Source organism: Chelonoidis abingdonii, chromosome 1 (genome assembly GCF_003597395.2).
Source record: "Chelonoidis abingdonii isolate Lonesome George chromosome 1, CheloAbing_2.0, whole genome shotgun sequence".
Lineage (NCBI taxonomy): Eukaryota > Metazoa > Chordata > Testudines > Testudinidae > Chelonoidis > Chelonoidis abingdonii.
The window spans coordinates 360,331,140-360,403,228 of NC_133769.1; the positions used below are offsets into that span (position 1 = coordinate 360,331,140).

The 72,089-nt window shown below is 44.7% G+C and overlaps 1 protein-coding gene across 1 annotated transcript; it reads left to right on the forward strand.

Annotated features, from left to right (window-relative positions):
• Positions 1 to 20,718: 20,718 nt before the first annotated feature.
• Positions 20,719 to 42,630, forward strand: LRRC32 (leucine rich repeat containing 32). Its single transcript, XM_032806372.2, has 3 exons — positions 20,719 to 20,830; positions 31,428 to 31,515; positions 36,698 to 42,630. The coding sequence occupies exons 2-3, from the start codon at positions 31,432 to 31,434 to the stop codon at positions 38,636 to 38,638; spliced, it is 2,025 nt and encodes a 674-aa protein (XP_032662263.1). The 5' UTR covers positions 20,719 to 20,830; positions 31,428 to 31,431; the 3' UTR covers positions 38,639 to 42,630.
• The last annotated feature ends 29,459 nt before the right edge of the window (positions 42,631 to 72,089 follow it).

Sequence of the window (72,089 nt, forward strand, 5' to 3'; positions counted from 1 at the left end):
AGAGAGCACTATTTCTTTATGACTGGGGCCCTTACATAGCCTATCATTTATGTTTCACAGACAGCACTGGCAAGACACAGTGACCAGAGAACTCAAATCTGCCTTGTGGGATGCAAGGAGAAACCTTGAAAAACGCAACCTTCAAAGAGAAAGCAGGGCAACAGGAAAAGGGAAGAAGTGCTACAGAAGATGAAATATAACTAGGATGCAGAAAAGAACCATCAAGTCAGGGGATCATAACATTACTCAGTAAAACACAACAGAGAATTTTCCTTTTGGCCATTTAATACATTTTCCTGCTTATTACACTGTGGCAGAGATAGTCAATTTCATTCCTCTGCATTAATTACCAGACTAAGTAACTTAATTCTGCTAGTCATTTACAGTTAAAAATCAGACACATATTCAATGCTATATTAATTATGGGTCCAATTGTGCTATTTGGTTTGTGACAGTCTGTACCCCCATATTCACCCCTTGCACACATTATCCTAATACTCTTACTACAAGTGTGCCTTGTGAGGGATCACTGGAAAGCTCATAACCTGCTGGTTAATATTGTCCTGATAAAATGTGTGTGGCAACATTGTCTGTAAAGTTGTAAGATTCCACTGTATGGTGTTACTAAGGCTTGGTCTACACTACAGAGTTAGGTCAATGTAAAGAAGCTTATATCGACCTATGTCAGTCAGCATCTACACTATAGCCTTGTTCTCGCCAAAGTAAATATCCTTCTACACTGACATAACTCCACCTCCATGAGAGATGTAGGGCTTATGTCGGTATAGTTAGGCTAACACAGTGTCTCTGTAGACACTGCGTTACTTATATCAGCTGTTGGCTAACATTCTTGTCAATTCACGCTCCCTGCTAGAAAGACTGGTAGGCTCTCTGCTCCCCTTTCTTTCCACTGCACCCCACTCACAGTTGGCTGTCCTTGGTCAGTGAAGACCCAGAGTTCAGAGGTGCGTTCCACCACTGGTATCCCTGCTGCTTGCCACTCACCACTATCTCTGCGATGCTACATTCTCAGTTTCCATCACTCAGCTCAGCTGTGAGTGCTCTCACTGGCTAATCAGGAACCTCACTGTTAATTGAGTCTCTACATTTTTTTTCCCATTACAACCCTGTCCTCATCCCAGGTCTAAGGCTTAGCTCCTAGACCTGCTCATCTGTGATTTCAGCTCTAGTAATCACTGAACACAAACAATCTCACTCGTTAGGCAGGTTTCAGAGTAGCAGCCGTGTTAGTCTGTATCCACAAAAAGAACAGGAGTACTTGTGGCACCTTAGAGACTAACAAATTTATTTGAGCATAAGCTTTCGTGGGCTACAGTCCACTTCATTGGATGCATAGAATGGAACATATAGTGAGGAGATATATATATACATATACAGAGAACATGCAAAGGGGGGAGTTGCACAGCCAACTCTAAGAGGCTAATTAATTAAGATGAACTGTTGTCAGCAGGAGAAAAAAAAACTTTTGTAGTGATAATCCAGATAGCCCATTTAAGACAGTTTGACAAGATTCTTAACGTGAGGGAAATTAATTAAATATGTGTAATGGCTCAGCCATTCCCAGTCTCTATTTAAGCCTAAATTGATGATATCTAGTTTGCACATCAGTTCAAGTTTAGCAGTTTCTCATTGGAGTCTGTGTTTGAAGCTTTTCTGTTGCAAAATTGCCACCTTACTGAATGGCCAGAGAGGTTGAAGTGTTCTCCTACTGGTTTTTGAATGTTATGATGCCTGATATCAGATTTGTGTCCATTTATTGTTTTGCATAGAGATTGTCTGGTTTGGCCTGTTTTTTTAAATGATGTTTCCCTATTATTTTGCTTTCTAAAAGGAAGTCCAGGTGATCTTGGGCTTAAGAAACTAGACCAGGACCTAGAAGATGTAGGTTCAGTTCCCAGATCTGCCACAGTCTTCCTGAATGATTCTGGGCAACTCACTCAGTTAGTTTCTTATACAGTGAGGCTAGAAAAGTTTATCGGTAAGTAACATGTTGAACTGCAGGATGGTGTAATGCAAATATTATAGTGCAACTTTTCAATACTAATTGGATGTACAATCAAATCAAGATCAGTAGAAAGTGTAATTATGCAAAAGGAACACATAATATTAACATAGTTTACATATCCTATAGGATCTGCAATAAAAATACACTTATAAACATTCTTGGCTAATTTTTACTTCCTGCCTGAGTTCTTGTTATTTAAACCTTTTGTGTATCTCCAGTGGTGGATTAGCCACTGGGCCAATGGGGCCGGTGCTCGAGGGCTGGCCAATTGGGGGTCCCTGGAAAAATGGGTGCCCCTGCACCTCAACCTGCTCTGCCCACACAGCGCTTCTACTGGGGAGCAGGTTCGTGGGAAGTCCCTGTGCCTTGACCCCACTTGCTGGCATGAGCATGGGTGGGATGAAAGTGGGGGGACTGCAGGCGGAAGAGGTAGAGGGAGTGTGACATTATGAATGTACTATAATATTTCATTGGAAGGTAACAGGGCCAGAAAGAGTTAATTAACTCACAGACTGACCTGACCCATGGGTGAACCTTAAGGACTGGTTAGGAAGATATGTAAATAACTAGAGCTTTGAAATGCAAGTCTGCATTGTTAGAGATCTCAAGGGTAGATGTTTGTTCAGGTCTTGTTGAGTAAGCAAACACGTCTTGTCTATTGCTATAATTTATTCCAAAGATCAAAAGAGGAATATAACATTTGTGATGATACTTGAGTGAAACATATTATTGTCTATATGTCTTCTTTTGAAGGTTGTGTTACCTGTATCTGAACTGTTTAAATGGATAATTCCTTGTAATTGCCAGGACGTTTGGCAGGAGAGTTAAGCCAATTGTTTTCTCAGGCCAAAAGGCTGCTGGAAATGTTTATAAAACTGGAATTACAATCCTACTCATCTTCAGATGTGCTTTTTGGGGCTTTCAAACGAGGAACCTTAAGCCATAAGGATTGGTCAACCAACTGGAGTCACCCTGAATATGGACATTGAACTATAACCGCTGGACTATTTTTAGAAGGACTTTGAACAACTACACGCTCACCCTACTATGCATGAAAACCTCAAAGAATTGAATTCAAATCTGTATGTATATTGAGCTTTAACCACTCTCTCTCTCTGTTTTTAATAAAGTTAGTTTAGTTAATAAGAATGACTTATAGTGTGTATTTGGTAAGATCTAAGTTAAATTAACTGGGTTGGGCTGATTCTTTGGCGATTGGAACCTTTCTTTTACGTGATGAGATAGTTCAATAGTGATCATATATTTCTGACAGTGGTCTGGTGGAGGCTGAGGCTGCACTTTAAGGGAACTGTGTTGTTTGGACGTCTGAGTAACCAGTGAGGTACTATAGAAGCTGTTTTGTGCTGGCTTGGTAAATCTATGTATTGGAATATCCACCAGCTTTTGGGGTTTGTCTGCCCCATTTGGTTTGCAGTTCACCCTAATTGAGTGACCTCAGCTGGCTCTCACGGGCAGCACTATCACAGAGGGATCCCCACTTACTCTGGCCCAGGGCCCCAGAAACCCCTAATCTGCCTCTGTTTATCTCAGTTTCTGATTCTGAAGAATGAGATTTCATGTGATGTGTGCTGAAAGAAACCACCAAAGAGAGAGTCTTAACTTCTGCATCAGTGAGAATATCCATATATTTCCTGGCAGAAATCACTTTGAATACATCAAGGTGATGTTTCTATCTCAAAATGCAGAGGGGGCAGAGTACCATTCAAATGGTGCCCTGTTTCATGGTACTTTGCAGCCCTAGCTTCTAAAAGGCATATTCAGGACCCTGCACAACTGACACAGCTTCATCCCTACAGAATTCATAGCCCCAAACAATGGGCTAAATCACTGTACGTCAGCACACACTCTGGAATTTTTAGTGCAGGAGAGCAGACCGTGTGGACAACTGTTAGGTGACAAGCTATCGTGCTGTAGATTTACACACCAGCGTATCAAACGCTTGGCCTCTGAGCAGACAAACCCTAAGGCACCTGGCCAATTATGGCTTTGGAAATGAAGGGAAGGAGATGAGCGTAAGCAGCATCATTCCCCAAGCCTGGTAATCCAGAGAATCTTCAGTGTGGGACTGGCTGCCACTGTGTGAATAAAGGGAATACAACTGGGTGTAGATCTCATTCTAGGGCTTTATCCCCCTCTGAGTTCATGAAAATTTATTAGGTACAATAATTCTTTTCCTGTCCCAACTTACACAGAGGCATTAGTGCACCCAAATTCCTCTGCTCCCTGACGCTCTAGCTCTTTAACTTGGCCACCAGTCATATGGCAGCGCATCCTTCAATGGCAAGGCCAGCAGATCATCTCCATCTCCACCTCTAGGATGGACTCTAGCCCCCCTTCCCAACCTCACATCAACACACAGATGGGGGCATTTGCTCAGCCACTCCCGATACTAGTGCCTGGGTCACAATTAAAAAGCACGTTCAGCAAACTGAGAACATATATTTTCTGCTTTTCTAAAATTAGCCTGTGTTCCTCTGCAGCACTTTTCACTAACAAGCCCACCCAAAACCATAGCTCCATGGGAAATGTTTTCCTATGTGCTCCTCCTTCATAGACACACACAGCAAGGGATCAGGTACCCAAGCACCTGTATAGTGCTTTGGGCAGCTGTTTCTGTGCTGCTCTATCCTCTTCTTAGCATTGCTCTGAGACATTAAGATAGGGCCAGCACAGACACAGTAGGGCCAGGGCTGAGGGCTGCTGTGTGCTGTAGAGTCAGCGTCCACATGAAAAGCATAGTATGAATACACAGAATCATAGTCTCTGAACAAGAGATGTTTATTAGAGCAGGTTGGGAAAATTTTAGTGAAACATGGTTGGGTTTTTTTGGTCAGATTTCATTGATTTGTCAAAAATCAAAACTTTTGCAGACCTGGTTCAATTTTGACAAAGAGCCCGGTCAAGATACGATTGAGTATACTGGCTCCTTGGCAGCCTGCCTGCTGAACGGGTGTCAGGGCACCTCCTCCTCCTCCTGGCTGCAATGCACAAGGCTCAGTCTGCAAACCTTCTCCCCCGCACTGCGTCCCATTCCTTGGCTCTAGTTGCTGAGGCTGTGTGTGTGTTGCGGTAGGAGGTAAGCAATGCATCCGGAACTGGTGCGCGTGCCTGTGGAGAGTTAGGAGAGTAAAGGATGGCGATTTCCTGGCCAAGGGGGGATGGATGGGATGGAAATTATGGTACATCCAAACCAGACCCACAATAAAAGGGGACACACCCTAGTTCCCTGGGAGGCCGAAGTTATCACCACTGCAGACCTCCCAATCAGCCCAAGGCAGCTCCAGCATGGTACGCGGACATTAGCACCAGCATTTTATCCTCTTCCACAAGGGCTGGGACCCCACAGCTGCAGGTTTGGCAGCGTTGTCTGAACCTGTCTGGTTAGAGGAACAGCGGGCGATGGAGGCAATAAGGAGCCTCCCCTGTGCACACGGAATCACAGCCCCATGTGCAGGAAAACACAGAGCTGCTACCAAGTTGCTGTCCCACCTTGTTCCCTTCCCCGGGAGACCATCTCAAAAAGGGGCTGGGGACTGTGTGCCAGGGCTCTGCTCCTCCCATCTTCTGGGTAGCGGCGCTTGCTGTCTGCACAGGCGGTGGCAGGGTGCAGCCCTTTAAGGAGCTGCAGCAAATTACTCCCGCTTTGAATGCAACTGGGGAACTCCAGGAGGCCCTCTGCTGATCAGAGGCAGAATGTGTCCCAGGGCTCCCCGTGATGTAAGGCAGCTCTGCAGGGACCCTGACAGGCACAGGACACCCCTGCATCATCTGCGAGAGCCCCAGAGAATCCAGAAACAATGACAAGTGAGTGCTGTGATGATTGCTGTTGGCCAGACTAGACATGGCTGTTTCCGTTTTCCCATGTCCTCTCCTCACCCCCTATTCACAATTCCTGTGAGCTCTTTGGGGCCAGCCAGGGGCAGCTTTCTCATTACGTGTGTGTGTAGTGCCTAGCACAGCGGGGACCTCAGTGGGGCCTCGAGGCAGATAGTCAATCATCTTCATCCACGGAAATGGCTCTTGGATCTAGGGTGACCAAATCGCAAGAGTAAAATATCAGGACACATGGGGGGGCGGGGAGGCAGCCACTGGTGCACAGCCCTGACCAGAGCCATGGGGAGGAGGGTGCACAGCCCTAGAAAACTGCATGGGGGGTGTATAGCCCCTGCTGCAGCCCCTACTACAAGTCACGGGGCCCCGGCCACGTTGCTGGCTCAGCCCAGCTGAAGTCATCTCATCTCTCAGCAGGACTGGTGAGTTCGGCCAGGGGAGGGGAGAGGTCTGTTGTGGGCTGCTGGGCTGTGAGGGGGTGCAGGGCACTGGGCAGTGGGGGGTCTGTTGTGGGCACTGGACAGTGGGAGAGATCTATGTGTGTCGGGATGCTGGGCAGTAGGGGTTCAGCTCCTAGGGTCAGGAGTGGCCAGGGGACTCTGCATGCTGCCTGCACTCGCAGGCCCTGCCCCACAGCTCCCATTGGCCATGATGGAGCCAGCGCTGGTGGTGGCTGCCCCAGTGCCTAGGGGCCACAGGATCCTGCCGACCGCTTCCCGGGAGCTGCGTGGAGGCAGGTAGGGAGCCTGCCACCTAGGGTGACCAATCCACTCCAGCCCCGCACCAAAATATGGGGACAAATGGCATCCCAGTGGTACTTTGGTCAGGATGTGGGGCAAACAACTAAATATCGGGACATTCCCGATTTTATTGGGACGACTGGTCACCCAACTTGGATCTCATTAACATAAGGATGAGTCAATGAGCAGGACTTTCTTCTGAGGCTGGGTCAGAGGAAAAGAACAATCATGATGGCCAAAGAAAAGCAATGTTTAACTTCCACATGCAAATACCAATATCAGTGGTATGTAGACCGCCCCATCGCTATGGTATCTGACTGTCACCCAAGCTGTAATGCACATGCCTGTGAGGTGGGGAAGTATCATCATTCTTCTGTTACAGATGGGAGCTAAGAGACTCACCCAAGGTCACAAAGGAAGTCTGTGGTATAACAGAGAATTACATTCAGGACTTCAGATTCCCAGGTGACTGTCCTAACCACGACACCATCATTCTTCCCCATGATTGTCATATAGAAGAGCTGCTGCCGAGGAAGTGTGTCTGTGGGAACAAACTGTTTGGACAACGTATCTGAGGAGACAAATAGCATTTCTGAACTTGGCACAAACCCATCTAGTGCTCTGAAGTGCGGGCAGGGGTGATGCCTCCCGTACATCCCTGCACCTGCAGGAACTGATGCCCTGACAATGTTGTGCTGTTATTTTGACAAGTAATTTAGCTTTTGAGTGTTCCTTCAGCCACAGGTCAACCTGAGTTGAGAAAGGAAATCTTTCTTTTCCGTTACAAGGGGTTTGGAAAATGGGGGACTGCAATGGGCTCCATTCAGAAGTGCAGGATGCTTATGTAACCCTTCTGCCCCTCTGAGCTGGCAGCAACAAGGGCCAGGTTCAGTATCCAGGGGTTCCGTTTCAATAACACAAGGCATAACCGGCTCGAGCCCCCACCCAGTGACCTGGGACACTTACATACCGCACCCCAGCTGCCTTCTAGGAGGCAAATACTTCCCTCTGCAAACACGGAGTCTGAGTGTAGCAAAATCTTTCTATAAAGGAGTGAACAATGCGATCACATTGGAGATACACCACACAACAGGATTATAACACAAACCTTAAGGCAAAAAACCCACCTCCAAATACCTTGGCAATGGCCTTCCTCCTTAGGGTCCTTAAGTCAATCACTTCCAAAGCCAACAACCCAAAAGTCTCTGTCAGTGCCACCCCAGAATTCAAGAGTCTATTGTGGAGGTCCCTCCCCCCAGCCCTGGCGTGAAAGGGGCACCTTACGTGGTCCAGGGCCAAAATGCCTCCCTCTCCGTGGCGTTGCTGCTTCCGCCTTCTCCACGAACTTGCTTCGCCTTAACCAGCCTCATTGTTGCTTCTCTTCGCGTCCTCACAAAGCTGCTCCACTCCACCCAGCTGCCTCGTGGAGCTGCGTCCAGTTGTCCGCAGCAAGCTGCTCGCTATCGCTCGCTCTGTGGGGCTGCTCCACACGGCCCCACAGCTACTCAGCCTGCCAGCCGCCTCACTCCACAGCTGTCGCTGTGGTCCGCTTCCAGCCCATTCCTCATGAACTGCTCCACTCCGCGAGCTGGCTCTGTTCCACAGTATGCTTTCAAGCTCCCCACTAGTTAGCACAGTATCAGTGCTCCCAGTCAGTTAATTCACTCATTTGTGATCAGCTCTTAAGTGATCTCAGCACATAGTAGGCGAGCCCCAGTGCTAGTGCACCATTAGCCCAAAGTGAGTTCAGCTCAGACAAACCTGTATCTAGAGTCTTAAGGGAATAAAAAAATCACTCTGACATTCCACAGTGGAGATGGAGGGGGTGCAACTGGTGCTTCTAGCTCCACAAAGAGCCTGCACCACCAGACACAAAACTGCCCCCAACCTCTCTCTATTCACAGGGTTTTGGAACCCATGTCCCTTGTTAGCCAAGTACCACCCAACTGAGGTTGAGTCATTTCTGTCACAAAGCAGTCCCACAGCTCGGCAGTCTGGGATGGGGTAGGCGTGCCTATGCAAATATTTGAGATTTCACATTCCAGACATTCTTTCCACACTTCCCATACTTCACCACCAGATGTCAGGGTACAGCTCATCCTGACTCTGCTTACACTTATTGGGAGGAAAGGCAAGATGAGTGGAGAGAGCCACACGATTATTTCCTGAGCTTGAAATAAACTTCACAGTTGGGCTGAAGGAACACGCCTTCAGAGCACATGTGTGCATTTTGCTTCTGGCCATGGGACAGATTTACCTCTGCGCTATACCTGTAACCCAGGCTACAGCAGTGCAGTGTGGCCCAGCACATGACTTTATCTTGTGAGGTGAACCAGGGCCCTAGGAAGAGCACCAGCCCATCCTGGACTAACGGTGAGAGTCTCACAAAAACAACAGAAGGCCTGTCCCCTCCCCACCGCAGCTGAGGGAGGAGTCAAAGAACACAGAAAGGAAGTGATCACTGGGGACAAAAAAGGAACAAACGACGGTGGTTCTGGGTATAGGGTCAAAACAAGGGAACCAGGAGGCATGGCACAGAGAACCCCAGACTGTGCCCATTGCTCTGAGGAATCAGTGGAACTCCACTCAGACAAGGGACTGGAACAAGGCCCCAGCGTTACAGAGAATGCTCCTGCCCAGCTTGACAGCCCTGGAGAACAGGGCCTCGGTCCACTGCATGCTGACCAGACCCAGCTGCACAGCAAACGTTCCTTGCCAACACACCACAAACCAACGAAAGCCAAAAGTGTTTTTGTTTCAAAACAAAGCAGAATTTGTCTCACTTTGAAAAGAAAATTAAAAATACAAAAATGTTCATAGAAGAACCCACTTTTCATCTAAAATAACTTTTCAAGACCAAAAATTTAGCCAGTCTAAGAATAATCATAGAATCATAGACTTTAAAGTCAGAAGGGACCATTATGATTATCTAGTCTGACCTCCTGCGCAATGCAGGCCACAGAATCTCACCTACCCACTCCTGTATCAAACCTGTGTCTGAGCCATCGAAGTCCTCAAATCATGGTTTAAAGACTTCAGTGTTTCTCTTCTCCCAGTGGTGCTGGAACAGTTTTTAGAATGGGGGTGCTGCTCCTCACTCTTCACCATCCCCTAGACATGGGGCTGGGAGCAGGGCTGTGGCTCTAGGAGGGGGAGACGTGGACAGCACCCCTTGCACTCCTAGTTCCAGCACCTATGTCTTCTCCTGCTCTTTGTCTTTCTTGTCTATGTAGATTGCAAATCTGTCGCTTAGTATGTGTTTGTACAGTGCCTAGCACAATGGGGCCCAGAGTTCAGTTTTGGCCTCTAGAAGCTACTGCAGTCCCAATAATAATACCCAGTCCATACAGGGAGTTTCTGCTGAGACTGACAAAAAAGTAATCTAGAGGCACAGGTGGGGGAGGTAATAGCTTTTAATGGACGAACTTCTGTTGGTGAGAGACACAAGCTTTACGCACCTTGTCTCTCTAATAGCCTGGGACCAACACAGCTACAACTACACTGCATAGAAAAAAGTAACCTGGCACCAACTTTAAAGGTTGCTTTGTGATTGAGACATGGAGCACAGACTAAAGAGACAGCGTGTGACTTTGGGTCATCGCTGAAGTGAGACCGGTTTGAAGCAGGAAACACAGCGCAATGCCGTCACTATTCCTGTAAGTTGGCCAACGTTCCACGTGTGGCAGGGTGGGGAAAGGCTGCTGTTGTGCAAGATGGGATTTTTTTTCTTCTAAATAGTTTTTCGAGATCCCCAGATAAAGGGTGCTGTAGAAGTTCAAAGCACTTTACACACTCTCACAGTGCCTCTAGGAAAATAAGTGACCCGCCCAAGGTTATTTAGGAAGCAGTTGCAGAACCAAGGAGCAAAAGTTGACTCCCGGACCTATTCTTTAACTGGAAGCCCATCCTTCCTCTCCTCAAAGCCCTGAGAATTTAGAGCGAAATTCACCCCAGTGCAGAGCCAGCAAGGCCCTAAGCCACTCACACAGGAGGTCTGTGGAGGGTTGGGGCTGGGGGCAGGAAGTTGCTGTAGGGCGACACCAGGAGCAAACATCGCTAGCTGACCATGCTGTCTCAGCAAGTCAGGCTGGTGCATTTGGAGGGGGCTGCCCATCTGCTCCTGAGGAAGTAAACGAGGGCATAGCCTATGCCTCGCCCTGCACCAGTGTATGCTCTAAGTCACTATCTAGCCCTCTGGGACTCATCTAAGGCAGTGTTTCCCAAATCTGGGATGCTGCTTGTTCAGGGAAAGCCCCTGGCGGGCCAGGCTGGTTTGTTTACCTACCACGTCCGCCGGTCTGGCCAGTCACGGCTCCCACTGGCTGTGGTTCACTGCTCCAGGACAATGTGGGCTGCAGGAAGCGGCGGCCAGTACGTCCCTTGGCCCTCGCTGCTTCCAGCAGCTCCCATTGGCCTGGAGCAGCGAACCACAGCCAGTGGGAGCCGCGATCAGCCAGACTGCGGACGCAGCAGGTAAACAAACCGGCCTGGCCCGCCTGGGGCTTTCCCGGAACAAACGGTGGCCCCAGTTTGAGAAACACTGATCTAAGGGAAGTGCTGGCTCCTATTGCTTATGTTCAGACCAGTAGCCACAGTCGCTCTCGGCCTCTGGGAAGTGTCTTAAAGGTGCTGAAATGAGATTTTAGGGAGACTGTCCAAAGGTGAAATTGTCACAGAGACTCTTGCATTGGCAAGGGTCCGAACACTGTCACAACACACTCCTCAGCAGCCGTGTGTGGGATCTCAGTTATAAGGGAGAGAGGGAAGATGGTTAAGTGGTTAGGGCTTTGTCTTGTGCTTGGGAGACAGGTTGAGTTCTTTGCAGTCCTCCTCCATGACTCTGGACCAGACACTTAGCTGCTCTGTACCTCAGTTCCACATCTGTACAATGGATATAACAGCACATCCCTACCTCAGAGGGATGCTGTGAGGCTATGTCAAAGAGTGTAAGGTGCTCAGATCCCATGGTAATGGGGCCCATATAAGAGCCATGAAGAGTGAGTGGGCACTATATTAATACACTCGCATATGAAAATTGCAAAACTGTATGTTGCATTCACGTTGCTATATTTTTACACTGTCACTTTGACTTTTCTTATGTTGCCATAGGATATGGGCTTAGAAAAAACTGATTGATCAATCAATTGATTTTGCGTAGCTTGTTGACAAAGTTGGTCTTACAAAGTTTTTACAGTATATTTATAGAGAAAAATGGACCTGACAGGTTTCAGCTTGCCCTAATTGTTCTTGGGATGTATTTAAAAATGTGCCGCTTTTATTTTAATAATTACATTTTAACTGAAATATTAATAGTAATAACAATGATAAGCATGTGAAACAGGCTTAGCATAAAAGATGATAAAATGTGATCAATAAAACAATCAACTGTTCATTATTCACATTTGGATTTAATTTACATTACTAGCTGCATCCATCCACCACTAGAGGGCAGGCAAGATGTATACAAACCAATCTGATTCTTTGCATTCACTGCAAAGAGAACTCAGTCACCTTCCCAAAAGATGTGAATCCTGCAGTTGCCAAAATACTACTGTTTATATTTCATTTGAGTATTTGCAATGACTTTCTCAGCCTGATTTCTGAGCCTTTTGCTAACCTCCTATGTTGCATAACACACTGGCCATTTTATTTTATTTACGAAATCTTCAAATTTTTTGTGGATGAAATAAACTCAGTTTTTAACTCTATACATCAGGCAGTGTCCAAAGACTCCATGCGAAGTGTGAAAGACTTTCCTACACAGCATGGATTCAGAACCCATTTTAGTGGTGGGCGATCAGTGCATAGGATTGAGAAGGTAAATCAGTGTGGCTCCCTTGAAGTCAATGAATCTGCACCAATTTACGCTAGCTAAAGAAGATCTAGCCCCATCTGGAATGTAACGGAAATTAACTCATCATACACTGAATGCTTTCTCAGTTACAAAACATGTCAGCCCTAGGCCCCCACTGAAAGCTAGTGATGTAAACTACAACATACAAGCCTGGTTTTGCAGCCCTGATGCATGGGAATAGCATCACTGCATTCAGCAGACCTTGTGTGAAAAAGGATTATTTCCCAAAGTATGCACTACATATCTATGTAGTAGGATTTCTAAGGTAGGCTCAGGGCTGGATCCAGAGTTTTTGCCACCCCAAGCGGCAAAACAAAACAAAAAGCCGCAATCGCAATCTGCACCTGCTCCACCACGCCACTTTCTTCTTCTGCGGCAATTTGGTGGCCAGTCCTTCCCTCTGAGAGGAACCGAGGGTCCCGCCACCAAATTTCCCTTGGCTGCCCCAAGCACCTGCTTGCTGAGCTGGTGCCTGGAGCCAGCCCTGAGTAGGCTGTAAATCATCTTGCACTGATGCCTTCTGGGCAAAGCACAGGCAAAACCCATACCACTGCTGAAGGAAACAACAGTATGGGACCATTCAAAATGCTGTTCATCTTTGATCTTTTGCATATCAATCTGTCTGTCTCTCAGCCTGACCTGTCATCTTTGACTCTTTCAGCCAGGCCCCCTTCTGCCTCAATACATCCCCTGAGCCAGTGGCTAGGGAAAATATTAAATAGGCTGTAAGTAGTCAGGTGTTCCTTAGCGTCAGAGCAACCATCAACACTGACTGGTTGGAATTCTAGATCAGAAAGCCATAATCACTACAGAAAAGCCAGCACTTGAATTTGCTGAGTATGCAGACTCTTTAATTCATAAACAAAGGCAACTGGATTCATTGTTTTCCCTAACCATGCATTTTCCCAAATGCCTTTGCACTAGAATACTGAAAAAAAAAAAAAAAGTCTCCATGAACCTCCATTAGAATTCCTAATGGCATCCCCATTGGCTGTGCTCATGCCTTCTTGTGCTTACCTTCTAAAAATATTCCAGCCAATGAGTTTACAGGCAGGAATGTTCATGGGAACAGAAAAAGGAAAAGGAATATTTGGGAATATTTTTAACTGGTAAACAAGATTATTCACTCCAGAAAATGGAGTCTAAGAGTTACACTCATCCAATATACCCAATCAAAACTGATCTGCAAGCTCTACAGGCATTGGTGATGAGCTCAATGACTCACCTACACTGGCTCCCCATCCAGGGGATTTGTAGGTGTGGCATGTTTGTAGGCCTGATCCCTAGAAGAGGGAGTGACTTTGATCTGCTAAGAAAGACCCCTGTGCTTAGGCAGAGCTCTGATGATCTGCAGAACATGCAGATGTGGGTTGGCTCTTCAAGACCGTCCTTTTAGTGTGTGGACATACATGGCCTAGCACAATGGGGTGCCAGTCCTTGATTGATGTCACAAGTAAAGCTGGTCAAGAACTTTTTGACTAAGTGTTTTTTTGTTGAAACCACAACTTTGAAATACAGAGCCAGACCCTGTCCCTCCCAGAATAGCCTGTTGTTGGAGCTCTTCCCAGGGATATGGGAGATCCAGAGCAGGGACTTGAACATCAGTCTCCCACATTCCAGGGGAGTTTCCTGATCGCTGGGCTATTGGCCAGGCTGGGGGCTGTCTTTCTGTCCTGTTTTTCATGAAAAAAATGTGTAAGGTTTGGGTTTTGTTCAGCATCAGAAGGGAAACAAATGCTGGAACCACACAATTTTTCACAAGACAGAGTTCTTGTTCTGTCACAATCTCAAGGGCAATAACTGTGTAACAGTGTTGCTGGGCTGGGCTGGCTGAGTCTGCATGTGTGGCACTTATCACTAGCCAAGGAGCTGTTTCCCTTCCTTTTAGATACAGAGTTAGCCACAGTGATCTGTCCCTTCATAATCTTTGGCTTGATGACTTCAAGGAACTAAATCTGGGCATGAAAATGAGGGATTTGAAGAAGCGCCATATGGTTCAATAAGTGGCAGCCCAAGTCCTAAATACTGGATGAAATTCAAAGTCCTGAGCTAGATCTTCAAAGCTTTCAGAGGACAGGTGTCACCGATCCTAGCAAGTGCCTGTTCATAGCCACCCCTGCTGTGAGGGGTATCCTGAGCAGAGTCCAGCCACTGTCCCTATCTCGGGGTCCTTTGGTACTCTCTCAGGACGCAGATGTATCTGGCACCCCCCTCCCAGCACTGTTCAGCCTCCTAGCCCCTCTGGGCGCACCACTGACCCTTCAGAGAGCCCAGTGCTAAACACACCCTCTCCCAGAACTCTACAGGTGCAGCCCTTCTGGTTTAGAGTTTGACTCCCTCAGAGGCTCACAGGAGTTGTGAAGCACTCCACACATGCATGGTTTGCACAGTCTAACCCACCTTTATGCTGTTGTATACTTAATCATGTGAAGCACAGGAGAGCTCAGATCATGCTAAACAATACGCATCTGAAAGCTCAATATCCCTCACTTTCTATCTCACCCTTCCCTTGTGAGACTCTGGAGAACCATCTAGGTCCAGGAAGACAGGAAGTCAAGGTGTCCCCTCCTCATGTAGGCTGTTCCAGGGTAGGTCCCTGCTGGAGCCTCTTCCCAGATTCTGTGTCTCTGACCTGGTCTCTCCTGCCCCACATTTCTTCTTCCCATCTGGCCCCAGTTCCTGTGTGTTCTTTATTTTAAGCCTCTCCTGGTGACCTACTCTCTTTTGTTTTCCTCCTGGTAACTTCCAGGGCTCCTGCCTTTCCCCCCATTTCAGAGGGCCAGCTAACTGGATTTCCAATAAATGCATGTCACCCATTATCACAGACGTTTGCACCTGAATGAGGTCATTGAAATTTAAGCACTTTTTATTGTATCTGTCTAATGCATATGTGCTACAGGGCTTGTCAGCAAACTTGGATTCCCTTACATATAAGCACTCATGACCCAGTGGATTTTCATAATGCAATTTCACAATAGCAATCAGAATTTGCAAATTGTACTGATGTAGTCCCACTTCATCACAGCAGGGCCCCAGAACAATAGCAGTTATTAGGAGCAACAAAACTAGGCTAACTCAAAAATGGTCCATAGTTTTTCAACCAAAAATTGGGTTTTCAATTAATTTTTTTTTTGCCAATAATGTCTGCTTTCTGTGGAAAATTGTGACTTTTTGCTGAATAACCTAATGCCCCCCAAAATGAGAAGTTTTTAATTTTTGTTCTAAAACCAAAAAGTTTCAGCCAGACTACATCTCCCATGATACACCAGGGTGTCTCCTCTTGCTGAGCCAGCACACTGCATCATGGGAATCTATGGCCAAGATACAGCATGTGAAACAGCCCAGCTAAGAAACCTGCCCCTAGAGGAGAATGGGGGCCTGACACACCTTAATTACAACTCCCAAATGGCACTGCTGTGGCATTTCGGAATCAAAAATTTTCAGGAAAAAAATCGATCCAACTATAAATGAAACTCAAATCAACGTGATGAGACCTGCAGGAATAAGAGCCAGAGCATTCTCAGCAGCTGGCCCACAACTATGAATCCTCTTTCCACAAGAGATTGGATTGACATTAATTATGCTGCCTTTAGGATGAAATAGACAGTGTTTTATAGTTGTGTTGGTCCCAGGATATTACAGAGGTAATATCTTTCATTGGACCAAACAGGAATGAAATGTAAGACTCATCCTGTCACCATAGTTGCCCCACAATAACATCCTCTGCTCACTACAGTAACTTAAATGAACTGATGATGGTAGGAGAACGGAGGGCGGATGGGGAAGGGGCAGCAAAACACCTAGCCAAGCAGAGGCAATGTCATTATCAAGGCTGTTTATGCTTTTTGATGACTTGATGCAATTTGTGTAAGGTGCATGGATATCATAGTGATGAGCACGGGGTAAATGCTGAGACAGATAAAGACCAACACCCCTCTCCAATGATATTTTGAATCCAGTGGCTGTTCTAAATGGAGAAATATGAACCTCACTCCTAGAAAGCAGACTCTGGAGCAAAGTGCTCTCCAACTTGTTTTCAAGCACCTGAGTCAGAATCATTTGTGATTTCAGTTGAAGGTAATGATGTGAGAAATATTTGCAACAAAAACCACATCAGTCTTGCCTGGTTTGGAGTTTTATGACAAATCTGAAAGTCAGAACAGATTTGTCAGAAGGATTCACTGTTTCATGAACCTTTCGAACGAGCTTGGGTTCCGTGTCAAGGAAACATCTAGCCTAATACATGTCCCTACTTCAAGACAGGATTGATTTAATTGTTCCTAAATTATCTCTGGGAAGATCAAATGCAGAGATGTCCAAAAAGAATAGGCAAAATTCTAGCCACAGGCTGCACATACAGATGCACCTAAGAATCATAGCAGAGAGGGGGAGTGTAGCATGGCAGGGCTGAGCCCTGATTCTGAAAATCCCAAAGGATACAGAAATGCTTCCCTGACTTCTTGTGATTTTAACTTGGCATCTTTTTGTCGTGATCCTTTGTCCCTTACACAGGGCAGTGGGAGTTTGAAGTGCACAAGGAATTCATGTTTTATACATTTTGGGCCAAATTCTACTGTCAAAACGTGGGTGCACCTTTCACTTGTCCCTATATACCATGGCAGTTGGTGCATTGGCTTCCCCTTCTCCACAGCATCAAAGTCCAACTTCTTGACATCCTTACCTTTAAGGCCCTCCCCAAATTTACCCTGATCTTGTCTTTCATTATGTTGCTCCATTTTCCTCTGCACCAATAATGTCACAAGCTCAGCTCCCTGTTTGTCTGCTTCTCCCACAATCCTCTTTGTTTTTCCTTCCATGCCACACCACTCCCAGAACTCTTCCTGCTCTGTTCTACAAAGGTCCCACCCTCCCCACATACAAATTCCTCACTAAGACCCACTTTTACAATGAGATCTGAACAATATTTGTTACATAAGATGGATGTAAAATGCTATCAGATCAGAATTATAGTGTTTCAGGTGCCAATGTACAATGTGATGGACACAGTTACAGAAAGATGAGGGTGAAATTTACACGCCTCTGCACTTTGCACTGGTGTAAGTGACTACACTAAGCTGAAGGCAAATCAGGACCCTAAGGCTCAATTCTGCTCTAAGTTTCAAAGCTGTAACCCCCCCATTGAATTTCAGCAGGAAGTGAACCTATGTGACTGAGGGCAGAATGGAGCCCTTCAGTGTTCCAGTTCTTAACAGCAAAAGGGACAAACTATAAAAAGAGCATAGGAAAGAAACCAAAACAGAAATCGGAGCTTTGTTTAGTCTGGGGAAATATCATTTATAATCACAGATGGGCATCCTGTTGACGTGACATAATCTATTTTAAAATCAATCTGATCACATGACTGGTTACTAATCTTTTACGTCTGCTTAAAAGCTGCCAGTTCATCTGTGTGTGGCTGGTTCCTTTTTTAACTGTAGCTTTAGAAAAAATGAACTTACTCCGTCCCTGAGATAACGATGTTAACGCTGATAATTCTGAGTGTCTTTAAGTGGTTGCTTGTTTTGGTCTTCACTTAAACGTTAGGCTGCCTTAGCTACGGAAGTCAGGGGTGTGAAAAATCCACACCCGTCTGACGAAGCTATGGTGACCTAACTCCCAGTGTACATGCAGCTGTGTTGACCGGTGAGTTCTTCTGTTGACATAGTTACTGTCATTCAGGAAGGTGGTGCAAAAGGCTGAAACTACAGCCAGGGTTATGGCAGCATAGCTACGGTGATGTAGCTGTCCTGGTATAGTCTGCATTGTGCGGACACACGCATAGCCCCACCATTATGGAAAAGCCTCCCTTCCACATGCTATCAGAGATAGTGTTTACCATTGGGAACAGTTCCATTATTAGTAAGTCTGTTCCTGCTCCTACTGAAGTCAATGGCAAATCTCCCATTTAATATCTGGTGTGGGATCAGGCCTTAAATTAGCATTTCAAATAAGTGATTCTTTATTACATAAGAACATAAAAACGACCATACTGGGTCAGACCAAAGGTCCATCTAGACCAGTATCCTGTCTTCCGACAGTGGCTAATACCAGGTGCCCCAGAGGAAATGAACAGAACAGGTAATATCAAGTGTTCCATCCCCTGTCACCCATTCCCAGCTTCTGGCAACCAGAGGTTGGGAGACCATCCTGGCTAATAGCCATTGATGAACCTATCCTCCATGAACTTTTCTAGTTCTTGACATATTAGTTAGCATCTACATCTTGTACTTCCACAGAGTCTTCCAGCCCAAGATCCCAAAACACGGTACAGATGTGACATAATTATGACTCTCAACAGCCGGCATGGTTGTTAAAGAGGACATAAGGGTCATAGAATCATAGACTTTTAAGGTCAGAAGGGACCATTATGATCATCTAGTCTGACCTGCACAACTCAGACCACAGAATCTCACCCGCTCATTCCTGTATCAAACCCCTAACCTATGTCTGAGCTACTGGAGTCCTCAAATCGTGGTTTAAAGACTTCAAGGTGCAGAGAATCCTCCAGCAAGTGACCCATGCCCCACCCTGCAGAAGAAGGCGAAAACCCCCCAGGCCCTCTGCCAATCTGCCCTGGAGGAAAATTCCTTCCCGACCCCAAATATGGTGATCAGCTAAACCCTGAGCATGTGAGGAAGACTCACCAGCCAGACACCCAGGAAAGAATTCTCTGTAGTTACTCAAATCCCACCCCATCTAACATCCCATCACAGGCCATTAGGCATATTTACCGCTAATGGTCAAAGATCACTTCACCCACCGCAGGAGCATTTAGAGAAGCAAAACGTAATGGAGTTTAGCTAGGGCACTGGGGTGAACACCCCTTTTCTTATTACAATGACAGTGGCGACGTTTATGATGGTCAGCTCTTCAGTTTACATCTCAGCTGAAGGACAGCCCCTCTGCAGCACGAAGCCACTTATCATCCTTGTTCATCTCTCACTCAAAGGGAAGAGCTCCTGCTACCGAATCAAAAACATCACCTCCATTCTATTCGGTTCTCTGTGGGTTCTAATACTGCTCCCCCACTGGAGTATCTGAGCACCGGAGTTTGTTAACCATTAAGCCATGTGTTTGTTCCCTCATTCTCACTCCATGGGGAGAAGTAAGTGCTGTGGACTTCTTGGTTTGGAATTTTATATATTTCTACACGCACACACATGTTGCTATCTGTTTATGATAGAGAAGGCAGGTCTATGTAGTGTGCCTTGCACTGGGAGACAAAGGTGATGAAGTTTGTGATGGGTCTCTGTTCCTGTGGGAATTCATTCCAGTCTAGGAACAGCCCCCAAGAAAACTGTCTCTTCTGCAGGTGATCTTTACCCTCACTGTTCTTTTCAGATTGCATATTCCTCTGTTTAACCATGTTTAGTTTCTGAGAGCTGATAAGACCACAGTACAGAGTGGTATGGCTGCAAAGCAATACATGGATTCAGAAACCAGCAACATGCAAATCAGAGCATATCTTTTGCATTAGACAGAAATCTGCTCTGTGTTTGAGCATATGGCCTGTATTCTGATATCATACCCATTCAAAACTAACTCCACTAAAGTAAATGGAGTTGCTCTGGATTTATAGCCATGAAAGTGAGATCAAAATCTGACCTAATATTCCTCTTAGAAACCATCTATATTCTTCCCCTCTTCAAACCTTAAAATACATTATCTTATATATCAATAGTTGGAGTCTTGGGGTCACAACTTCAAAGACGCAGTGATGATTTTTAACAGCTGAGGACCTAGACCAAAGGGCCAAATTTTGCTCTCACTTGTAAATTCACTGCAGGCAATTGAACTACTTCTGATTTACCCCAACTTTAACGGACAGTATGATCTAGGTCAAGGTACCTGAAAATGAATGTAACATGAACCAGACACACATCTGTGAGACAGATACTATGAATTTACCTTCGAAATCTGCAAAGGGGATTTCTGGTGGTATTCGCAGAATGTTTCAATGTGTCAATATGAGAGGGGCGTTATTATCAGCTAAGAACCTCCAGGAAATAAGCCAAGGTTAAGCAAGTGAAATGGAAAACAAAAAAAAAAGAGCAGAGGACTCACATTTAATAACTTACTGAGGTCTATATTCACATGCTTATGGGAGCTTGGGAATATGTTAGAGCTGATGACTGCTGAGCAATGAATTCAAGGGCCAGTCTATTGGGAGTATTTTTTTTTTCTCAGTGACTTAAACTTCTGTCTGAGTTCTCAGAGTTTTTAGTCAGCTGGCATGTAGCAGAGCTGCGACTTCCCCAAGGAAGCCCTTCCTCAACTTTCACTGGAGGGCTGTCGGGAGAGCCTGGGAGACGAACACTGCAAGCAGAAGGGAAGCCTCCTCCTTCATCCAAACAGCAGGTATGTACAGCAACGAGTTAAACTTTGATGCTGCTGGAAAGCTGAGCCAAACGTTTCTCCAACTGCAGGAGAAAGTGGGGATTCAGTAACGTGGCGCTGGAGCCTTTAAAAAAAATATACTACCGAGGATGAAGGTAAATGAACAGATTTGTGTTTATGAATGGGTTGAATAACCGATGGGCACGTCCCATACAGCTGTATGGCTAATTCATTGGTGAGCCTATTACAGTGGCTTGGATCATTTAAGTTAAGGAGGCACTGGTAAGTTTTACAACAAAACTATTGAGATGTTTCCTCCGTGTTTTCACTACTAATGAAAATAGTAGTGAGACTTACTAAAATCTTTGGGGCAAGAATAGCATGTTTGCATGGTGCTTTGTACAATTGCGGGGCTTCTGCAATATAGGTACATAAACTAATCCTGTAGAAAGTCTCCTGGCTCACAGGACTGATCTTGAGTGCAGGGAAACGAGGCAGGCATCATGAGTATCTCAGTTCTTGTGCTGACTCACTACCCAGCCTTGGGCAAATCATTTAACCCCTCTGTAAGATGGGGCTAGCAGTATTTCATTTACCTTTAATCACTGCTATTAAAAAGCAACTTTTAAAGTGGTAACCGTCTGCGTAGATGGAAACTGGTAGCTCAGAAGCCACTGTAGACAAACAAAAGGTTTATGCTGACAGTCTCTCCAGGAGGTTATGATTCTTGATTAACATTTGAACAATGCCTTTAAAATATGATTTCATCAGTGCCAAATATTCCTTTTTCAAAATCTTCCTTCCTCTTAATCCCATGCCAGGGTTCACGTGATGCTGCAGAGGCAATGAAAATGCCTATGTATAAAAACTTAAGAAAATACTCTTCGAAGTGTTGCTGTAGCCATGTCGGTCCAAGGATATGCGAGAAAGAAGGTGTGTGAGGTGAAGCTGGTCCAATAAAAAGAAATTACCTCACCCGTCTTCTCTCTCAAAGAAAATACCGTGAGAGCCAAACATTGCCGCCTCATTCATAAAAATACGTCTCCTAAACAAAGGTCCAGGTTAATCAAAACAGGAAAAGCTTTTTTTTTTTTAATTGAAAAAGGGGTTTCAGTTATCTTAATATTATGAAATCGCTCTGTTATTTACTTACCAGCTCGATTAGTTTTTTAAGCAAAGGGTTATGGCTTAGTGAGTAGATCGAATATTTTGGCTTTTTACCTGAAGAATGACACATTATTCACAAGTGGGTTACTGGACACTGTCCCAGTCAGAGGTAGCTGAAATTAATTTCCTGGTCTCATTTGATCTCCTCTAGGATTACAGAACACATACATCTGCCTGAATTTTTCTTTAAAGATTGAATTCACTTGGAATAATAAATAAATAATAATAATAATACCACCACCTTTGGGCAAAGGTCCACACTCTCTGTATCATTCATCTCTATTGATTATATTCATAGTTATATTTATTACAATAGAGCCACAGGGCCAGCCACTGCGCTAGGCACTGTACATACTCAGAGCAGTAGAAGGCCCTGCTCTGAAGACCTCACAATCTAAATAGATAAGACAGACATAGGGAAGGAGAAGGGGTGTAACAAGCTTTTTTTGGTGGTGGAGGAGGTTACTTAGGACAGAACAGCTGAAAGTGAAGAGGATTGCGGGGAGAGGGCAGGAGAGAAGAGGATAAACGGGTGTAGAGTTTCCCATGGGAGATTAGTCCGGTGCTGGAGCAGAGAACATGGCTAACAGGTCTGTGGTTCTCTCCCTACTTCGCCCCTTGATTCTCCCCTTGGAGAATCATTTCTTAGCAGACAGACAGACAGTTTTTTCATTTCTCTAAGGTAATGTTCCTGATACTTGAACTGGAAGTGACCCAAAGGAATAGAATCTTCAGGTCTATTTGTTGTTTATGAAAGAGAGGGTCTGATACCGCTCGGTCCAGCTCTGAGCAGAACCCAGCCATCTACAGACAGACTTTGCACAGACAGGACTGCCGAGGGTGCTGCATTAGAGAGCAATTAAACTAGTGATGGACAAACTCCAAAGGGCTGGAGGTTTGATTCACATAACCACCCAGATGTATTAATGTTTCTCCAAAACCCTTGGAGATGTGCAACAGATCACTGGAAGTCTCATGAGAACCAGCTTCTGGGATTTCTGCGACTTCCTTCTCCAAGCTGGGAGAAGACCATGAGAATGGCCTTTGAAAGAAAGGAGTATCTGAATACACAACTCTGAGCGATGAATTGCTGAGTTCTAACCCCAGCACTGACACCACATGCCTGATTCTGTTCCCGCTGACGTCACTGACAAAACCCAGTTGAGTTCACTGATAGCTGCAGTGATTTGTGGTGTGGCCTTGGGATAATCACATAGAACCCAATTTCACAAGGTCACAGGTGCTCCCAACTTCCATTGACTTCATTGGGATTTGAGGGCTCTCAGCCCCTTATGGGAGTGAGCACTTGATCTTGCTGCCTCAGTTTCCCAATCTGTAAAGTGAGGGTAATAGTTACCTTACATTACTGGGATCCTCAAGCTATAACTTACTAATGTCTCTACAGCACTTTAAAGATGTAAATTGCTAAGTGTCGTTGCAACCAAATTCCAGAAGAGCAAATATTCACCAAAAAAATGGCAGAGTGCAGTTACCCAAATGTTTCAGAAACTTTAAAACAGGTTGATTTGAGATCTGGTCTAGGAATAGGCAAATAGCTGAGCAGATTTTATAGTCTTTCCCACAGTGGTTGGCTCACCTCTGATTATGAATCCAAATGTCCTACAAGCGTGACAGTCGAACCCCGCTACATCCAGTGTACAGGCAATGTGAATTTTCACTTGCTCAGACATTGTCTTATCTTATGCGCCAATGGTGAAATTCACACACCAGACAGTTCACTGCAGTTAGGGTTGGGAAAGCTCCATTAGTCCACCTGCCAGGATCATTCCAAGAGCTGCTTAAAAACTTTGCTTTAAAACTTTTTTTTTTTTTGGAAGGATCAAAAATGCCTTTTTGACAAAAGAGAAGCTTTCATGAAAAAAATTCTGTTTCTGTAAAATAATTTCAGGTTTTTCTCAAACCCCTCCCCCCAGTTTTTTGTTTTTTTATTTGCAAAAAAACTAAATAAAATCTGTGTTTGGGATTTTTCAATAAATACCTGTACAATTTTAATTTGATGATGATGGGATAAATCATAAAGGAATCATTTTGATGGGGTTGGTCCTGCTTGATCTCTTGAGGTCCCTTCCAACCCTAATCTTCTCTGATTTTATGAAATTGAAAAATATTCATTTTTTGTAAACTTTTTCATAGGAAAAAAATATGTTCCCAAGTAGCCTTAATCATTCCCGATAGCCCGTTTTCTAGCCTCTTTTGCAGTCTAGTGCTAAAAGTCACACGGAGTGAGGCTCACATCGCTTCTCTGGGAAGTTGTTAGGGGAATACGTCTCACTGATAGGAAGTTACTAACCGTTTCCAGTTAGACGTGATTTTCTCTTTTTCTGTTCATTATTCCTAATCATACCCCTGCGTGCCACACTAAATAATCCCTCTCCTCTCTTGGGTGCTTATGCCTTTCCTTGTCAGGGCGCCTTACAAAACACAAATAAAACACCAAAAGCAGTGCTCCAAAGAGCTTATTTTCTACCACAAGGAAAATATAGAGCAACATTCAGACGTGAGGGTTTGGAGACACAACGGTGAAATCAGCATAGGAAGGAATTTGCAGAAGTGGGGTTTTGAGTAGGAAAAGGCACCTGGCAGACAAGTATTGGACCAACCATAGGGGGCAGCATGAAATAATCCATATATGTTAACTTGCGGTAAATCAGAAATCACTATCATATCTTAATGTTAGATGTAAAATCTTCTTTTGAAATGAAAATATTTACTTGAAGGTCAGGCAAGCAGAACAATAAGTGGCCACAGAAATCAAACCGCTTGTCTAGATGCAGCAGGGCCCACCCCAGCAATTTTTAGTCACCCTTACTCACACGAGTAGCCCCATTTAAATCTACACCGATACATCATCCAGGGTGTGTTCCAGCCAACAATGAACTCCCATTTACTTCAGAGTGATATCAGGGCCCTCTGGACAAATCAGTCAATAAGCCGATTCATGTGAGGAAGGATTACTCCAGTGAGTAAGGGTTCCAGGATCAACGGCTTCACTTGCAGCAATACTGTATCTTCTCATTTATAACCCTGACATCTCAATTTATTTTGTAAGTTAGTGATTCAGGGACTTTGAGGTGGCCTATCATATGCTCTGTGGCTCCTTTACAGCTCTTTAGGAATGTAACTCACTGACACAAAACCCTAAAGTAAACACACTGACTGATCCATACACAGGGTCAAGCAATGACATCTACAAAGAGAAGTCAAATATTGACCTGAGCAAACACGGGGCCCAAACCCAAGAGCCTTGCTCAGTCAAAACCCCTGTATTTCTCAATATGTGCTTTCCCCTAGAAGCATTCCAGGATGAGTCCCAGAGTAGCTAATTTACTTGTTAGCACAGTGGTTGCTAGGACCCAGCAAAGAACCAGGAGAGGAGTCAGAAGAGAGACAAGGGACATAATTTAAAGCAGACACTGTCCCAAATAAGGATATTTCCCTTAAAATGTCTCAGTTTCATCTCAGGCTGCAAAGTTACCAATGAAACCACTTCATGGTTTGAATGGGTGAGAGTGAAAACAAGAGTGATCTAATCTGTGCTATGGCTGACTAAACGCTGGAGAGATGGATAAGATTTCTTTTTTTACAGCAGAGAGTGGGAATGCAAATAACCGACACATGAAACAAGGTAACTGCAATATATTCACTCTGTTCTTAAAAACAGCAAATGCGATAATCCATGGGGGTACATGGCCTTCTGTGTAGTTAGGGTGCGTCTTACATATGTTAAAGGAACACACATGGCAGCTTTGCTTCTCTTTTCTTTAGTTTGGATGAGAAAAAATAGTAATAATAATAGTCTATATTACAGAAACCTAATTTTGGGGGAATTGGGAGTTTGTTGGTGTCATTGCTAAATGCAAATGACATTTAACTTGTATTAATGTTTACTGTTTAATGCCAAAAAAGAGGATCACTGAGCTTGTGATTAAGGTAACAGACTGGGACTCAGGAGAGCTGAGTTTAATTCCCAGTTCCTGTATGTCCTTGGGTGAACCATTGACACTATATGCCTCAGTTTTCCTATCTGTGAAATGGAGATAATGATACTTCTTTTCTCCTGCACTTTGTCTGTCTCATCTGAGTAGACATGCTGGCTCAGTTCCTGAGGTTTGGCATGGGGTGGGAGAGGATGAATCTCAATCTCCAAAATTCATTCATTGTCCAACTGTGGAGCGGGGAGCTGGGATGATACGAAGTCTAGGCAGAAAGTTGTAACATTAAAGATGCTTTGAGGCCCCACTCCGTTCCCTCTGAAAACGGTGGGGATTTCACTATAATGAGAGCACGCTGGGACCGTAAATGAAACTGCTTGCATTGCATTGTGGTAACAACAGCTCTCTTTATAGCAAGTTACTGTTTCAGCTGCTCCCAAGTTACTTTGTCAGAGCCACCAGCTCAGATGTAGGTGGTCAGGTTTTGTTGGTGGCTGCAGCACCACGTGAGTCTTCAGCCCACTCTATCAGACTCCCCACAGAACCTGTGTTGCCTATGCCTCCCATACTTATTTACCAGGCAGTGGAGTGAGAAAACAAAGTAACTGGACTGACGCAAAGCAGGAGAAAGCGCCTGGCACTTGAACTGAAAGTGACCCAAAGGAAAAGAATCTTCAGGTCAATTTGTTGCTCATGAAAGCGAGGATCTGATAGCACCCTGTCCACAATTAGCTACCCTAAAATTGATAGCATCTGTGTGGTCTAGCGGTAAGAGCAGGAGACTAGCAATGGATTCTACTGCAATGGATTCTACTGCACTTGGATACCAATGTGGTAGACACCTTAGAAATACATAGGATGGATAGTATCAGGGGGTAGCCATGTTAGTCTGTATCCACAAAAAACAATAAAGAGTCTGGTGGCACTTTAAAGACTAACAGATTTATTTGAGTATGAGCATTCATGGGTAAAAAACCCACCTCAGATGCATCTTTTTTTTTTTTGGCATCATTTTTTACCCACAAAAGCTTATGGCCAAATAATTCTGTTAGTCTTTAAGGTGCCACCGGACTCCTCATTGTTTTTGTAGGATGGATAGATTCCTTCCTCTGTCACTGATTTACCCAAGGTCCGTCAGCAAGTCACTTAGCCACTCTATTCCTCTTTTTCCCAGGGGAAGAAGAGCCCAGTCTCCCAGTTGGGTTCAGGGCAGTGATTCATTACAGTTTATGAAGCACTTTGAGATCTTGAATTTGCAAAGTCCTTTTTAAGTGTAAAATATTATTACTGAAAGCATCTGAGTAAAATTCTTCCGCTAGTTTAATGGATGGAGTCCATCGCAGACAGGAAATACTCAGGGTTGCATTGTTTGGAGCTGGACCCCAGGATACATAGAGAAGTGCCCTGTGTTGAGCAGTATCCAGCAGAGATAATTTATTTTATTTTTTTAGCTATGAAAGCTGCCCAAGCAAAGCTCTGAGTGCCTTGCCATTATTTAAAGATCACAAATCATAAATATGCATGTCAGACTTTCTTCCCCTTTCAGGTCCAACTAGCTAATACCCTGTGAGCCCCCAAACAGTCCCCTCTCCCCCTTGACTCTTACTCCAAAACAACCCCACAGACGAGTCCTGAAGCCTGTTCTGAAGGTCAACAAATGTGGGCTCCTTTGAACTGAGTGGGGAGAATTCCTGGAGAGCCCTCTGCCAGCAGCTAGTGTACCACACCTGCCATTGGCAGGTGTGGAAGCCCTTTGCCAACAGTAGTTAAAAGACTTTATGACACCCACTGGATAGCTCAGTGGGTTGAGCATTGACCTGTTAACCTAGGGTTGTAAGTTCAATCCTTGAGGGGGCCACTTAGGGATCTGGGGCAAAAATCAGTGCTTGGTCCTGCTAGTGAAGGCAGGGAGCTGGACCTGATGACCTTTCAAGGTCCCTACCAGTTCTAGGAGATAAGTATATCTCCTATTATTATAATACTGTCCCTATTGTAGAGATGGGGAAACTGAGGCATGGAGGACATTAAGAGCCTTTGATCAGAGTGCAGTGTTGAAGCCTAAAATAAGACCCACCAGTATCACAGTTCCCAGATTTCCATCCCCTCCCCCTGCCCCATCAGACTCAGCTGGAATGAGGAAAACGTGCTCTAAAAACAGAGCAAGCCAGAGGTGGCCTGACCTTCCCAGGATCTGTTTCCTGCAGCCATCCTTGCTGTTTGCTCATGTTGTGAGGGACGTGCAAAATTACACTCACAGGAAGCCTAGGGACTGGTATAAAAAATCAAGCCAAACTATGGGACAATGCTGTGGCAAAGAGAACAAGCAAACAGAACTGTGACTGGCATGCTCAAAAGGGAAGTGATTGGTACTGGCTGGGAGCTGGGGCCCAATAGAGGATTTCTGGCAGAGTTAGCTAGAATTTCCCCAGGGAGCTCACAGGTCCCACATCTTAGTGCAGTGGTTCTCAAGCAAGGGTCCGCAGCCCCTCGTGGGACCATTGGACCACCCAACTGAAGCCTGGTTCCCCAAGTCCTGGTGCCCCTGGGGGGCTGAAACCAGGAGCAGAGCCACGGGGCTGAAGCCCGGTGCCCTGAGCCCCAGCACTCCCTGCGGGACTAAAGCCCTGAGGCCCTAGTACCCCCCTGGAGATGAAGCCCAGCACCCTGAACCTCCAGCACCCCCACGGATCTAAAGCCTCGAGTCCTAGCACCCCCCCTTGCAGGGCTGAAGCTAAAATCCCTGAATCCACCTCTGTTGGCCCTGGAGTTTTTATAGCATGGGAGTGGCACCTCAAAAAGAAAAGTTTGAGAAACCCTGTCCTAGTGCACCTGTTTGCACCACTCTGCATCTGGCAACCAGAGCCACTTTGCACTGATGCACCAAAGACAGTTTGCCTGTTAGCCAATATATTCTTTAAACCAGGGGTCAGCAACCTCTGGCATGTGGCTTGCCAGGGTAAGCACCCTGGCGGGCTGGATCAGTTTGTTTATCTGCTGCGTCCTCAGGTTCAGTCGATCGTGGCTCCCACTGGTCTTGGTTAGCCATCCCAGGCCAACGAGGGTGGCGGGAAGCAGCGCAGGCCAAGGGATGTGCTAGCCGTGGCTTACCCTGTGTTTACCCTGGTGAGTCGTGTGCCAGAGGTTGCCGACTCCTGCTTTAAATACTGATTCAGCTAAGGGAGTTCCACCACCTATGAATGACTCCACCTGTTCAGCCTCGAGAAACTCAAGAAAGGAGGAATTTGCTGAAAGAGTTGTCATGTTTATGACAGAGGCTGTAATAAGGACATGTTCTTTGAGATCAGAGCATTCTCTCTCACAGGTGCTTGGCTGGCTGATTCTTGCTCACATGCTGTCAAGGTATTATTCCCACCTTGAACTTTAGCGTCCAGAAAGTGGGGTCCTGCATGTACCCTTCTAAGCTTAATTCCTAGCTTAGATCTGATAGCGCTGCCACCAACCAAAAATATAGTGTTTTGGTACACTTCCTGTCCCCCAAAACCTTCCCTGGGGGACCCAAGACCCAACCTTGGTCTTAAAACAAGGGAAAATAAACCATTCCCCTCCTTTCCCCTCCAGACTTCCTGAGAGATCACTGTGATCCAAACTCCTTGAACCTTAAAACAGAGAGGAATTAACCTTTCTCTCCCTTCTTTCCCCCACCACTCCCTGGTGAGTTCAGACCCAATCCCTTGGGTCTACACAAGAAAAAATCAGTCAGGTTCTTAAAAAAGAAAGCTTTTTATAAAGAGAGAAAAAGTAAAAACTATCTCTGTAAAACCAGGATGGAAAATGTTTACAGGGTCTTTAGCTTATATAGACTAGAGGACTCCCTCCCGCTAGTCTAAGTTACAAGTTACAGCGAACAGAGGTAAAATATCCTTCCAGCAAATACACATTTGCAAATTAAAAAAACAACAGAAGACTAATCCGCTTCTAGCTAGTACTACTATTTTGAACATGAGAGTCTGTTCAGAAAGATTGGGAAAGATCTGGTTGCACATCTGGCCTCTCTTAGCCCCAAGAGAAACAAAGAACAACACAAACAGCACAAAGACTTCCCTCCACCAAGATTTGAAAGTATCTTGTCCCCCGATTGATCCTTTGGTCAGGTGTCAGCCAGGTTCACTGAGCTTGTTAACCCTTTACAGGTAAAAGAGACATTAACCCTTAACTATCTGTTTATGACACATGCTCAGGGTCGAACTGATTGCCATATATGGGGTCAGGAAGGAAATTTTCCCTGGGTTGAGTGCCATGTGGGTGTGGGTCACTTGCCAGGATTATCTGGGTATATTTCACAGACTCATTTCCCTCCCTTTGTGGGGGCCACAGCCACAGGTGCAACTTGATCCCTCCTATTCTCTGCCTGTGGCACACAATAGTCTAGTCTCTTGTGGCCTCATTTCAGTTGCCAGGTTATTGTGTGGGCACAGGGTGGTGTTGGTGACCTGTGACATACAAGTCAGACTACATGATCTGATGGTCCCCTCTGGCCCTATGATTGTATGGTACCTTGCAAGGGTCTTGTGTGACTTCATTAAAATGTTTGTAGAGCTCTTCCGGGTCCTGGGAGGAGAGGTGCTATAGAAGTGGAGACTATTATAATCATGTCATTTGTTGAGCACCACCAATGTGTGCCGCTGAAGACAAAGGAGTGATAGGGCCAGATTTACAAGGGCAATGATCATCGACTAGCTGCCTTGAGAACAGTAGAGCTACTGAATGCTGAGCACTTTTGACCGCCTGGTCACTCGCTTAAGGTGCGTAAGTGGGAGGTATCTGGTGCCATGGTGTTTGAAAATCTGGCCAACAGTCTAAGACAGGGGTGACCAACCTGAGCCTGAGAAAGAGCCAGAATTTACCAATGTACATTGCCAAAGAGCCACAGTAATATGTCAGCAGCCCCCCATCTGCTCCCTCCTCCTGGCTCTCAGTGCCTCCCGCCCACCGGCAGCCTCGACAATCAGCGCCTCCCCCTCCCTCCCCGCACCTCCCGATCAGCTGTTTTGTGGTGTGCAGGAGGCTCGGGGGAGGGGAGGGGGAGAAGCGAGGGCATGACAGGCTCAGGGAAGGGGGTGGGAAGGGGTGGAGTGGGGGCAGGGCCTGTGGCAGAGCCAGGGGTTGAGCAGTGAGCAGCCCCCGGCACATTGGAATGTTGGTGTCTGTAGCTCCAGCCCTGGAGTCAGTACCTATACAAGGAGCCACATACTAACTTCTGAAGAGCCGCATGTGGCTCTGGAGCCACAGTCTGGCCACCCCTGCTGTAAGATATGCAGCACAATGGGCAAGCCATAGAAATGCTCAGTCTTAGAGCTTTCCTGCCATCTCTCCTACTTCATAACGCTCCCTTCGCTGCTGGAATGGGCCAGAGAGCTTTGCTATTCTATTATGCATGCAAGTCCCTGTGCCAGTCGCTGATGTGGACCCTGCTGTCCAGTGGCTGCATGGACTTAACACCAGGTTTAGCTTGAACCCATCTTTGCTTTTCCCTGCAGAGCCATGAAACTGTATCTTTTACTCTTCCTGGCAGCGAATGGAGGGATCTCAAGCCATCGGCCCTTGGAAGAGTCGCCCTGTGAAATGGTAAGAGATTCCCCAAGGAGGAGCCATCTCCTTGTCTCTCCTTAATTATTAGTAGTAACATTCTAGTAGCACTCGGGGGCCCTAAATGAGACTGGGACCCTGATGATACAGGTGCTTCACAAACATATGGTAACTGACAATCTCTGCTGCAAAGAGCTTATAGTCTAAGGGTCTGTCTGCACAGCAGGTGGGAGATGTGATTCCCAGCTTGGGTACAAGTACACGTGCTACTTCTGCTCAAGCTAGTGGGCTAAAAATCACAATGGGGCTGAGGGGCCTGGGCTAGCCCCCCATGTGCAATCCTGTGCTGCTGCCCATGCCTCCACGGCCCCACTGCTCTTTTTTAGTGGACTAGCTCATGTAAAGCTGACAGACCCCGGTTGTCAGCAGGCAGGATCGAACCTAGGACCTCGGGAGCTAAATGCATGAGCTGTTACAGCATGAGCTAAAAGCCACCTGTAGCTGTAGCAATCTCATTATTCTCTAAGTGGTCTTGGAGCCACCAGTCAGGGACAGAACACTATCCCCAGGAGGTGTGTGGTTTACACTCGCACAGAGCCAGCACACGTATCTCTAGCGGAACTGGAATGACACCTCTCAACTGCTGTGCAGACAGACCCTACGTGGGCAAGACAAGCATAAGATGGGAGAAAGGAAGGATTATCATCCACATTTTATCACTAGGGAACGGAGGCACAGAAATATGAATGGACTTGCCCAGAGTCACACAGGATGACTGTGGCAGAGCCAGGAAGAGATCCCATATCTCCTGAGTCCCAGTCCAGTGTCTTACACACAAGGTGATCCTTTCTTAAAAAAGGAACTTCTTCTGTGACATGAACGAACCCCACTGCTCCTTCTATAGTGACAGTGATCCTCATTCTCCCCTCACGCTGGTTTAACACAGACCTCAGTGGAGTCGTTCCTGATTTATGCTGGGTGTGAGGTCAGAATCAGGCCCATTTAGAGACAAAACCTATCTCCAAAGTACGATTTGTCCCACAGATTTTTTTTTTTAAAAACACCTAATACCAGAATGTAAATGTTATTCACAGCTGAACTGGTTCTCCTCTCCGTCCTTCCCTTTATCCAGATACAGCTGACAGTAAAGGGGAGTTTAAAAATACTCATCTACTTCTTTAAATGTTGAAGCTGTTCAGCATAAATCCCCGAGCATTTCCAAAATAGGGAAAAGAATAATTTGCTGGCTGTGCAGATCTCCCTTATGGGACTCATTCCTTTCCTGGTGTACTAATGCACTTCCTGAATTCAGGGAAATTACGGTCTAGCATACAAAAAGAACTTGGGAAGGTAGCTGGATCTCTCATTTATTGGCTGAAGAGGAAGAAATGATGAAACCACTGTAAACATCACACTTTTGGTCCCAGGCATCCCAGACATGCGAACTCAGGGTGACACACACTGTAAATCTAAAAAGGGTTTACCCCCTGCCCTTGTTTTGATGGGTCGTAGCTCAAGCTGATTCCTTGAGAAGTAAATATTGGCTGATTTCCGCAACCCCACTGTAAACTGCATTCAGCTGCACAGGCAAAGGAAGAGTCTGAAAAAGTTCTGAGCTGTTTAGTGCAACTGGGATACGTTCGATGCTGACAAAACACTCTGTTGTCACAGAGCCAGGTTCTCACCTAGTGTCATTTGACACCGCACCATTAATCTCAATGGAGTTATACTGGTCTGCATTGGCTGAGAATCTGGCCCAGTGAGATAAGACAGAGTGCAAATTCTAACACAGTTCAGCCCAGATTATTTTCGACAGTGAGAGCAATTGGCATTCCCTGTTATTTCACAATGGGATATTTCACTGCTATGGCATTGTTTCATGCATCACTCTTCCCGTGATGACAGCTTTAGACTAGAGGAAGGCCAGAGCTGGAATCTTTTATCCAGCCCGTCCTGAAGACTGATGGTTCATAAAACTGGACCCAGCTCTGAATCACGACTGGTTTTCGTTTGGCAACATCACAACCCAGTTAATGAGGTTTTTCAAAATCAACTCCCCCAAATCCCCTCTTTGGCCATTGCAGAGAAGAACCAAAGGGCCAGATTCTCAGCTGCTGCAACTCAGCACCAATATACACAAGCTGAGGATCTAGCCCAAAGCCTTGCGTTCAAACACCAAAACAGTGGCATTTAGGATGTGATGGGACCTAGAGCCAAACCACCTTGGTTTTAGTTTTGTTAAAGAGAAGGCAGCTGCTGGCTCATCCCCAAAAATTACCAGCTAGAGTTGAGTGGCAGAGTTTGATTCTGAATCCAAACTTCCCCACACTTCAGAGCTGTTGGGCCGATTTTTATCTAATAACCTCCTTTTCTATGGGGAGCAGATGCTGAAAGCAGCGAAAGGCTTTCCCACTCTTAGCACTGCAGGCCACTGTACTGTAATGCAAACAGCTGCCAGAGCTGAGGAGGAGGGAATGCGAGCCCAGAAGAGAACAGCTTTGCTAAGGCTCGTGCAGTTGGCTTGCGAGTTTAACAAAAGCCTGCGGGGGTAGGAAAAGCAAGGGTATGAGGAGAACTGATGCTCTGTACTCACTCTTACCCACAGATTCTCCCCCTTTCATTGCACCTTTTCTGTGTCACAGTGAAGAGAAATGCAGGCACAGCAGGGGCAGGATCCCTCAAGCACTGAGGGAAGGGACAGAGCAGAGATAGAGGCGAGGGGGAAAGGACAGCAGGTACAGAGAAGGGGCGCAGATGAAGGAGTGATCGAGAGGGAAAAGTGAAATCTACAGAGGCAAACGAATTTACTGTAAAGCGCAGCAGCACCATGGCAGGTGTGAACTTGATCATCAACCTGGTTTAGGGGCTGCAGGGTTTACACACTGGACTAACAGCACAATCCTGAAAGGTATGGAGCAGTCTGGGCCTGACCCAGTTCCCACTGCAGTTAATGGAAAGGGTCCCCTTGATGTCAAAGTGAATTGGATCAGGCCTGAATTGAGGTGGTGAGTGCTGCATTGGGAGCAGGGGGTGCTCAGCTTCTGACAGGATCAGGCCCTAAGTGAGGGAAGGAGTTTGGCATTTCTTGTGCTGATGCAAATGCTGCTTCTTTCTGGCTCCTGAGTGTTATTCTTCCCACTCCCAACCCCTTCCTTAGCTGCCTGAATAGGCCTCCTCCCCCGCCCCCGCTAGATTCATTGGGCCTCTGGTTACCTTTCAGCTCAAGTGAGCCACTCTGAAGTCTTGGTGGGAAGGCACTAATGGCTCAGAGAAGCCAGGATGCAACTCCCTTTCCCCTTAGTGGGGATTTAGCTGCTCTGGGTGGATTTGGGGTTCAAATTTCAAGATGCGGGTCACTTGGGAGCTCTCAGAGAGCTTTGCCACGAGGAGAGCACTGCACAGCAAACTGGGTGTAGCTGGAGTCCAGCTCTGGCTGAGAGGTTTCATTTGTCTGGCATATTTATGACAAGCTGCACATCCGGCAATGTGCACTCTCCATTACTCACATGCGCAAGTGATTCACAAAACACTGGATGTTACCCAGATTCTCGTAAACATCCCTGAGGCTTATTCCTCCCTCCCCTCTGCCCCCGGCTTGTGAGAAACGGATGTTTGGAGGAGAGTCTTATTTTAACTTCTGAAGAGCTAATGCACAGCCTTGCTTCATGACAGTTAGCTCCTAGTTCTCTGTATGAGAATAATTAGAGGGATTCAGCAAGCAGTTTGACCCAGAGGATCCCATGGCCTACGTGAATAGATAGATACCTATTCGGACAGCGTAGATGCTTACTAAGCACTTTGGACTCTGCTCTAATCTTGCTGCTGGATGTTAATTTTAACAGCGCAATATGTGTGCCTTACACCAGGCCTTTTAGCCTAATGCTCCCACAATTCCTTGCAAACTATGGCTCATAATTTGGATGCATACTTGAAGCTCCCTATCAGCTGCATTCAGACCCACACATCCAAGAGAAGAAATTGATTTTGATGTATAGGTATTAATTTACCAGCTGCATTAAAGCATCCCTTAAAAGGCCGCACCCTTTATGCATCACAGTTTCACCCTGAGCTGTACCAGTGAGAGCTGCAGCATGTTTGAATCCCCCACCCCGTGCTATTTCCCTGCTGCATTCCTTCTGTTCCACCTGGAACAGTGCGCACAGCACTGCTCACCGGGTCAAAAGAAAGAAGCTATTGCCTTGGAGAAAGTATAAACATAGATGGACAGAGGTCTGGATAAGCTGGAGGGAGTTCAAGGTGAGCTGTAGAAATGTTTTGGGAGCAGAGGCACTGATTGAAAGATGGATTGCTTAGCTAAACAATGGTTATGGGGATGTGTTCACAGCCTGCAAATATTCGAAGGGTGTGAAAACAAGAAGAGGGATTGTTTATTTAGGGCTGGATTCCAATATACTTCCTCTCAATGAGTAGTACCTTACTTTGAGTAATCCCACTGAAGTCAATGGAGCTAATTATGGAGTATTATTAATTTAATTATTTGTAATAGATATTAATACTTATTTTATACTTTAATTATTAATAATACTTATTAATTTAAGGCAAAGTGGGAGAATCTAGTTTATTATGAGGTACAATGCAGTAGGGATGAAGTTATGCCAGGGAAGTTTAGGCTGAATAAATATCAGGAAAAAGTGTTTGAGTGCAAGGCTAATAGACAATGGAATAGTGTCAAGGGAAGTGATTGGACCCATCACTCAGGACTTTTAAAACTAGACTGGATGAAAGGTATAAAGTGGACTAATCCTGTGCTGGTAAGAGGATCATAGAATCATAGATTCTTTATGATGGGCTAGATGATCTAATGGAGCCTCTCCAGCTTGAATTTTTATGATGCCAGATCTTGAAAATCAAAGGACCCAATTCTCTTCTCTCTTAGGGCTAATTTATGTGGGGGAATTTACTGACATAATTATACTGATACAATGATACTGCTGTAGTTATACCAGTATAACGCCCTACATGGGAACTCTTATTGCAGTATAAGGCAGGAGTATCTCCATTGAAATGAAATGAAAACCCACCTTACATTATGAAGAAATTCAGGTTTCTGGTCGCCTGAATAGAGAACAGCATAGTACGATCAATCTCTAAGAAAAGGAATATAATCAGATTCTGAATATTATGTTGTCTTTATGATGAAAAGCCATTGAGCATCCCATAGGTGGTAACCAGGACTCCCTGTTCTCTTTCTTTTCTGCAGGTAAAGATGAAGGCATTTTGTCATGGCAAAGAGCTTCACCAAATCCCTCCAGAGCTCCATCCAAACATAAATAAAATAGATTTGTCTGGAAACCAGATTAAAAATATCTCTGAGAAGCCACTGACATTTTACACCTCGCTCCAGCATTTGGATTTAAGATCCAACCAAATAAGCTTCATTGAGCCCGGAGTCTTCACATACATGACAAGCCTAGTGCAGGTCATTTTAGCCAATAACCAGTTAGATGAGTTGGCTCAGCACAGGACACCAGGAATTGGACTTTTACCAGAGATCAGAACATTGGACTTGTCCCACAACAGACTTTACAATGGAATGGCTGAATATTTTATACACAAAGCACCATCACTTCAGTATCTTTCCTTGGCAGAAAACAGCATTACCGTAATATCACACAGGATGTTTCAGGGGTCTCCAGCTCTTGTTGAGATTGACCTCCACAGTAATATCATCATGGAAATAGAAGAAGGTGCCTTTGAAACTCTGGTGCATCTCACCAAGCTCAATCTCTCCATGAACTCGATCACTTGCATCTCAGATTTCAGCCTCAGACAACTCCAGATACTCGAACTCAGTAGGAACAGCATTGAGACTTTTCATACCACGGAGTCAAAGGAAGAGTATAACCTGAGGTGGCTGGATCTTAGTGAGAACAAGCTACTGCGCTTCCCAGTTTTCCCCCAGGTGAACAAGCTGGCGTATCTGAATTTATCTAAGAATTTAATGCAGTTTACTGCTGACTCTGCTCACGACGAGGTGAGCTATATAGAAAGGGACTGGCTGGAAGCTCCTTTTCATCTTCTGGATCAGAAGCAAAATACAAACACAAGCTCTCTGTATCTATCCCAGCTTTTATATTTAGACTTAAGTTATAATGAGATCAAATCCATCCCAAATGAGTTCTTTGAGTCAATGTCCTCACTTCGGTTTCTTAATCTTAGTAAAAATTGCCTCCAGACGTTTGCAGTGAATTATGACAGTGCCTTGATCTCACTAGCCATCCTTGATTTAAGCTTCAATGCTTTGCAGAATCTCTTACTAGATGCCAGCACATTGACTAATTTACAGGAGCTCTACATTCAGAACAATCATCTCCAGGCCCTGCAATTTGATATCTTTGCAAGCCTTCCCAGCATCAAATTGCTTAATATCCAGAGTAATAATATTAGCTTTTGCAGCATGTATTCAGGATTAGCTAAACAAAGGCTTACTGGCGAGGAGAATGGTTGTGTATCATTTGTTGACTTCCCTGCTCTTAGGTACTTATACCTGGCTGACAATATGTTGAAGAACTTACCAATGTATGCTTTTTACAAGACTTCACTAATTCTCCTGGAGCTCTCCATGAACCAAGGACTGGAAATAGAGGCTAAAGCATTATCAGGACTTGAGACATCTCTTGAGTATTTGAATTTACATGGCAATGGCATGATAGTTTTAAATATTGACCTGCCTCGTTTTCATCACCTTAAACATTTAAACCTGTCTAAAAATCAGCTGAGCTGGTTACCCAAGTGGGGTAATGATGCTTCATTGGAAGTTCTAGATCTACGGAAAAACAGTTTTAGTAATCTACAGAGCAGTAACATTTTAGCATTAGAAAACTCTCTTAAATACTTATATCTTGCTGGGAACCCACTCAGCTGCTGTGGAAATGTCTGGCTTTCATCTATGATCCAGAATAAAAATGTAGCGATCCCTGGTGTAGAGCAGATAACATGCCAGTACTCCAAGAGCTTTGGGTACCAAGAAGAAATTTATATTAGCAACATAAGACCAGAAGTCTGTGAAAAAGAAGATCTAAAGAAAATTAACTTGCTTATTATACTAACAGTTGCATTCATTTTATCAGTGATCATCATTGGACTGGGTTCATTTTGTTGCTTCCGCAGACAAAAGTTTAGCCAGCAATTTAAAGCATAGCACACGCACTAACTTAACGAGAAATAAAATCAGGTGCTACACCAAAAACATGTAGAAATGAAGGGTCAAATTCTTGGCTTTGATTTAACTGTGGATTTTAGGCCATCTTTTAATCTGCTCTCAGTTGCACCAGCATCATTGGTTGGAGTTGCAGCCACAAAGTAACCAAGAAGAGAATTTGTCATGTTTTGCACTTGTTCCATGCTCATGCAGAACTGTGAAACCTTGCTCGTCGAAAGCTGAGAATCACGTAGAACTGCTAGTTTAGGGTTTGTGGAACTTAAACTAGCCAAAACTCTTTTGGGCACTACAGACTTTTCACTGAAATGCTAAGCCAGCTTTTTGGTGCCTCTGGATAGAGAGAATCCCCTCACTCCCCATGCCAAGGCTGCGTATCATGGTTTAATGGTCATTTGTGTGCCAACACTTGGGGATCTCATCACAGCTGACAGGCAGGATGACCCCTCATACACCTTTGCAAAACTTCCCAAACCCACATGCTTCAGTGAAACCCATCTCTTTGATTTTGGGTTTCGCTTTGTCATAACCAGTTTGAGGCAGTTCAACTCTTAAAGCTAAACTCAAGGGAAGTGAACGCACATGACCCAGGACCAGTGAAAAACAAAGTCTGACCCTTCTCCCTTTGAGGTCCATTGCAAATCTCCCACTCATTCCAATGTGAACAGGATTAGACTAGTGATCTCAAAAACAGTAACTTCACACAGATCTATGGAGCTCATGACAGCTGCCTAAGCAATACAGTTGTTTGTGACGATCAAACCAAGGATCTTCAGTACTAAAACCACAAGTGTCCAACGCTTGTGTTAAAGGAGATCTCAATTAGTTAGTAGCAGGCTGTTACATTCAACGGGACTAGCTACTACTGGGAGACATGATTACGCACATGAAGCTCGGTGTATTATGCCTATATGACAATATGCGATAGACATTTGCATTGAGTAACACAGTTCAGCTCAGAGAGAAGGAATGTCTCCACAGTGTGCAATATATATTTATCTGGTTTTAATGTGAAGAAATTCATTTCTTTGGCAAACACATTATTTAAAAAAAAATCTCCCTTAGAGAATGAATTTCAACCAGTAAATATTAGACCTAAATGTTTATTTGTTTAGAAACAGCAATTTAACACACACTGCATACAGTTAGATCTCAATGCATTAAGTATATAAAAAAAAGGATAAAATAAAATAATTATCCTCCACTAATTGTCCTAGATGGAATTTTTTTTTTTAAATCTCAGGTGTATAAAGGTCCATGGATGCCTTTGCCAATTAACTTCATAGGTCCTTTGCCAAGAACTCAAAAAGGCAACCAATACCTCTTAGTGGTTGTAAATCCTTTTTCAAAGTGGGTAAAGGCATTTCCTCTACAGGCCAATACTGCAAAAGCCACAGCGAGGGTCCTAGTAAAGCAAGTCTTCTCTCAATGGGAATCACATTTTACTGGACAGTTCTTTATGAACTGCTTTAAATTAATGAAAGTCCTGCAAAAACTACACATGCCATACAAACCACAGTCATCTAGGATGGTGAAACAAACCAATCAAACTCTAAAAGTAATGTTTCAAAAAACTAGTTAATGCCAATAGGCATAACTGGAACACTCTCATGCCTCCAATTCTAGTAGGCTGTGTCTACTAATAAAACATCCTTTAAGGTAATGACAGGCCAAAACATGCAACTACCAACACATTTAATTTGGCACACTAGTGGCACTCAATTTAAAAAAAATCAAAATAAATGCGTACCTGCAAAATCTGCAAAAACATTTAAATCAGGTCCACTGCTAAATTGGAAAAATCCAAACAAAAGGCAATGGCTTATTTTAACAAAACAAACAAACAGAAATACTTAAAAGGTTGAAAAAACAAGTAATGCTGTTATCTTACAAAGCACCAAAGCAAAGTGCGGAGAAAGTAAAAAAGGAAGTGTTATTTACTCCTTCTCATAACACAAGATAGAAGAACTAGGGGTCACCAAATGAAATTAATAGGCAGCAGGTTTAAAACAAACAAAAGGAAGTATTTTTTTCATACAACACACAGTCAGCCTGTGAAACGTCTTGCCAGGTTATGTTGTAAAGACCAAGACTATAATAGGGTTAAAAAAAGAACTAGATACATTCATGGACGATAGGTCCATTCATGGCTATTAGCCAGGATGGGCAGGGAGGGTGTCCCTAGCCTCTGTTTGCCAAAAGCTGGGAATGGGTGACAGGGGGTGGATCACTTGACGATTACCTGTTCTGTTCATTCCCTCTGGGGCACCTGGCATTGGCCACTGTCAGAAGACAGGATACTGGGCTAGATGGGCCTTTAGTCTGACCTAGTATGACCATGTTTATGTTCTTCTGAATCCAGGGCAAAAACTCCCTAATCAACAAGGCAGAATTTCCTAGTCATGTAACATGTTGAATACTGATGCCTGAATCCTAGAAGTCCATCTTCACTTGTACCCTACATTGTAGCTTGAGTCAGGCACTTTCCTCTGAAGAAGAGAAGAAAATCAAATATCCCTAATGTAAATCAAAGGTGGGATTTACAAAGGCCTGCAGCATTGGCCTAACCCAGCTCCCATGAAAATCAACAGAAGTTTTACTATTGACTTAAATCTGCTCTGCTCCTTTTTAGGCCAACACTGACGCTTTTGAAACTGTTCGATTCTTAAGGCCTGATTCTGATCTCACACCAGATTTACACTATGGCTGAGGTCACTAACACCTGATTTACACCTGTGTCCATGAGAGGGGAGGGTAGAGAGCAGAAGAGTTTTTCTAAGGCCATGTCTACACTACCACTTGTCAGCAAAACGTCTATTGCTTAGGGGTGTGGGGAAAAAAACCACTCCTGTGAGAGACATAAGTTACTCCAGCATACATGATAGTGTGCATAGTGCCATGTTGGTGGGAGAGCTTCTCCCACCAGCACAGCTACCGCCACTCATTGGGGATGGTTTAATTATATTGACAGGAGAGCTCTCTCCCATCCGCACAGAGCAGCTACATGGGAGAACTTGTAGTGACACAGTTGCATCAGTACAGCTGTGCCACTGTAAACTCTCTAGTGTAGACATACATAGCCTGGGGCTATGTCTACACTGGCAATTGCATGGCAAATCTTTTGTCATTCAGAGATGTTAACCCCTCCCCCCAAAAGACAAAAGTTTTGCTGCAGAAAGTGCCGGTGTGAACAGCGCTTTGTCGGCAGAAGCGCTCTCCTACCAACAGTGCAAACGCCGCTCATTGGAGGTGGAAGTATTTTGTCGGCAATGCGCCAACAAACAGCAGCTACGCTGCCTGACTTCTAGCAACATGGCCGTGTCACTAAAAGCTGAGTAGTATAGACAGAGCCTAAGTGTAGAAGAATGTACCACATCTCAGCTCCTTGTTCACAAGCCCTGTTGACTCCCTCAGAAAAGTATGAGATCATGAATAAAGAATTAGGTCCTGAGTTTGCAATGGGAGTAATCTGGCCAGCCCTTTATGTTTATACATGAAGTATATAAAAGGAAAAACAGAAATATTTTATATACTGTACTAGAATATCAAATTCATCCCCATTTGAAGAAATACCTGTGGACCAAAAATCTGACCAACTCCTATTGAAGTCAAGGAGAATCTTTCAATTGACTTCTATAGGAGTTGGATCAAACCCCAAGACACCACGCATATGTCAGTGCAAACTGTTGTGCATTATAGCATATACGGATCAAATGCTCAAATAGCACTGGAGAGCTAACTGAAATCTACCCCGATACGGAAATTCAGATTTAAAGTGTTGTTCTGCTCCCAACGTGCCTCATTTTTTCCCAGCCACTGAATGTCAAAAGTAACACACTACAAATAGTTGTATCGTTCTGTTTTTAAAAGTAATTCTGTAAGAAACTGTGTTGTAGGATTTGTACAACAGAATCATCTTCGGGCTCTGTAAAATATTTAGAAATGTGAATATATTAAAGCAACATTTTGTAATACTCCAGAGACAAAAGTTCATGTCTTCATATTCATTTTTGATAGTTAGATTGAAACTTAACCTTTTATGTTTATTCTAGAGCAGAGGTAGCTGTGTCATAATTAAGGTTTTCAACTTCAGCTTCCGTTATAAAGTAAAAATTAAGCACCACTATAAACTGGGCTCATAAAATTCATTTGGCCTGAAAGTTACCAGACTTGGGGCCTGATTTGTATGCCCACTGAAGTCACCAGAGCATCTCCTATATGGCTTTGGATCAGGCTCTTACTCTTCAGTGAGAATATCTGTACAACCAGTCTTGGGCCTGACACTGTTTGGTAAGACTTGCGTTCAATGTGAAAGCAGGCTGTGCTGTCCATTGAGACTGGTGGCTAATTTAGCTACACCGTGAATGTGTGCATTTGGCTTTGAATGAGATAGGTTTCTTAAGGAGCCTGGCCATCATCACTTGTTCCTTCAGTTAATAACCTTCTGACACAACCAATCCCATTTAATCAACATTTTAACTCTGTGTTTTTCTTCAGCTGCATAAAAGAATAAAAGAAAGTTCTAAGTATTATTAAATATCTGTGGCCTAATTACACTCCCATTGGCTTCAAAGGGAGCAGGACCATATTCCTTTCGGAATAAGCCCCAGGTTTAATAAGCAGCAAGTATTCTCCTAGGTTCCCTACCAGCACTATGAGCAATTCGGAACAGCACACGATCCTTCTGGCAGATCCTGCTATGCTATGAGGGATGGGGAATGTGAAGGATAGATGGGGAAAAGGAGAAATTAACAGAGGGACTTCGAGACAGAAAGCTGCGGAAAAATGACAGAGTCAGGATGATCTTATTCTACATTATCCACTAATAGTGCTGGAAGGACACAGTGCCACAGAAGGCAACCATTCTTCATCCCTTACCCTGCTCTGGCCAGCTATGCTGCCTCTTTCCCTAGCTGCAAGAGCTCCAGTTTAGGCTGTACCTGGATAGAGGTTTCTACATGCTGCAGAGCCATTGCTGTCCTGCTATTAAACCTCCCCCATTCAGCGCCCCGCTGCCAGAAGAATAATTAGGCAGTATGAGGGCTGCCACTACTGTGACCTTGAATTTATGTAACCCATAAATGGTGCTCTGTCCCATCTAGTGGCACGAGACCACTCAGAGAGAGATTAATGAGTTTGCTCTACAGCCTTAACTAAGAGCCATGTGACTTTTAGTTCATGCAGTAGAGGCTCATGCATTTAGCTCCAGAAGTCCCAGGTGCGATCCCGCCTGATGACCAGGGTCTGTCGGAGTTACACTTACACCTCCTATGGTTACTGTTTAATATTCCAAAAGTGCTCTATAGCTGCATATATGTCAATGGTTTATGATGAAGTGCCAGTAGATGGCAATGAAGAACATGTAGCAGAGGCCCCCGGGTTTTGTATGACCAATACAAATTTCTGTTGTGCCCTGCAAACAACTTCCTCTGTACAGCTCTCTATGGAACTCTGAACACTAGACGCTGTTCCAAAATGTTCTAGTACAATTGCACTTACACACGATACGTGCAGTGGTTCCTCTGGTTAGTCTCAGGAACACCTTCCCCACAGTGGAGCCAAACTGGAATGGAGCAGCACTGCTGCACAGCAAGAGAAGCAACATATAAGCCCTGTACAGGGGTCCCCACCCCAACAGGTCAAGCAGTAATGACTCATCTTGGTCATCAATGGGGATTGAAGCCAGGATCTCCAAATTTAAGAACCAGAGGGGTAGCCATGTTAGTCTGGATCTGTAAAAAGTGACAAAGAGTCCTGTGGCACTTTATAGATTAACGGAAGTATTGGAGCATTAACTTTCGTGGGTGAATACCCACTTCATCAGACACATGTGGTGGAAATTTCCAGAGGCAGGTATAAATATGCAGGCAAGAATCAGGCTAGAGATAATGAAGTTAGTTCGATCAGGGAGGATGAGGCCCTCTTCCAGCAGTTGAGGTGTGAACACCAAGGAAGGAGAAACTGACATATTTATACCTGCCTCTGGAAATTTCCACCACGTGCATCTGAGCAAGTGGGTATTCACCCACGAAAGCTCATACTCCAATACTTCTGTTAGTCTAGAAGGTGCCACGGGACTCTCTGTCACTTTTTGCAAATTTAAGAACATGAGTCTCGGCAGCTGGAGCTAAAGGAGTAACTCCAATAGCTGGCAGTTGCAGCAGCCATATCCTCTGTGGATCAGACAATGAGGGGGACATATAGCATACAGTTACAGAGGGCTTAAATGGGCCTTAGCTAGTACATTGGCCTTATCCTGGCCTCTGCACAGGGGTGAATTGTACCCTCTTTCCACAATAAGTTATTTCTCATGCAGAAAAGACCAGCAGTTCTGATCTGAGGCAACTGTAAGGAGATGCACAACAAGGGACATCAAAAATTCTTTGTTCTAAAAGAAGGCTCATCTGCGACACAGCCCTCTGCAGGGATCATGGCCAGCCCAACACTGGCAATTCTGTATTATTTTAAAAAACAAATTACATCACCCAAAACTCCAGTATCCCAGAGGATTCTTTTCTTGCATCCATCTATTGTCTGAACATTCAGTATTTTACTTGGTTGAAAAAAATTCCCATTTTATTCCCATGTATCAGAGAAACATTTACAGTTTGAATTTCGAAGAAATCCTTGGCTAGATTTTTTATTTTCCATAAGCCATCACCAGATCTGTTTGCACACAAAGACAGAGTATAATACACACACCAGTTTAGGATTAGCTTTGTTTAGCCTTTGTCCGATCATTCCAACATCTTGTGCTAAGTTATTTCCTTATGACAATTATAACTTTTTGGTACCATGACAGAGCCTGTATCCTCCCTGTTTTGTTTGTTTGTTTTTTACTATTCCTACTTGCATAAAATAAATTTGGTTAAGGTTTTCAAAAGTAACTAGTGATCTGGAGTGCCTCAGTTTGGGGTACCCAACTTGAGACACGTTAGAGAGGCCTGTTTTTAAGAAAGTGCTGAATGCCCATTCTCCTAAAAGCATGCCTCTTTAAGGTGTCTCAGATTAAGCCCCCCAAAATTGAAAGAGACCAGATTTCTAGATCCTTCGCAGTTATAACTCTCTTTAGAAAACCTGAAATTCCTCTAATTTATCAAGCGTGCATGGGATGCTGATGAACGGCAAAGATACCAGTGTACTTCTGTAGTGATGCCCATATGACCATGTATTGCACTCTCTGTTGGAGCATGTTTTTATATATCATTTTTATTCTTTTTTTCCAAAAGCCAACAAATATATCAACACACAAGATTCATCGTAATACACAAAGTAAAGAGGGTTAGGACAAAGGGAGCGGAGGGGAAGTAACATATTTATCTTCAAGATGGAGCTTGTTAAATATTTCCCCATACTCAAAGAACAGCCATCTATTTACAGTCAGAATCACTCAATTTAGACAAAGAGGGAAAAAATGCCACAAGAACAAACAAGAGTAAGTTTAAGAGAGAGCAGCGTGTGCACCTTCTCTGTTCATGCGGCAGTAATGCTGAAAATAAAATGGCTTCTCTCTCCCCACACAGGCCTAATTTTGTGACATTGAAAAGCCCAGTAAACAAAGAAAAGTGTCACAGTTTCTAGAGTTGGATGAAATTTGATAAATATATGGGAAGGATTTAGTTGAAATGTTAACGATTTCCCCTCCCCCTACTGTTGACCATGGGGGTTGAGGAAGTGGGGTGTCTCCCTATATTTTTGACCAACTATAAAGCAGGTTGAAACTTTTCAAATTTCAGAATGGAAAAAAGAAAAAAAAACATTGCAGTGTTTGCAATTCTTCCCCTCATCTTTAAAACGGCTCAACAGTTTCATAGCTCCATGCACCTCAGATTCCCCTATTCCGCGGTGTTCTGGCAGCTCCTCCTTCGCTGCTCTTACCAGGCTGTGCTTGGGGATGGACCAGTCAGAGCTCTCCAAGCACCAGGAGGAAATATTTGCAACTGGAGGGGTCAGGAGAGCAAATAGGGAACTCAGAGCTGGCAGTGGGCATAGGAAAAGAAATAATGTACTTCCCCTACAACAGTGTAGGGCTGGAGAGCCAGAGATACTTGCCAGGCAGCCCCTCATGCCAAGGGCAAGGGAAGGAAGGTCTATCACAGCGGTTCTCAAACTGTGGGTCGGAACCCCAAAGTGGATCATGACCCCTTTTTAATGGGGTTGCCAGGGCTGGTGTTACACTTGCTGGGGCCCAGGGCCCAAGCCCAAGGGCTTCAGCCCGGGTTGGTGGGGCTCAGGCTCCAGCTTTACTCTCCCTCACCCTGGCTTGGGTGGGCTCAGGCTTCAGTCCCCTCTCCTGGGGTCATGTAGTAATTTTTGTTGTCAGAAGTGGGTCATGGGGCAATGAAGTTTGAGAACCTCTGGTCTATCAAGTTTCAGCCCTTGTGCTGTAGTGAAGTGGGAGGGGGGAGCCAAGAAATTCAGAAGAGCTGGCAGTGTCTCAAAGAGAGAATATTAAAGGCACAACAGCAAAACTAGGTCTGTGAGAAGAAAAGATAAGAAGTGTAGTGAGAGGCCAGTAAGGCTCCACCAGGAGCTCTTTAATGACCTGGAAATGAAAAAGGAATCCTACTGAAAGTGGAAACATTGACACATTGCTAAGGAGGAGTACAAAAGAATAGCACAAGTATGTAGGGACAAAATCAGAAAGGTGACGGCACAAAATTAGTTACACCTAGCAAGGGACATAAACAGTGATAAAACGAGGTTCTATAAATATATTAGAAGTGTGGCAAATTGCCACGCTTTCGCCTTTTGTAGGGGTTCAGGGCACCGTTTCTCACCCCTGAACTAGGTTATTAACTGTCCCACTAGTGTCCCAGAAAAGGGGAACGGAGAGGGAGGGACCCAGGCCTACCCTTTACTCCGGGTTTCAGCCCAGGGGCCCTAAGGATAGCAGTAAATCACTTGAACTAGAGATTCCTTCCCCTGGGCTTCTTCCCTCTCCAGCCTTTCAGCTTGTGGGGCTTCCTGCCCTCTCTCCACTTGGGCCAAGTTTCTCCCAACCCTTTGTGTCTGTAGAGGCCATCTGCTCTGCACAAGCCGGGTTTCCCTTTACCTAGGGTCTTGGTCTTCTGGACAGCGACAGCACTTCTCCAAACTGCTCTCCGCTCCAACACCAAACTACTCTGCTTCAACTCCTCCAACTGTCTGATTGAAGCAGGGGGGTTTTATCAGGTGACTGGCTTCAGGTGCTCTAATTGGCTTAATTGGTTTCAAGTGCTCTAATTGGCTTAATTGGTTTCAGGTGATCTAATTAATCTATAGCAACCTCTCTTTCCTCTACAGGGAATAAGGCTCTTATCATCCTAGGGCTTACATATCTCCGATCTATCACTCTCCTGCTGACCTCTGGCTGTGCTATATCACAGAAGCAAGAGAAAGATGATGGAAAGTGTAGATCTTCCGCTTAATGGGGAAGTAGAGCTAATAGCAGATGACATCAAGAAGGCTGAGCTGTTCAACACCTATTTTGCTTCAGTCTTCACTAACAAGCTTAATGGTGACCAGATACTCCACACAACTACAAGGGAGAAGGAACACAAGCCAAAAGAGGGAAAGAACAGGGTAAAGAATATTTAGGTAAGTGAGATGTATTCAAATCAGCAGGGTACTTAAAGAACTAGCTGAAGAACTCTTGAAGCATTAGCAATTATCTTAGAGAAGTTGTGGAGGAAAGGAGAGATCCCACGGGACTGAGGAAGGGCAAACATAATCTCAGACATGAACGAAGAGGACCCACCGAATTATAGGCCATCACCCTAACTTTGATACCTAGAAAGACACTGGAACAAATTATAAAACAATCAGTTTGTAGGCCCCTAGAGGATAACACAGTGATATGGAATAGCCAACCTGGGTTTGGCAAGAACAAATCATGCCGAACCAAACTAATTTCCCTTCTTTGACCAGATTACCAGACTAATGGAGAGCGAGGACACTGTAGATGTGATATATGTTGATTTTAGTAAGTCTTCTGGTACAATCTTACATGCCATTCTTATAGGTAAACTATAGAAATGTGGTCTAGATGGAACTACTATAAGGTGGGTCCACAACTGGTTGAAAGACTGTACTACAAGAACAGTTATCAATTGTTTCCTGTCAGACTGGGGGGACATATCTAGTGAGGTCCTGCAGTGGTCTGTCCCTGGGCCTAGTACTAATTCAATATTTTCATTCACGACTTGGATAATGGCATGGAGAGTATGCTTATAAAACATGTGGATGACTCCAAACTTGAAAGGGTTGCTTTGGATTAGAATTCAAAACGACCTTGACAAATTAGAGACCAGGTCTGAAATCAACAAAATTAAATTCAACAAAGACAACGCAAAGTACTACAGTTAGGAAGAGAAACTCAAATGTACAATTACAAAATGGGGAATAACTGGCTAGGCAGCAGCACTGCTGAAAAGGATCCGAGGGGTATAGTGGATCACAAATTGCCTATGAGTCAACAATGTGATGCAGTTGCACAAAAAAAAAGCTAACATCATTCTGGCGTTTATCATCAGGCGTGTCATATGTAAGACATGGGAGGTAATTTTCCTGCTGTCCTTGGCTCTGGTGAGGCCTCAGCTTGAGTACTGTGTCCAGTTCTGGGCCCCACACTTTTAGAAAGGTGCAGGTAGAGTCCACAGGAAGGCAACAAAAATGACATACGATTTGAAAAAAAAATCTGACATGTGAAGAAAGTTTTTAAAAAACTGGGCATGTTAAATCTTGAGAAAAGACAACTGAAGAGAGACATGGTAGCAAACCTGAAACATGTTAAAGGGCTGCTATAAAGAGGACATTGAACAATAGTTCTCCATATTCACTGAAAGGCAGGACAAAAAGTAATGGACTTAATCTGCAGGAAGGGAGATTTAGGTTAGATAGTAGGACAATCTTTCTAACTACAAGGATAGTTAAGCATTGGAAAGGGCTTCCAAGGGAAACTAGACTCCTCTCATTGGAGGTTTTTAAGGACAGGTTAGACAAACCTTTCTGGGATGGTCTCAGTATACTTAGTCCTGCGTCAGCACAAGTGGTTGGACAAGACAACCTCTCAAGCTCCCTTCCAGCACTACATTTCTATGATACCATAATAGAGGAAGGGATGCTAATAAGAAGAACAGAAGAAAAGAATGAAGGAAGGGAAGAAAATGGAGGAAAGGAAAAGGAATTCTGGGGTGACTACACCCAGGATTCTGCATTCGGTTCTGTGCACAGTATTATCAGAAGGACATTGAGTAATTGGAGTACATTCAGGGAAAAGAAAAAACACACATACGGAGAGGCTGGCAGGACTGATTAATAAGGGAAGATTAACAGAGCTAAACATGGACAGCCTGGCTAAGTGACATGATAATCAACCACAAATATGTGAAGGACGTAAACAAGAAAGGAGGGGGATTGTTTATAGTGCTACAGGGAAGTATATGGTAACTAGGGGATGAAACTAAAACAGGAGAAAAATAAGCTGAATATCAGTGAAGTGGGCTCTATTAGGCTGTGGAACATTCTCCCAAAGTAAGACATTATTTAGGACATTTAGAACGAGAGAGGAGAAAACACTTGAAAATGTGCAGGGAACAATCCTGTATTTACAGGGAGATGGACCCACACTGCAGTCAATGGGATATTGGTAGTCTATGGAGCACTCACTGGAAAACAGGTTAGTCACATGGTGCTGGCTCCATGGTTGCCAAATTAGTGCCATGATTGTGAGAAGGAGGGGAGGTGGTCTGCACAATCGCAAATGAGCAGTGATGTCTCCATGAAAGAATCCCTCTATTAAAATGTGGTCCACACTGTGAAGGATTTGGAGAACCCCATACCTAACAGGGCTTTGACATCTGTAACTTCAGCAGAGAATGAGAGAGTGCAGAATACAAGGTCTGAGACAGGAATAAATAAATGTTTATCAGAGGGGAAACTTGTAGACTTGGGGACACAGAGATGGACAAGGGGCACAGAGGAAGGTTAGGGGAAAAGTGAAGACAGAGAAAACGGGAAGTAGGGGGAAAAATTAAGGCAATTGTTTAAAGATTAAAGATCAGAATGAAAGTAGGAGGTGGAAGGAGAAAATAAACCAATGGAAAATGAAAGGAAAAAACACAGTTTTAGGGTAAATGAACTTCTTTATTATGTTTCTCTGCAGAATAAAGAAGGCAAAGGCTGATCATGATTCTGGATGGAGAGAAGACCATAGCAGAGAATCTTTTGGGCAACAAAAATCTTTGGTTATATCAATTCACAATCCTACACTCTGGATTTCCCTAAACCTCCAACTGCCAGAAGCTGGGACCGGATGACAAGGGTCACTCAACAATTGCCTTGTTCTGTTCATTCCTTCTAAAACATCTGGCACTGGCCACTTCCAGAAGACAGGATACTGGGCTGGATGGACATACTAGGCTGACCCACTATGGCCATTCTTATGTATTATGGAAAAGATTTCACAGTTTGAGCCTTCAGAGAGGTGATAGTGCTGGCAGAGGTTGTTTCTGAATGGGATTGAAGATGTTCTAAAATTTAACTTCACTATTCTGTGTTTACTCCTGGGAAGGACACTCTTTACTGAACCTGGCAGCTGTTTATGCTTTGTCTACCACTCAAGACCATATGTTTGTCCTAATTCATCCCTGCTGTTACTCCACTGGTGTCAGTAGAATTATACCAGGGTTTAATCTGACCCATCCTCATGTAATTATACACTTTTTAAAGCTGTGGAAACTAATTCACTGAGAGGTTACCTGATTTGCCGAAGGTCACACAGCAAGTCAGTGACAGATTCAAGAACAGAACCCAGGAATTCTGACTCTCAGTCCTCCGCTCTATGAATATTAGCATTAATCCACCTTCTGTGTTAAATCTAGATCAATACTGAATTACAACCAGGGCTTTTTTCTGGGTGGTGTTTTTACAACTTTAGCTGAACTCTGATGAGCACATTCCAGGGCATGTTGTCTGTTTTTCCTTTTCCAGGACCTAATCCATTTTCCATCTTTGTGGTTACCCAGCCTGGTCTTAAGGAGGCTTGAAAGTAAACACAATGAAAATGTAATGAAATTGTGTTTGTGAACTAGAGAACATGCTGCATTATTGAGTCAGCCGTATTCAACTCTTAGACCCTAACATGAGACATCCATATAGTTAAGGTTTCTCTAAGGCAGGGGTTGGCAAACCTTTTGGCCTGAAGGCCACATCTGGGTATGGAAATTATATGGCAGGCCATGAATGCTCAGAAAATTGGGGGCTGGAGTATGGGAGTGGGTGAGGTCTCCGGCTGGGGGCGTGGGTTCTGGATGGGGCTGAGGATGAGGCGTTGGGGGTGCAGGACGGTGCTTCGTGCTGGGACCGAGGGGTTTGGAGAGCAGGAGGGGGATCAGGGATGGGACAAGGCGTTGGGGTGCAAGAAGGGGTCAGGGGTGAAGGCTCTGGGCTGTGCTTACCTCAAGAAGCTCCCAGAAGCAGCAGCATGTTCACCCTCCAGCTCCTACATGGTGGAATGGCCAGGCGGCTCTGTGTGCTGCGCTATCCACAGACACTGCCTCTGCAGCTCCAATTGGCCATGGTTCCCAACCAATGGGAGCTGCAGGGGTGGCTCTTGGGGCAGAGACAGTGTGCAGAGCCCCTTGGCTGCCCCTACACATAGGAGCCAGAGGGAGGACATGCCACTGCTTCTGGGAGCCATGTGGAACAGGGCAAGCCCCCAACCCCACTCCATGGTGGAGGCTCAAGGGCCAGCTTAAAATGTCTGGAGGGCCAGATGTGGCTCCCGGGTTGTAGTTTGCCCACCCCTGCTCTAAGATGCTTAACACCATGGTACCTCAGTGCCATATAATTAGAGGAAGCACTGACTGTGTTCTTAATTGCAATGCAATGCTCTCATGGATTCTCTTGTTCCTCTTTTCTTCCAATGCCATCTCTACAACCTCCCCAGTGGGAATCTGGCTCTGTGATGATGTCATTATTGGGGAGGGGTTTGCATTTAGATCCAAACTAGATAGAATTAATAAACATCTATTGCTTACCTCTCCCAACACAAGTTTGATTTAACATACTAATGATGTCTTAGTAATCATAGCTAAGCCTATACATTGACACTGACTTTCCAGTTTATCATTCTCTAGAGATTTCCTCACAGATCAAAGACAGCCTAAAAAGACTCAGATAGGTCCCTTTGAATGCGTGTTGATTGGTAGTTATTTTGGCACTTACTCTATATCTGAAAAGGTCATGGCCTCAGTCTTGCTTTTGAATGTTCCCAGTGGTACCACCCAAGAAACTAATACTTTCACTCAGGAAACAGCCCAACAGAACCTGGCAATGTTGCCAATGTGGTAAGATTACATTGTAAGGGAGTTCAGAGGAGCTGCACACAGAAGCAATGAAAGATGTGGAAAACGAGACCTCTGTAGGAAGGTTGTGAGATCTGGTCATGGAGGGGAAACAGCTGGGGGAAAGATAATTGTATATAAAAACAAAGGGATGTTTTAAAAAGTTTGAACTGGCAGGGAGAGGAAAAAGAGAACACATGGAAAATTTAACTCAAAAGTTATGTAAAACTTTACAGGCTAGATTATGTCTTAGACTTAGCTCTGCATTGTGGGCTGTGTTGAGCTGCACTGCTCCGGAGTGACAGAGATGGCCCACGCCGGCCAATAGTGGAGGGGCAGAGTGAGCATAGCCAGCTTCAGCGGTGTTATTGAGCATGCTCAGTCTGTGTGAGCATGCACAGTACAAGTCAAACAGCAAATCTAGGGGAGCACATGACCCCACATGTCCCCTCTGCACACACATCACCTCTGCCGAGGGATTATGATTCCCACTGTGTAGGGGAGGAGGCCAGACACTGCCCCATTGTTTAGGAATGAGGGACCTCAGGAATGTAATATACCTGTGCTGGAGGTTTTGTGAACCTCAAACTATTTTGGTGGGTTTTGATTAATTTGAATTCATGAACCCTTCTGTTCCTATAATAGAATGCCCCCTACCCCAGAACCCAGGATGAGTCAATTCCAAAAGATATCCACTGGGTTTTTCTAGCTTAAAGAACTGCACTTTATAATGTGGGTCTTATTCTCCAATCATGACTCCTGGTGAGTAGGCTTTACACAAATAGTTTCACTGACACCAGCAAGCACAGTTCTGCCACTCTCACTAAGCAGGACCTCGCTCTGGAAACAGTCCCACTGAAATGAATGGGGAAACTTGGGGGTCAGGTGCTACACAAAGGACCTGAGACAAAACTCACTAAATTGAATGGAAAGAGGACCACTGACTTCAGCAGGTTTTGGATCCTGTCCAGAGTAAGACTGGCAGAATCAGGCCTTGTATTCCAGGGAACCACCCTCAAAATCTAAGTGGAAGAGGAAATAGTTCATTTTTTTCCATTCTATTTTTCTCTCCTCCAATCCCAACTCATTTTTTTCCCCACAAACTCTCCCCCCCAGTTTCACCCTATCTTTCTATGGACTTCTCTCTATACATATTTTAGGAAATGCCTCACAAGCAGGACACAAACCTAATAAAGTTTGAGCATGAATTGAACTTTTGAACCCAGGATGTCTGAGTTGACTGGAAATTAGACTGAGGCAGTTTGCTCAGACACCCCCCACAGAGAAATGAGGCCTCCATTTGCTGTTTATCATTTCAAACATGATCTAAACAAAAATATAATAAACTAAATTATCTAGTAATTAGAACTGTCGTTCCACTTGAGCAAAATAGTGGATGAGGACAAACACAGATTTCGGGCTGGCATTGTATCAAAAAGGCAGCTATTGTTCCCAAAAATAACAGGATGCAGACCAAGGGGAAATGGTGTCTAGTCACCATTGTTCATCGCATTTGCAATATTATATATATATATATATATAATATATATAATTATATATAATATATATATATATATAATATATATATAATATATAATATATAATCCCGGTTGGTACCCAACTTTCCAGTAGGGGTCCTTGGGCAAAAGACCCCCTAACGCTTCAGCTGCCTACCTCAAATATGAGAGTGACACGAACTAGGAGAGTCATGCCGGCTCGGACGTCGCCCGGATTAACAAGGTCCGCGCCAGATGTTGAGGAACCAGGACAATCTGACATAAGTGGGCCTACTGGAACAAACCATTCATGGACGAGACAAGAGAACCTGGAATTGATGGAATGCTACTACAACAGTACTCCTAAGCTGGTGAGTGGCTCCCAAGATCCCAGGAACAACATCAGAGCTCTCTGTCCAGAAGAGTGCAGTGCTAGGAACAGCGAAATACTGCGCAGAACCCTCAAACTCCCAGGCCTCTGGTAGAGGACCCGAGGGTTGAGGACACAGTACCACACCCAGAGGGGGAGAGGGGATTTTTTTTTTTTTTTTTTTTATATATATGTAGTGCTTTGAGAACTATGAGTGAAAGATATTTCTAATTATTAATTATTCTTAGTTACACTAGCAGAAGATCTGACACGTCTGCTTTTTTTTCCCGTCTACCCCTTTAACTGGGCTATGAATCTTCTTTTTCTTGGCAAGGTAGAAGAAGATTCAAGTCCAATTATATAGGCTGATGGAAAAAAAGCTATAGGACCAGATCTTCAGCTGGTGTAACTAAGAATAATTAATAATACTAATAATTAGTAACATTAGTCATTATTTACACTTAGGAATACCTTTCACTTAAGGTTCTCAAAGCAGTATATTACAGGGAAATAAGTATTACTATGCGTTTTGTAAAAGTGAGGAAACTGAGCCAAGCGGTCCAACGACTTTGGCAAGTTCAGAAGTCACCGGGAGAACTAAGAATAGAATCCAGGAGTCCTCATGTCCAGTCCCTCCCTGTTCTTGCCACTGGACTACACTCATACCCCTGAAGAGTGAAAGGCCAATAGCAAAGCCTAAAGAAGTCAAATAATAATGATTTGACATGAGATTCACAGTAAACAATATATATTAATATCCTTAATGATATATTAGTGTATGTAGCTCTGTGTCATACTCCATCAATATTCAGCATATGAAATTTAGCGTACGTTGAGGTTACCTTTCAGAATAAGGTTAAATGACACAGAACAAAAAAGCCCCTTTGGGAAGTCTAGTTGCATATCCAGTCAAATACCACAGTTAAACAGCCATGACATTACCTCAAAGGCAGACAGGAAACCTGAGAAGTCTTCAAGGAAGTTATGGGAATGCTTAGGGGAACAATAAATTAAAGCCAGACAATAGTGCTGTCTGTACAATAAAATATTGTGGCTGCACACATGCAATATTTATACAGTGTTTGGCTATACCTCCCAAACAACAGACGTATTCTAGCCCATTCCACCAAGGACAAAAAAAATCCTGCCTATGTCTAAGAAGGAAATCAGACCAAATAACTCCAGCAGGAGGTTCCAACTATATATGACTTCAGTGATTACACTATGCAGAAGGTTCTTGCACACATATTCTTTGGCCACAAGCACATAACTGGTAAGATACATATGGTCCTTGCTTCTGACCAGTATTGTACTGTCAGGTTAATAAACATCACCTACCTAGTTGAAAGGTTGTATACAAAATCAGCAGAGATAGTGGCCCAATCTTCAGATCTGGCTGAGCTCCACTCAGTGCAACATATAAAGATGATGCCACTAAAGCATATATAGCTTCATGTTGTCCCAGCATCTCCTGCAGTCCTGGTGGCAGCTAAGGCTGGTTCAGTCACCCTGGGATTTAAGGAGTGATTAGACAGCCTGCCAACAAAAGGAGTCAGGTGGTGCTCTGTTCACACATCCCTAATCCCAACAGCTCCTTTACACTCAAGACAGGAGGAGGTGGTATACACCTGCTTACACCAGCTTCATGCCCAACAGTTCTATTCTCCACCAAGAGAATTACCGACCAGAGTGTCACAAACACACTTATCAGGGGCCAGAATCTGGTCCATTGTTAGTGGTGCTGCCATTTACCTGTTTCACCTGTTTGGTGAAACTCAAAGTAAATTTGTGACTAAAGGAAATGCTGCCAGAATCCCAGTGTATTAGAAAGCTAGCTGTCTCCAGGCACCCAAATCAGACCAAAGTGTGTGAAGGAATCATCTGTGTTGGCAACAACTGATTGGCCCACATCTCAAAAGACAGAGTTCAACCTAGAGATGGATTTAGGCTGTCTAATCTGGACCTGAACTTCTAAAATTTGGGGTTTAGTCTGGGTCATTTTCTAAAAGGAACTGTCAACATACATACAACGTGACATTTGTTTCAGCATAAACAAAGTGCTGGAAACTCACTAATCCTCCATTTTTTTTCTAGGGAATTGGCCTATGTCTATATCTACAAGAATTATTTGACCCAAGTTGGCATACCTAGTAGAAATGTCCATAGATATCTTGCTAAAGGCCATTAAATTTAGTATGCATAGGGGCTGGATTCAGATCTCGGTTACAACATTTGAAACCCAAAGTAAATCCATTCACCTCTGTGGCATTACTTGGGGCTGGAAAGAGATTTGGAGAGCATGTGTGACCAAACAAATCTTAAGTACATCTGGTTGGATACATCAAAAGGAATGAATGATGTTCAGTTTTAAAAGAATCCAGTATGAATTGTTGTCTTCTTTGCACTGGAAAATGTACAGCTTGAGTCTAAGTTTCCAGAGCATGTTGGTGAGGCTTTTACATCCTGGGAGATTATAAACACATGTTCTGTTTTGACTGAAAATTGGAGAATTTCAGAAAAGTTCTTGGGAAAATTGGTTTAATTTTAATTATTTTGCTACATGTGGGAAACATAATATTGCCTGCTTTGTGGCATGTTGAGCTGGGAAAGGCATCAAAAGAAAAAAACATATGGATCATTAATAAGCATAATGGTAGCCAAAGTAATTGGATGTTAGAAACAATGCCAACTGTAAGAAAAGGGACCACACCCAAAGGAATTTCATATGTGAAAAGTCATACATAGATTACAAAGAAAGACTGCTACTGATGGTTTATATAGGGATTGCATAATGATGAAGCTATCAACATAATATCGTGTGAGACCTTTTCTTAGGTTCATTGATGGCTAATTTTATTTCTTGTGCTGTGTTCCGCTTCTTTCCCCTCTTTTGCTAGGACTTCTTCTTTACTATTCACTTTGCAGACTAAGATAAAATGGTATCGTTTTGATGCTTTTGAATCAAACCTTACCTCAGACAACTGGGGCACTGGATAAATTTGGTTTCCACATTTTAATTAACTCACAAGTTTATCATCTCACTTGGAATTGCCAGTCAATAGCAATAGAAAGCAAGAGCAAGTGTAGCTTGTTTGGGTGCCTCCACCTCTCTGCTTATCTCGTGCACTGACCAATGTGCTTTGAAGATACAGCAGAAACTCTATTACCCCGACTATTCATCCTAAAACTCCTCTTGTCTAAATTTAAGGCTTGTCCCACCAGTGGAGCCGGCTGCAGATCTGACCTAGGGCCGGCGCTTGCATTTAGGCGGCTTAGGCAATCGCCTAGGGTGCCAGCATTATTAGGGGGCAGCATTTTGCCAGAGGGGGCAGCAGGGGGCTCCGGTGGACCTGTCGCAGTCGTGTCTGAGGACAGTCCACTGGTCCCACGCTGCTCCGGTGGACCTCCCACAGGCACGGCGGCGGCAGCCCCACCGGAGCCGCGGACCAACGGACCTTCCGCAGAAATGGCTGCGGCACTCCACCGGAGCCGTGGGAGCGGCACGTGGGGCAGTGAAATGGCCGTGCGCCTAGGGCGTGAGAAACCCTGGCACTGGTCCTGATCTGACCCCAAACCCTGGAGGATCACCTGGGATCAGAGATCAGTGCTATCTTTGCAGATGTCCCCGACCCTGGTTCTGGATGTTCATTGCCCATCCTCTACTTTCTCAGCTACTCAGTCCCAATTGTTTCCAATAAAGAAATGTATGAGGGCATTTCTCCAAGTCTCTAGCTATTTTCATCATATGTATCAGAAGCTCTTCTCCTTCTCCTTTCTCTTTTAAAGAGGGCAATCAGAACTGAACACTGTATTACACACTACTAGTTGATTAAATCCATTATATTTTCCACCCCATGCCTAGCCTAGCCTTAAGCTTATTCAGTTTACACTCTATTGGACAAGGCAAGCTACTGATTAACCGAGAGGCTAATATTGCAAGTTACACATGGGAAACAAATGTGAACTCACAAGAAACCAAATCTGTGCTGCAGAGATATGTAATTATAGCATGCTGATCTGATCTGTTGGAATACTAAACAAATCCACAATGATCTATCAGCAATTTCCATGACATTGCCAGAAACTCCTGCTGGAATAATAAATGTTCGACGATGTGAAGAATGAAAGTCCTTTGGAGTCTGTTCATGGGGCTGTGACGAAGTGGGGGTTTTCTTGGGGTTTTCTGTCTTTTCCAGGGTTTGCATGCACAGGGGGTGGGACTCAATGTACCTGGGTGTTACTGGTTTAACGAGGTGAGGGGAGAGGGAGTTTGTTGTTACAGAGGACCGGAGAGAGACTCGGGACCCCAGCCCAGGAGACACAACCGGTTCTGGCCAGTGGGAGGACAATGGGCTGCAGAGAGAGGACCCCGGTGACCTGACCAGCCGGTTCCAGCCAGAGGAGAGCTGCGAGGAAAGGGGACTCAGGCCTTCCTGTTTACGACCCTGTTTACCTGGAGAGAAGACAATGGACTGAGGCGGGGCTTGAGGCCGGGGATATCAGAGACCCAGCTGGGAAGCAGGGGGGCTCGGGCTGGCGAGGGGAAGCAGGCAGAGCCCACCTGGATGCAGGGAGACTGGGATGTGCTGTTATTGTGAGAGGCCAGGCCTGAGGCCCTGAGAGTTTCCTGTGCTGTGTTCAACTCTCAATAAACCCTCCTGTTTTATGCTGGCTGAGAGTCACTCTGGTCTAGAGAACAGGGTTGCATCAGCCCCTTTGGGGGTGAAGAGGCCCAGGGGGTCCAGAGTGCGTGGACTCCCGGAGGGGGCCCACGGCAGAGACAGACGTGCTAAGGCTCAGAGAGGTGCGGCTCCAGGAGGTGGAGGGGCCTGACCCCGAGAGAGAGTGGACCCCCGAGAAGGGCTGTCTCACTGAAAGGGGCACCCCCCACGGACCGCACAGGGCCAAGTGTGGGCACGATCTGTGAGTCCGTGACAGGGAACAAAAAAAAATTTTTTTGAACCCATTGAGGGTTTGTGGGTTCAAAATTTGAACTTGATCTGAAAACATCATTGTATGCAAGTAGTTGTCTGCCCTAGGAGATCAGAGAGATAAGGTGGGTGACGAATATTGTTTATTGGATCAACTTCTATTGGGGAGAGAGAGAAGCTTTCAAGCTTACTTATGACTTATTACAACAATCTGTAACCCACTAACTTCCTTCTTTTGGTCTGTGTGTCATTTCTTGGGTACAAGTTGCAGGCCACTTGCTGGTTGGTTATGGGGTGGACGGAGGGGAGGAGGGCGCCGTGAGGGACTGTTCCTCCATCTGATGCTCTCTTTCTCCCTGGTCCCCCACCCCAGGACAGACAGGCCATGCTGTGGGACCTGAATGAGAGCAAACACCTGTATACCCTGGACAGCGGTGACATCACCACCACCCTGTGCTCCGCGCCACCACTGGGCCCAGCATCAAGATCTGGGAGTTCCACCTTGCCGTTTGTGATGATGCTGGGAGTTCCTTTCCCAGACCTGAAGAAGAATTCTGTGTGACCCAAAAGCTTGTCTCTCTCACCAGCAGAAGTTGGTCCAATAAAAGATATTACCTCACCCACCTTGTCTCTCTGAAAACATTAGTCAGTTTGTGCATTGCTTGGGAGAGACTGAAAACATAGAGCCAGGAGGGTGTGGTTTACTTCTCTAACACCCAATACCACCACAGTTCAATTCCTCTTACCTGGAGGTGGCTGGTAGAGTGATTTGGATGCCTTGATCCTCCAGCCAAAGCAAGAAGTCCTCACCTTCCAGAGCAAAACAAGAATCCAAATGAGATGAGTCCTTCAGTCTTAGTGGCCAGCTTAGTCATCTTGTGCCTTCCACATGCTACTAGCCCCTGCAGTCCTTGATGCCATGTTTTCCTTCCCTGCTTGTACTGGGAGCTGACCACAGTCCTTAGGCCTCCCTGGGCTTAACAGTACTTTCCTTCCCCCCTTAGTTCAGGGGTTTCCGCACTGCCACCAGAGGTGGTATTTTAGGGGTGCCCTTCCTCTCTCACTACTACAAGCCATAGCACCCTAAATCATGGGGCAGTGTTCTGCCTAAACCCAAGGAACCCAAGTCTGCCCTGGTGTCCTGTTGCTCAGAGTCACTTCCTACAATGCCCACGTCTGGTCAGACCTTCTCCCTGGTCCTTCCGAGGCAGCCTTCCACCAAATATTGCTCAGACTCTCTTCCCAGCTCTCAACCTGCAAAGGAAACACTCCTGGTTACTCATCTCCGCCTAACCTCCCCTCAGCAAGTTACAGGACCACCTCCAGCACACTTCTTTCTTCCAGCTCTCCTGTCCTAGGGAACAGACAGCCTCTTCCCTCCCTGAAGGCCCGGCTCTCAGTCACTTGCTTTTATTCTTTCAAGTTCCATGACTTTGAAGGAAAACTAGGCACAGGTCACAGCTGGGACTTGGTCCCCTTAAAGGCCCAAGTTTACTCTGTGAAAATCTGGTCCAGTTGTGAATGCTGAGTTCTGGCCCAGTGGCATTCAATGTTTCATCAATTAGTGCCTGATCCTGTAGTCATTCTGCACATGGAGGTGCCACTGAAGTCAGTGGAATGAGACTCAATTGCTGAATCCAGTGTTTAGAGTTCAAATGTTGAGCACATCTTGTGCAGTGCCTCTCAATTATTTGCAACTCCAACAATTATGCAGAAGGGTGGGAAAAAACTCTAGAAAAACATGTTGTAATGGACATGCTGCTTATTATAAATAAAGCATCTCTGTGGTTTTTGTTATTGAGTGATAATGTGCAAGGACAGCATCCTCACAGCTTATAACTCAGGTCACTTTCTGGCTGTCCAAAGTACGGCTGTTTCATCAAAGTAAGGAGATGAGCACTGCGCGGGAGGAGGGCTTGAGGATGGCATGATAATGTGGAACTAAAAATTCTCCAAAGTCTCACGTGACCATTCATCACAGTGATATCCCTAAAGCTAGCATTGAGAGCCAAACTCCACTGGCATTTAGATTAACTCTTGAAACGAAAATGAATAATATTAATGGTCTGCTCAATAAATAAAAAGCATCCCCATAAATAGCTGGACTAAATCAAGGCGTTTGCATGTCATGGTAGCCTACACCTAGAAACAAAATCAGGTGAGAGCCACCTGAAGATCACACAGATATACTGCACAACAGTTAATGCATTGCACAACAATAGCCCCCAGACCAATTAATGACACCTTACTGCATGTGTGATTGGTTATTATCTGCTAACTGTCCAACTATCTGTCCATGACTTTCTAGAGATTGTCCATTCCATAACATCTAGGTGTCAAATAGGGGGTTACTGAAAGACCATCTTCTCTGCCTCTCCTTCCATAGCATCATATTAGGTAAAGGTCTATAACTGGAGTGGAGCTGGGTCGAACTAATCTCTTTGGAAAAAAGATGAGTATTTTCCCAGTAAAAGTGCAACTTCTCATTAAACGTCTCAATCAGATCTATGCATTACATGCTATATTTCAATATATAGTAAAATGGAAGCTATTGGCATCTAAACAACCTCACTGTTTCTATGTCTGATCCCATGTGGGTTTGGTCAGTACAGAATTTGAATAGATTAAAATACTTTAAAAAATATTTTGGTTAAGACCTCAGAGTGAAATCCTCACCCCAATAATGTCAATCGGAGTTTTACCATTGACTTCACTGGAGCTAAGATTTCATTCCAGTTGGAACAAACCCACATTAGGGAAATTTTAGACCCCAATCTAAACTTAGTGGCTGGAAGACACATTCATAGCTGGCTGAATCAAACTCTTACAATGCTTTCTCCAGAGACAATTCCCATGGACTGCAGGTATCTAACTCTCAGCCCATAGGGGAGTCTTCAGAGTGTGGTCGACAAGACTTTCATAGGCACTGGACATAGACCAAGGAAGTTGTACCCTCAAGAATCTAATGGAACTAGATACAGACTAACACGGCTGCTACTCTGAAACCTGTCATAATGGAACTAAAGCTCCCATCTTGCTAGCACTCACATTCACACTTAACTTCATTCACAAATCGCCTCATTGACACCAATAGGGCCATTCAGTTGCTTAAAGTTAAGCGTATGCATAAGTGATTGCAATATGGCCCCAGTCCTGAAAAGCTCATCTCCTTGACAATAAGCATTCCCTCACTCACACACAGTATGCCTACACAGCAGCTGGGAGATATAGTTCCCAGCTCAGCTAGACACATGCACTAGCTCTGCTCAAGCTAGAGTGCTAAAAAAGTAGCAGGGAGGGGTGCAGCCTTGGGTAACCTCCTGAGTATGTACACAAGGGGTAAACAAGACTGTGCTCAGACAAACACTAGACCAGTGGTTCCCAACACGGTGCCCACAGGCGCCATGGCGCCTGTGAGGGCATCTTAATGCTCCCATGTCCTGGCCCCTGGGAGAGCACCCGTCGAAATGCCGCCAAATTTCAGCGGCATTTCGGCAGGGACGCCTTTTGATGACGACACTTGTCGCCAACAAGTGATGTCAACGAGAGGTGTCGCTCCTGAATTTCAGCGGGGACACCTCTCAGTGACGCTGCTTGCCGTCGACAAGTGACATCATCGAGAGGCGTCGCTGCCGAAATGTCACCGAAATTTGGCGGCATTTTGGCGGGTGCTCCACCACCACAGTGGTCCTTCGTCTGGCGCCCGCCAGACGAAAAGGTTGGGGACCGCTGCACTAGACCCACTCAAGCTAGTGCATAAATAATAGCAGTTTAACCGTGGCAGCTCAGGTTAGCTGCCTGCCAATGTGAGCTGGGAATCACACATCACACAAACTATTCAGCATTTCAGTGATTGTTGTGTTACTTCTATCTGAACACTTCGGAACCTCTCAGATGCTACATAGATAGAAAGACCTGAAAACCCTTTGAAAATAAGATTTCCATCTGGATCCAGACTTTTTGACACAGGACCCTCTCTAGTGTTCTTTGTCCCTTTCACAATAAGGCCATTAAATTAAGCCAAGAATTTGCACATTCAAGTTAATAGTTTATATCATTCAAAATGCACTTTCACAGGAGAAAGATTCTGCCAGAATCAGCTTACAGATATTCTTTGTTAAAATGTGTGCGTCTCATATCAGAACGAAGCAGACAAGGAATTTAGAAATTACAGATCCCAAGAAATGCCAAATCTGAATGCAGAATATGTTACAGACATGTGCCAGTCTTGTTCAGTTCCGTTTCATTAAATTCATGGATAAAGTCCATTAACTTGAGAGACATCAGGGAGGCCCTAGTGGATTTCCAGAAGATAGGCTTATCGCAACAATGAAGACCGCTTCTGTCTCTCAGTAAGTTGTTAATGTAAACTTTGCACACGATATCATAGGAGCGCTTCCCATGGAGTATCATTAAGAGGCCTGGAAAGAGACAAAACTGATAAGCAGTTCTGATAGTGCTCTGAATGAGTATGAGTCATGAGAGTCATTAATACACTCACAGGCAGTAGAAGGGTGCATTGGGAGAGGGGAAAGGAGATTGATGGCCTTTCATGTCATGAGGAAATGCCAATCAGTCAGTGTCAGAGTGAAGCTCAGCAAAGTTCTAGTGGTTTTCAAACTTTTTTCTGGCAACCCAGTTGAAGAAAATTGTTGATGTCTGTGACCCAATGGAGCTGGGGATGAGGGGTTTGGGGTGTGGAAGAGGCTCAGGGCTGGGGCAGAGGGTTGAGGTGCGGGGGTGAGGGCTGAGGGGTGGAGCCAGGAATGAGAGGTTCAGGCTGTGGTACGGGACTCTGGGCTGGGGCAGGAGGTTGGGGTATGGGAGGGGGTCAGAGCCCTGGGCTGGGAGTTCAGGCTCTGGGGTCAGGGGCAGCCCCAGGCCCCAGCATGCCAAGCGTGTGCTTGGGGCAGCATGCTGTGGAGGGTGCTCTGCCGGTCACTGGGAGAGCGGCAGGTAGAGTGACTTTGGCGGCATACCTGCGGAGGGTCCACTGGTCCCACGGCTTCGGTGGACCTCCTGCAGGTGTGCCTGCAGAGGGTGTACTGGTCCTGCGGCTCCACCGAAGCCGCAGGACCAGCAGACCCTCCGCAGGCATGCTTGTGGGATGTCCACCAGAGCCACAGGACTGGCGAGTGGCAGAGCGCCCCCTGTGGCATGACACCATGCTTGGGGCAGCGAAATGTCTAGAGCCGTCCCTGTCTGGGGTGCAGAAAGGGCATCTGCATTTGGGGTGGACTCAGGGCTGGGGCAGGAATCTGGGGCGCGGTCTTACCTCATGTGGTTCCCAGTCAATGGTGCAGCAGTGGGTGCTAAGGCAGGCTTCCTGTCTGTCCTGGCACCACGGATCAGGCTGTGCCCTGGAAGCGACCAGCAGCAGGTCTGGCTCCTAGGCGGAGGTGTGAAAGCAGCTCCGTGGGAAAGCAGCTCCGTGTGGTTCTCTCCTGCAGGCACCGACCCCCCACCAGCTCCCATTGGCTGGGAACTGGCCAATGGGAGCATGGAACCAATGTCTGGGGCAAGGAAAGCAGACAGACTCCTGTGGCCCCCGCACCTAGGAGCTGGACCTGCTGCTGGCCACTTCCAGGGCGCAGCACAGTGTCAGTACAGAGAACTAGCCTGCCTTAGTCAGGCAGCACCGCTGATGGAACTTTTAATGGCCCAGTCGGCGGCGCTGACCAGAGCCACCGCAACCCAGTGCCTTACAGTCTACAACCCCGTGCTGGGTCACAACCTGCAGTTTGAAAACCACTGCTCTGGAAGAACACTGCAATTAAAAAAAAAAAAAAAGAAATTGCACTGAAACACTGTCAAGGAACAGAGGGCCTGATCCAAAGTCTTTTGGAGTTGGTGGAAAGACTCCACCTTTGATCGCAATGGGCTTTGGATCAGACTCAAAGATATACAAAAGGGGGTGTTTGAGAGGATCACGGTACGTGGTGTTGCCCAATTTTGAATTAACCTCAATAAGGGACTTGATGCTATAAGATACTGAGAACGCTTAAGTCTGTCTATCCACCTATTTGCCCACCAACTCCCCCACTAGCTGACTTAGTTCTGAAAGATGTTGGGATCCTTCTGTGAGTGCTCAGTACCCTTAGCTCCCATGAAATTCAGTGGCCCCAATCCTGCAAGGTACCAAGTGCCCTCTGTTACCATAGACTGCAAGGTTCTGAACACCACCTATCAGGATCTGAGCATCCTCAATTCCCAGTGGCTTCAGTGGGACTCAAGGACACTCAGGATCTTGCAAGAGCCAAACCTAAAGCAGCACCTTGACAAATTACAGGACAGAAAAAGGAATATACACATTTTAATTTACTACTAAAGGATTTAAGCAAAAAACTATCCATATAAAAAAGCCAAATCCTGATTTGAACATATTTAACCAAGTAAATAACCTCATAGGAGAGGAAAGGGAGGCAATGGGCTTGTTTTACACAGAAGCTTCCTCTGGTTAAATTAAAGCAGTTTAGTCAACCCAATGCAAAGGCCTGTGTGGACACACACCATCCTTTCAGGACCAGAGCAGGTTATTTTATTGTAACTTTAGCCTGTTAACAAAAAGTGTCTTGAATATTTACATGGCCCCCATTACTGTGGTATCTGAGCACCTCACACACTTTTAACGCATTCATCCTTCCAACACCTCTAGGGGGAAGAGAAATACTATTACCCTTATTTTAGAAATGGGGAACTGAGGCACAGAGAGGCTAAGGGCCACACTTGCAGAGGGACTTAGGTGTTACAATGCTCATCATTGCAACACCTAACTTTTAGGTGCCTAAAAAGTCACTGGGATTCACCAAGGCTAGGTTAGGCACCTAGACTCCCCAAACAATAAATGGGCCAAGATAGGCTGCTCAGAATGGGATCCACAAAAGCCAGCACACCAACCTATCTAAGCTGGACAACAGAAGATGGTTCTTATGACAGATATTGTCATCTTTGGGGGCCATCTAATATTTTATGTTTAAAGCATCAAAACTTCAAATAGCCATCATACTGAGATGGGTCAGACAGTATGAGCTGTAGAATATCCACAGCTCTTTGCATCAATACAGGTGATGTGTATTTGTGTGTTCTTGGCTCACTGATGTGGGTGGGGAGGGCAGGGGGTGGGGTTTCCTGCGGATTCTGGAATCACTAGTGGAGGCGATTAATGTAAAATCCCAAGGTTGTTCTGGAAATTCCCCAGCCTTTGAAGCTTGACCCCCTGGAGAATAGGAGAAGGGACTGGTACCTATTTTGGGGATGCTGGGGTAGAGTGACCTCTGACACATCCTCAGAATACAGGACATTCCTGCCCCTATCTTCATCAGCCCACCTGCATGGACCCGCCCCCACCTGAATCACTGCACACAGAGGTGTTGCCCCAACTCAGGTCCCGATTGGCATCCTCAATGTCCTCCTCGCTCATCTCATTTTCACCAGACAAAGCCACATCCAGTACTAAGTCTCTAATGGACAAGGACAGGACTCCACAAAACTATCACTGTCCACCCCACACTTTAGTTCCACGGCAGATTATTCCCACCAGAAGCTACATTTGGGGTTTTACTGCCTGATTAGCGTGCCTATATGCATAAAAATATGGGACCAGATCTTTAGTGTAAACTGGTGTTGTTCGATTCTGCTCACTTAAAACCCTGCTACAAGCTCTGACTCAACTATTCCAATAACACAGCATTAGCGTCCTTTGCTGGTTTTCACTGGTGGGAAGCTAAGGGCGTGTTTATCAGTTCACCAGGCACAATGCACATCATTAACACTTACTACGGTGATTAGAAGCAAGCAAAAAAGGAGTGATAAAGATACAAGGCTCATAAACCTTCTCAGAAGCTCATTTCCAGCAAAGCTCGTGCCCTGAGTCAGGTATTTTTTGCCACATTATTACAGGCAGCTTTGTCATTTTCTTTGATCTTCCAAACTGGAGATGTTGATTCCAGCTGTCTTACCACAAAACCTGCCTGCCTGCCAGCCACACACACAACCATAAAACCAACCCACTGCTTTGGTCAGTAAGCATGAAGCTAACCTCTTCCCCCTTAGACAATTGCTGGGAGCATCACATAACAAAGAGCCTTCATACTGGGACAGTTTGAGATCCAAATCAGCAAAAACCCATCAGCCACTCTGTGATACACTGAAAGCAAATGCTTACTTGAGAAATCATCACAGCAACCAAAAGAGATTGAGGCTTTAAAAAAAAATCAAATATGGCTTTAATTAATAGCATAATCCTCCATGCATTCCCCAGGCCATATCATCCACTGGTATAAATTGGTGTAGTCCCATTGATTTCACTGGTGCAACACTAACCTCTCCTAAAGATCTGGTCCTATATTTTTAGGTATATATGCACCCTAATAAGGCAATAGGTTGTATACTCAAACCCAAATGCAGCTCTTGGTGGGAATAATCCACAGCAGAACTGAAGTATGTTGGGGGGGTGGCATATGTGTGGCTGTGGTGAGACAAAATAAGGGTGCACTTTAGCACTGCTTTTGCATTTGGGGGCGGGAGGGACATTTCACAGAGCTCCAGAATATCCAGTTTTACCCTGACTCATTTCCTAATTCCCCTGATTAAAAGGGAAATATAAGACACTCTTTAAACACTCAGGCCAAATTCTGCTCTCACTTATACCAGTGCAAGTACAGATGTCTCAGCACTGACTGTCTCAGCATTCCCTTCTATGATGATCCCTGGGTTATTTCCAGTCATGACAGAACCGAGATTAGCTGATCCCCACAACACTAACCCCTCGTGGCCCAGCCTCATACCCTCTTCCAGATCTATGGAATCCCAGTAGCTAGAGCTACAAGGGAGCACACGGAAAAGGCACTTCTGTGTGTTGGGGCACTTTTTGAGCCAATTCTGCTCCCCTCTGCTGTTTGTAGCATTACGTGGCCATACAGAAACTGAAGCTAGAAAACACCTATTAGGTCATCAAAGACCAAACTGTGCACAGACATACACCCCACACAACCCCAAAGACTTTAGTGGGGGTGCAAGGGTGTAAACCTACACAGGATTTGACCCTTAATTCATCCCCCTACGTAGGATTGTCCACACAATATATGTTCCCCCATGCATTATTGAATCTTGTTTTAACAATTGTCCCATGCAACTGAGCCGCCACTGTGACCTTTGGAAATGCATCCCACTGATAATACATTTCACCCTTAGAACTAGTTTAATGGTCGACAGAAAAGGCAAGGCAACTTTAAAAGGGCTCGTTTCCCACCTTGTTCCCCTTACATGACTCTCTTGTGGCCAAATTCTTATCTGGCTTACACTGGCAGTGTAAATCCACTGGAGTTAGTGACGCCAGCGTAAATCTGAAGTAACTGAGATCAAATGGTCAAAGCTATTTATGAGCTTGATATACTTGTTATAATTGATGTTTGTTTAGATCTGGGATTAAAACCTACATTTTTGTGTCTTGCAAAAAAAAAATTGCGTACAAGGACTGACAGCCAACATTTTTATCCAGTTTATAATTGGGATTTTAAGGAATTAGGGTGTAAAGCAACATTGATCCATTTAGTCCATGAGATCTTGATCTGCAAATCATGACCCCCAACATCACAAGCAGGTTTCAGGGTGAGGTCACAACCACTCTTCCTTTCTTTATGGCTAGCTAAGAATGGTCCCCAACATTCTGTTACATGGTGGCCTGACATGGAAAAGGTTTATCATCACTGATAGTCCATCTCTATGCCCTTTTAAAGAGCCAACATATTTCTTAACAGTTATATCCAGAAATGCTGTGACCTCCTAAATACTCATCTATTGCAGCCTTAATTTCTGTGGATTTAGTGCTGAGGTCTGCCCACTCTGAAATCAGCAACAGTCGTGTGTTTATTAGAAGAATTGGATTCTTAGATGTTTTAATAGCTTCATGTATTTAACTGGTGTTTCATACTGTATTGTACACATGGAGGAGAATACTATGTACAGTACATTTAAAAACAAATTCTGTCACCCTTTTGCCAAAAATCTAAAAAATATTGATGATTTGTATAGGCCCTACACAAAAATATCAGAGGGGTAGCAATGTTAGTCTGGATCTGTAAAAGCAGCAAAGAGTCCTGTGGCACCTTATAGACTAACAGACATATTGGAGCATGAGCTTCCATGGGTGAACACCCACTTCATTGGATGCATGTAGTGGAAATGTCCAGGGGCAGGTATACCTACACAGGGGGAGGGATAGTTCAGTGGTTTGAGCATTAGCCTGCTAAATCCAGGGATGTGATTTCAATTCTTGAAGGGTCCATTTAGGGAACTGGGGTAAAAATCTTTCTGGGGATTGATCCTGCTTTGAGCAGCAAGTTGGACTAGATGACCTCCTGACATCCCTTCCAACCTTGATATTTTATACACAAGCAAGAAGCAGGCTAGATGTATTGGAGCATGAGCTTTCATGGGTGAATACCCACTTCATCAGATGCATGTAGTGGAAATTTCCAGGAACAGGTATAAATATGCAAGCAAGAAGCAGGCTAGAGATAACAAAGTTAGTTCAATCAGGGAGGATGAGGCCCTCTTCTAGCAGCTGAGGTGTGAAAACTAAGGGAGGAGAAACCGCTTTTGTAGTTGGCTAGCCATTCACAGCCTTTCTTTAATTAAGACTGTGAATGGCTAGCCAACTACAAAAGCAGTTTCTCCTCCTTTAGTTTTCACACCTCAACTGCTAGAAGACAGCCTCATCCTCCCTGATTGAACTAACCTCGTTATCTCTAGCCTGCTTCTTGCTTGCATATTTATACCTGCCCCTGGAAATTTCCACTACATGGATCCGACGAAGTGGGTATTCACCCATGAAAGCTCATGCTCCGATACGTCTGTTAGTCTATAAGGTGCCACAAGACTCTTTGCTGCTTTTACACAAAAATAGTTTATGCTCCTCCTATGCACCTATGCCATCTTGGCAGCAGCAAACTAATAAACACTCTTCTCTGAGATCTGCCTATTAGATCGTGATTGATATTCAGCTGTTCCCAAGGCCTACATATAGGGAGATCAGATTATCAGTGATCAAGAACACAGTACTTTGCCTTTTTGCTAGAGCTGACATCATCCACAATGCAGAACTACTAACTATGATTTGTAACCTGTCCTTTAAATCAGGTTTTGTACCCAAAGACTGGAAGATAGCTAATGTAACATCAATATTTAAAAAGGGCTCTAGAGATGATCCTGGCAATTACAAGTCTAATGTCAGTACCAGGCAAATTAGTTGAAACAATAGTAAAGAATAAAATTGTCAGACACATAGAAGAATAAATTGTTGGGCAAAAGTCAACATGGTTTTCTGTGAAGGGAAATCATGTCTTACTAATCTATTAAAGTTCTTTGAAGGGGTCAACAAACTTGTGGACAAGGGGGATCCAGTGGACATAGTGTACTTAGATTTCCAGAAAGCCTTTGACAAGGTCCTCACCAAAGGCTCTTATGTAAATTAAGTTGTCATGGGATAAGAGGGAAGGTCCTTTCATGGATTGAGAACTGATTAAAAGACAGGGAACAAAGGGTAGAAATAATGGTAAATTCTCAGAATGGAGAGGGGTAATTAGTGGTGTTCACCAAGGGTCAGTTCTAGGACCAATCCTATTCAACTTATTCATAAATGATGTGAGAAAGGGGTAAAAAGTGAGGTGGCAGTTGCAGATGAGACTAAACTGCTCAAGATAGTTAAGACCAAAGCAGAGTGTGAAGAACTTCAAAATCAATGTGATTGGGCAACAAAATGGCAAATGAAATTTAATGTGTGTAATGTAAAGTAATGCACATTGGAAGAAATAACTCCAACTATATATACAAATGATGGGGGCTAATTAGCCACAATTAATCAGAAAAGAGGTCTCGGAGTCATGTGGATATTTCTCTGAAGACATCCACGCAGTGTGTGGTGGCATCAAAAAAGTCAACAAGATGTTAGAGAATCATAAAAAAAGGATAGAGAATAAGACGGAAATCTTCTGCCCTTATATAAATCCATGGTACGCCCACATCTTGAATACTAAGTACAGATATGGTCTTATCTCAAAAAAGATATACTGGCATTAGAAAAGGTTCAAGAAGGGCAACTAAAATGATTAGGGGTTTGGAACTGGTCCATATGAGGAGAGAGTAAAGAGACTAGGACTTTTCAGCTTGGAAAAGAGGAGACTAAGGGGGGATATGATAGAGGTATATAAAATCATGAGTGGTTGAAGAAAGTGAATAAGGAAAAGTATTTATTTGTTCCCATAATATAAGAAACTGGCCACCAAAGAAATTAATGGCAGCAGGTTTAAA

Bases quoted from the DNA above. Each gene is read 5' to 3' on its own strand.
- LRRC32 (XM_032806372.2), top strand. From the start codon at position 31,432: ATGAAACTGTATCTTTTACTCTTCCTGGCAGCGAATGGAGGGATCTCA. The intron at 31,516-36,697 runs GTAAGAGATTCC...TCTTTTCTGCAG, and splicing joins AAGAGTCGCCCTGTGAAATG to GTAAAGATGAAGGCATTTTG.